The sequence below is a fragment of the Malus domestica genome, chromosome 15 (genome assembly GCF_042453785.1).
Source record: "Malus domestica chromosome 15, GDT2T_hap1".
Lineage (NCBI taxonomy): Eukaryota > Viridiplantae > Streptophyta > Magnoliopsida > Rosales > Rosaceae > Malus > Malus domestica.
Window position 1 is genome coordinate 24,647,899 of NC_091675.1, and position 72,089 is coordinate 24,719,987.

Here is a 72,089-nt window from a genome sequence, read left to right on the forward strand (position 1 = left end):
AGCAGCCCAGCTTTTGAGAAAGCGAGCGCCTCTTCGATTGATTCGGAGAACGATGCCTCATCGATTTTTGAGAAAGCAATCATGCTGGGGGTCTCGCTCTCGAAGATTCGGGGAGCAGTGTCTCTTTGATTTTTGAGAAAGTAATCATGTTGGGAGTCTGGCTCTCGAGATTCGGAGGGCGGTGCCTCTTCGATTTTGGAGCAAGCAATCTTGTTGGGAGTGTTTTCTCGAATGTGAGTAAAGGTTGGGCATGTTTGCCAGTCTACCTTGCCACGAAGCACAGAGGTTGACACACAAGGACTTTCCAATTATCCAGCAATGGTACTGTTCCTTTACCCTCTCTTCGATTTTTAAGAAAGTAGTCATGTTGGGAGTCTGGCTCTCGAGATTCGGAGGACGGTGCCTCTTCGATTTTGGAGCAAGCAATCTTATTGGGAGTGTTTTCTCGAATGTGAGTAAAGGTTGGGCATGTTTGCTAGTCTACCTTGCCACGAAGCACAGAGGTTGACACACAGGGACTTTCCAATTATCCAGCAATGGTACTGTTCCTTTACCCTTATGGGTAATAATATGGTAGCTAGACCTTCAAAATTTATGGGTCTAAACTTTGTTAGTGATGTTTCTTTGCTATTCTTTTACCCTTCTTGGTCAGAGCGATGTAGTGGGAGCTGCAAGCTTCACGTGCTCAACTTTGGCAGAGAACTTTGGCAAAGTTATCTGTGGTACCCATGAGCTATTGTTGCGTGTGGGAAGTGGGTGATTGAACAGTAAGATTCATGTGTTTTCTACTTCCCCAGAAGTCTTCGACAGAATGCCCATAATTTCCGCAAAGCTGAGTGTGCGTGTGACAGGTGCTGACAAGGCTGGAAAAGTAGGTGCCTCTTCGATTTCTGAGATCGGCCCTCGTGGTCTCTGGGGAGCCCAGCTTTTGAGAAAGTGAGCGCCTCTTCGATTTCTGAGATCGGCCTTCGTGGTCTTTGAGCAGCCCAACTTTTGAGAAAGCAAACGCCTCTTCGATTTATGAGATCAACCTTCGTGATCTCTAAGCAGCCCAGCTTTTGAGAAAGCAAACGCCTCTTCGATTTCTGAGCAGGCGCCTCTTCGATTTCTGAGCAGGCGCCTCTTCGATTTCTAAAGCTCCGTCGAGTGCAGATTTTTATAGGGGCTGGCATTAAGTTCCAAAGCACACTTGAATCTCCACCAGTAGAAGCTTCATTCTTGCACTTCTAAGATCTTGATTTGTCCGACCTCTTCTCTCTTCAACACCTTTGAAAATGTCTGGCCCCTCCGACCGTCGTTTTGACTTGAACCTTGTTGAAGAGGCAGCCCCGCCTTCTCCAGACAACATATGGCGCCCATCCTTCGTCTCCTCTACTGGTCCTCTTACCGTTGGGGATTCTGTGATGAAGAATGATATGACCGCTGCGGTGGTGGCCAGGAACCTTCTCACTCCCAAAGATAACAGACTACTTTCCAAACGGTCTGATGAGTTAGCTGTTAAGGATTCGCTGGCTCTCAGTGTTCAGTGTGCAGGTTCTGTGTCTAATATGGCCCAACGCCTATTTGCTCGAACCCGCCAAGTTGAATCATTGGCGGCTGAAGTGATGAGTCTCAAACAGGAGATTAGAGGGCTCAAGCATGAGAATAAACAGTTGCACCGGCTCGCACATGACTATGCTACAAACATGAAGAGGAAGCTTGACCAGATGAAGGAAACTGATGGTCAGGTTTTACTTGATCATCAGAGATTTGTGGGTTTGTTCCAAAGGCATTTATTGCCTTCGTCTTCTGGGGCTGTACCGCGTAATGAAGCTCCGAATGATCAACCTCTGATGCCTCCTCCTTCTAGGGTTCTGTCCAGTACTGAGGCTCCAAATGATCCCCCTCCGGTGCCTTCTCTTTCTGGGGCTCTACCGACTGCTGAGACTTCTCCTAAGCAACCTTTGTGAAGGCTCCCTCTTGTGTGTTTATTTTGACTCATGTATATGTACATATTTGTAGCTTATCGGGGATATCAATAAATAAGCTTTCCTTCATTTCAACGTATTGTGTTAAATACACCAAAGCCTTCTTCGCTAAGTTCTTTGAATTTTCTTTTGTTGAAGCTTGTATGTTGAAGCTTTCTGAGTGGAGCATGTAGGTTGGGGTAGTGTTCCCTTAATTTCCCGAGTGAGGAAAACTTATCGGTTGGAGACTTGGAAAATCCAAGTCACTGAGTGGGATCGGCTATATGAATCTTAGAACGCCATTGTGCTCGATCCTGAGTCATGTCCTTCGTTAGATCCAAGTACTCTAAGTCTTTTCTTAGAGTCTCTTCCAAAGTTTTCCTAGGTCTTCCTCTACCCCTTCGGCCCTGAACCTCTGTCCCATAGTCGCATCTTCTAATCGGAGCGTCAGTAGGCCTTCTTTGCACATGTCCAAACCACCGTAACCGATTTTCTCTCATCTTTCCTTCAATTTCGGCTACTCCTACTTTACCCCGGATATCCTCATTCCTAATCTTATCCTTTCTCGTGTGCCCACACATCCAACGAAGCATCCTCATCTCCGCTACACCCATTTTGTGTACGTGTTGATGTTTCACCGCCCAACATTCTGTGCCATACAGCATCGCCGGCCTTATTGCCGTCCTATAAAATTTTCCCTTGAGCTTCAGTGGCATACGGCGGTCACACAACACGCCGGATGCACTCTTCCACTTCATCCATCCAGCTTGTATTCTGTGGTTGAGATCTCCATCTAATTCTCCGTTCTTTTGCAAGATAGATCCTAGGTAACGAAAATGGTCGCTCTTTGGTATTTCTTGATCTCCGATCCTCACCCCTAACTCGTTTTGGCCTCCATTTGCACTGAACTTGCACTCCATATATTCTGTCTTTGATCGGCTTAGGCGAAGACCTTTAGATTCCAACACTTCTCTCCAAAGGTTAAGCTTTGCATTTACCCCTTCCTGAGTTTCATCTATCAACACTATATCGTCTGCGAAAAGCATACACCAAGGAATATCATCTTGAATATGTCCTGTTAACTCATCCATTACCAACGCAAAAAGGTAAGGACTTAAGGATGAGCCTTGATGTAATCCTACAGTTATGGGAAAGCTTTCGGTTTGTCCTTCATGAGTTCTTACGGCAGTCTTTGCTCCTTCATACATATCCTTTATAGCTTGGATATATGCTACTCGTACTCATTTCTTCTCTAAAATCCTCCAAAGAATGTCTCTTGGGACCTTATCATACGCTTTTTCCAAATCTATAAAGACCATGTGTAAATCCTTTTTCCCATCTCTATATCTTTCCATCAATCTTCGTAAGAGATAGATTGCCTCCATGGTTGAGCGCCCTGGCATGAACCCGAATTGGTTGTCCGAAACCCGTGTCTCTTGCCTCAATCTATGCTCAATGACTCTCTCCCAGAGCTTCATTGTATGACTCATTAGCTTAATACCCCTATAGTTCATGCAATTTTGTACGTCGCCCTTATTCTTGTAGATAGGCACCAAAGTGCTCGTTCGCCACTCATTTGGCATCTTCTTCGTTTTCAAAATCCTATTGAAAAGGTCAGTGAGCCATGTTATACCTGTCTCTCCCAAAAGTTTCCACACTTCGATTGGTATATTGTCTGGGCCTATTGCTTTTTTATGCTTCATCTGCTTCAAAGCTACAACCACTTCTTCCTTCCGGATTCGACGATAAAAAGAGTAGTTTCTACACTCTTCTGAGTTACTCAACTCCCCTAAAGAAGCACTCATTTCATGTCCTTCATTGAAAAGATTATGAAAATAACCTCTCCATCTGTCTTTAACCGCATTCTCTGTAGCAAGAACCTTTCCATCCTCATCCTTGATGCACCTCACTTGGTTTAGGTCCCTTGTCTTCTTTTCCCTTGCTCTAGATAGTTTATAGATATCCAACTCTCCTTCTTTGGTATCTAGTCGTTTATACATATCGTCGTAAGCCGCTAACTTAGCTTTTCTGACAGCTTTCTTCGCCTCTTGCTTCGCTTTTCTATACCTTTCACCATTTTCATCGGTCCTCTCCTTGTATAAGGCTTTACAACATTTCTTCTTAGCCTTCACCTTTGTTTGTACCTCCTCATTCCACCACCAAGATTCCTTTTGGTGTGGGGCAAAGCCCTTGGACTCTCCTAATACCTCTTTTGCTACTTTTCGGATACAACTAGCCATGGAATCCCACATTTGGCTAGCTTCCCCCTCTCTATCCCACACACATTGGGTGATTACCTTCTCTTTGAAAATGACTTGTTTTTCTTCTTTTAGATTCCACGATCTAGTCCTTGGGCACTTCCAAGTCTTGTTCTTTTGTCTTACTCTTTTGATATGTACATCCATCACCAACAAGCGATGTTGATTAGCCACGCTCTCTCCTGGTATAACTTTGCAATCCTTACAAGTTATACGATCCCCTTTCCTCATTAGAAGAAAATCTATTTGTGTTTTTGACGACCCACTCTTGTAGGTGATCACATGTTCTTCTCTCTTCTTAAAGAAGGTGTTGGCTAAGAAGAGATCATATGCCATTGCAAAATCCAAGATAGCTTCCCCATCCTCGTTTCTCTCCCCAAAACCATGGCCACCATGAAAACCTCCATAGTTGCCTGTCTCCCTGCCCACGTGTCCATTTAAATCTCCTCCTATAAATAACTTCTCCGTCTGAGCAATTCCTTGCACCAAGTCTCCAAGATCTTCCCAAAATTTCTCCTTCGAACTCGTATCCAACCCTACTTGAGGTGCGTACGCACTAATCACATTGATAAGTTCTTGTCCTATTACAATCTTGATTGCCATGATTCTATCTCCTACCCTCTTGACATCTACAACATCTTGTACCAAGGTCTTGTCCACGATAATGCCAACACCGTTTCTCGTTCTATTTGTGCCCGAATACCAAAGTTTAAACCCTGAGTTTTCTAGATCCTTTGCCTTACTACCAACCCACTTAGTTTCTTGTAGGCACATAATATTTATCCTTCTCCTCGCCATAACTTCCACTACTTCCATAGATTTTCCCGTTAAGGTTCCTATATTCCACGTTCCTAAACGCATTTTGCTCTCTTGAACTCTACCCTTCTGTCCTAGCTTCTTCACCCTCCCCCGTCTAATAGGATCAAAGTACTTCTTTTGTGTGTCCCGGGTAAAGTTGATAGGAGCATATGCTCCCAAACAACTTTGAGTGGAGTCGTTCGAAAAGAAGTTTTTATGGCCCCCTTGCTCATTTAACACTGCATCCGAGTGCCGATGGAGATACAGCGACCCTTGCTCACTTATCACTGTGCTCGGGCCACACAGCGCGCCACTTACGGGTGACGCCCTAGCTTTAGCACGATTTTGTTCTGGATTCATTTTCATAAAGATTCGACGTAGGATAAAATAAAGGGTAAAGTGCATAGTACCAGGTTTGACTTTTTAGTGTAAAAATGTGGTTTTTCGTTAAAGTGAACAGTACCGTGGGCTTTTCGTTAAAACTCTCATACAAAAAATTGATATAATTAAAAATAATAATAATAATCAGAAAAAATTAGTCTTCGATCCCTAGTTACTAATGGTCATTGACTGAAAATTTATTAGTTTTCAGATTTTGATCCAATTCCCTAGTATTAATGTAATAATGAATTTACATGTTAGTTACATAATTTTTTTAAATAAAAATTAATAATTGATTTAGAATTTTAATACTCACACCTTTATTAAACTCCTAACTAATTTTTAATTCAAAACATTTTCAAAATAAATAAAAAAATTAGAATAAGTTTGTACCCATTAGCTTTTAAAAAAAAAAGTTTTCAAGTTTTTAATCTTATATGTACCCATTCATGTAATTTTTTTTCAAATTTTTAATCTTAAAATGTACTTATTCTTAAATATACCAATTTGTTATATGTAAAATGTACCATTTTTTATATATAAAATCTATTCAATTTTTTTGTAATCCATTTTTAAACTTATATGGGTACATCCTTTTTTCTTTGATTTGAGAATGTATCCCTGACAAGTTTAATCGAAGAAATTTACTAATTAATGTTATTAAGCTTAATTATTTATTTATTTATTTTTTATTTATTTTTTATTTTGAAGAATGTACCCATGTTTTGGTACAATAATTTTTTTTGTTAATTTTGATTAATGTACCCATGTTTACACACACACACACTAGCAGAGAGTACACACTTTGTGTGTGTGAACAACCGCCCACCTCCTCCCACGTTCTCCTTAAGCGCAACCGCTTCAGTTCATTCAAAGTATCCAAAAAACATCATGATTTCACTTACATGTTTGAAAAAATGATGGTGGGACAATTTTTTCTTAATAAGTGCATATGGTTTATCTTATGTAAATATTTTGATATAAAATTACTATTTTGCCCTTCTTATGTAAATATTGTGTATCAAAAGTGAGGGCAAAATAGGAAAAAAAAAAGGAAAAAGTTCAAAAGATACAAAATTACTATTTTGCCCTCATCATGTCAACATTGTGTAGTCAAAAGTGAGGGCAAAATTGGAAGAAAAGGGAACAAAAAGTTGACAAGCTCTCTTCTCTTAATAGAATAGATACACACACACACAATAGTATATTTATATTTTAATATTTTTAATTCCAGAAATTATGGTTTTTTTATCTAAAATCTCATTAATATAAACAACTATAAATTTTAATTTATAATTTAAAAAATATAGTAATATACATAGAAATAAATTATCACATTAATTTCAGGAACTTCGATCAGAAATTGAAAACCAACAAGGTTTCAGTCAAATAATATTCATAGTTAGGGACTGCATCCAAAGTCTTCTTAAAAATAATAATAAAGAAAGCCTAAGGCCTTCTTCGGTTAAGATGAGTTGAGTTTTGTGGAGACATAAATTAATAATTTGATAAGAGAATGATACTGGACTATAAGCTCTTTATGACAAATTTACTCTTGACGCCATAAGCAGATCATAAAGTACTTAAGGGATGTGGCATCTGCCTGCCTCATGGGTACAAGGCATTCGGGTCGCCTTAGAGCCCCTTAGGCCTATGGTATCCTACCATCGAGCCATACTCGGCCCAAGGTGGTAGGAAGCCGACTCTTCAAAGTCTCATTTTTAGGTGTTTAATGTGAATGCATATTTCTGCCACTAGGCAATCAACTCGTTTGAGTCTTATAACCTGTTTGCCTAAGACTTGCAGACTTGGAACACAAAGTTGGAGTTAAGGGGAAAAATGGTGTGTTGTCTATCACAGAGGCTCCAATGCCTAAATTAATAGTGTTTATCGACTAAATCAACACTTAAATGCAAATAGTAGCATGGAAAGGTCTAGTAGAACGGGGGCGAAAACTAAACCTTCTTTCTTCGACTTAAACTGAGGGGCTTAGCTTACGTGTGAAACACTTTGCCTAGGAAGTACAGTTTGGCATAAGTTCGAGATTACCATTCTTCGAGCCATAAGTGGCTACTTATAAAGGATGGCTGAATGTGATCTGCAAAGCAGTTGAAAATGACACGTGGCATGCGTTGAGCCTTTTTAAGAAGCACTCCTCATAAGTGGAGGAAATAACGAAGGTCCATGATAGCGTATGCCTTAAGAATAGGCATTGTGTGCCATGTTTATAGGTACTGAGTGAGCCCACTTCTTTGCTGGGGTCACCGCGTTGTGGTAATGCCCTGCAAATTTTAGCCTTTTAGCTAGGTCAGGGGAAGTCTAACTGATCATTTATCCTTAACGAAAGTTCAACGTGCCTAACAGGCTTTAGCAGTGCTCTTGCTTGGCAAGGCTTTCTTAGCCTCGTAATGCGCCAGGCGCTAACCTTCTTGTTACGAGCTAGGTCTTAGCCCTTAAAGTGCGTTTGTTGCACCGAACTATCTTGGACTGGACTAGCTCCAGGGACTAAGCTGGATTGGCTTGACTTGGACTAAACTGGATAAGAATTATGAAGCATTTGGTGCACCACCGGACTAAGAAGCAGGACAATAAAAAATTTCATTTTATTTATTATTAAATTATTATTTTGTAGTTATTTCAATAGTCTAAACACCTAATTAATTCTAAAAAAATATTGTTTGATCATTTATTAATTTACTTTTGTCCTTAGAAAAACTAAAAAGTAAGGAAAAATAAATAAATTAACATCAGTCATCAGCCCTTCTTCCTTGCAGAGAGATACAAAATCATGTCCTTCAAGCAAGACCATTGTTTCTTTCTCAAAGCCATTCTTCTTCTTCGAGAAGCAAAACCCATGAAAATATTTGGTTACTATGGAAGAAATGGGAGAGAACCTAGCAAAACCCATAAAATTTCTTGCCATAGAACACAAGATAGAATGTTTTCGTCATTCTTCAGTATTTGATCGATGAGTTTCAGAGTCAGTAACAAGACAGAAAAAAGTAGATGGCTGATGGGTTTCAGATCTGGGGTGTAAACAACTCTCAGTTTGACTTGGTTTTGCAGGAGATCATAAAGGAGTCGGTGATGTCAGAGTTAACAGCAGAGGACTACGACAAACGCTATTCTATGCGAAAGCATGAAGTTGTAAACGAGGATAGTCCTAGCTAATACCAAGTGTTCACTTCGGATTAGCTAACACAACTTAGTGAGGTGTTTAGTTGGCACGAATCGGACTTAGCATCATTTATGCTAGTCCAGTCTTACGCCAAACATGGGATTGTTGTCCCAGCTAAGCCAGACCCCACTAAGGAGGCCTAACAAATGGGGCCTTAGTTTATTCATAGTGGCTTTGACCACTTGCTTGTGGGTTACTACACAAGTTCCAATGTATTAAGCTTCTTACATAGATTCCACGTAAGACCTAATGTCATGTGGTTTATCTAGTGAATACATCAGACCCTTTATGGGTATTTTTGTCTTTTTATCCACACATGATCAACATAGATATGACTTTTGGGCTGAGTTCATTTATGGTTTCACATGTGTGCCTTTTGTGCTTCTACCAACCAGAGACCTCGAGGACTGATTTTAAGATACCTGCGAAGATTAGGATGCACCATCACTAGTAGAACATAGAGGTTTGCATAGTAGGGTATGCAACCTCCGCTCCAGCTGCTTGCAAGAGTTCAGTTCTATAAATAGCCAGGTCACATAGGGAAATCGATCATTTGTCTTACTATTTAGAATTCTCTATGTTCTAGTTTCTCTCAAACTATCTCTCTGACTTAGGCATCGAATGCCCTTTCGCAGACACCTTCTCCTATTTATCAAGTGTTCGTCAATTATGCTAACAATATTTCTTATTTTGCAAGTGTGACATCGTCAATCTAACCTTGTTTGTCAGACACTGTGAGTTTGATTCGTATTACATTATTGGTATTATGGATTTTATATATTAAATATGGATCTGTCTACTTTTTCTTTTTCTCCATTTGTGATTAGTTACCTCTTTTATCTCTCTTATAATTTATTGTATGAGAATCACTCTCATTACACTCAAAATTTTTAACTGACTGTATAAGTTTGATTCCTATATCATTGGGATTGCACTCAATTTTTCGACCCACTATCGAAGGCCTAAGTTCAAAAAAAACATTAAACTCAATTATTAAAGCAATTCGAGCTTAAGAATGAGACTGAAAACAAAGAAAGTTGCGCTTAAGACCTCTATTGTGGTAGGACGAAGTTAAGGTGGATAATTACTAAATTCAGCATACGTTGAATAAAGAAATTGATGTCAATCAAATCGTTTGATACTTAATTAGATTTTAGTTGCTCAACTCATAATTTTTGTTAGTAGTTTATTTGCTTAACTCATAACAAACTGTGTGAGTAATTTCATAATATAGTACTTGTACAACTAAGACCACTTATTTTGAGCCAACCATAACTTGTTCCAACTTAAAACCAAGTCAAGTAAATTGAGGTAAGCTAAGTTCATGCTTGATAAAAACATAAACATTGGGGGATGTTTACTTACATTTTTAAGATGGTAATGACATGAGATAATACGAAAATGATATTTAAATTGTTCATGTATGAGATAAATATGGACCTCCTTAGTAATGATATATTTTTGAATTTGGTAATGGAACCTGTGAAAATATAAATTAACCACGTGGATTTTAGCTCAATATGATGGTTTTACCCTTGACGTCGTGAGCAAACCACACCAAAACTCAAAGGGATAAGCATCTTCATGCCCTATAGGTCTTAGGCATTCGGGCCCACACATATATCAAGGTGCCCTTCAAGTCCAAGATATCTCGCTCCTGCCACCGCGCATTTTCCGGCTTAAGGAGTCAGGGGTCGATTCTTTGGAGTCTCCCTTGGGTTTCGCGCTCTAGCGTCACTACCTGCCAGAGGCCTCCAGAGACTTCCTATAGCTACCTGCGAAGACTGGTCTGCATTACACTAGCAAAACATAGCAGTTTGCCTAGTACGGCTTGAGGCCTCACATTTTAGCTATTTGCGAGGAATCTCTCCTATAAATACCCCTAAGTCTAACTTTCCAAAATTATTAATTTGTCATCTCGCTCTAACTCCATTAAGTTTTTGGTTCAAAATAAGTCATGTGACTTGCACATGACATGTTTAGGGTTATTTCGGACACCTCAACAAAAAAAAAATATCATCCAACTTTACTATAGATTGGAAGGTCTCGAATGACTATATTTTTAAGCCATCTTCATTTTGAAACACTAAGAAGTAAATGCAGGTCGTTTTCCTTTTTTCGAACATCAAACCCTCAGATCATCGTTTAGATCAACTCTTTTTTTGTATTTTTTGTTTTTTTTTGTTTTTTTTTTTTGAGAAACCTAGAATTATTTTGTCAAAGTGAACTTATCAGAAGGGGTGTTGAAATGTTCAAAATTATGTACCTTGAGCTTATTTTGGATGAAAAAACTTAATGGAGTAAGGATGAGATGACAAATTAATAATTTATGAAAGTTTGTATGACAAATCACTTAAAGTTTTAGTTCATATGACAAATTGAAAAAGAAAAAGTGTATATATTCATAAATGACATTTCAAAAAACTTCCACATCAATATACCATCTTAAATTCAATCATGAACTAAGGGGACCATACGAGGGAATTCGAACTTGATTACACTTTTAAATTGTACGAAGAAGAATTCGAACTTGGGTGATGCACACTGCTTTGAACATCCAATCAAGTTCACTGAGCTCATATATGTTTTTGATCTTCTTTTCAGCTGAGTACCAAGTTTAGAGATCTTTCAAGGATATATATGATACGAACTCCAAGTCTAAAATTAATCTGGCAGAAAAAGCTCATCCAATTAGCTTCTTTATACCAATTAGATATAACATCAATGTCAATCTTGTTAGGTTATTATGGTTTATCCCTTTATGGGTATAAATTAATGGTAAAAAAGCAGGCAAACTTAAAGAGAGACAATTTTAAATAATTTAGCTTCCATGGGTAAACTAACCTAACCCTAATCCTAACCCTAACCCTAATTCTAACCTTAACCCTAACCCTAAGACTGCCTCTGCATTGGCACCCCTTCGCGCTTAGGTTGGATTCCTAGACTACTAACACGTCATCACTGTGTTAGCAATTTAGTAGCATGAAGAAAATTAGCATCAAGATATATATGCAGGGAAATTGTCATTTTCATAATCCATAGGGCAATAATTACGAACAAAATAATATCAGTGTAGGTATTGTCATTTTCTTCACATTCTATCAAGTATCAATATTCTCATTGGAGTATATATAGATGAAGACAAAGCGGAGTTTTAATATATATAGCCCTAATTTCAAGTTTGTATTGTATGGCTCCTGTTAAATAATACTCTGGTTTGTGGATAAATTTGGATTGGAGGGAAGGGAAGCAAGCTGGTCTACTATCTTAAATGAGTTCACATGTTTGGTAGCAGGTTGGGCGGTGGTGGAACTAGTGGTTTGATTGAGTTGCCATTGGTCTTAGCGGCAATGATGGTGGAGATATATGTAAGAGTTTAGAACTACTGGGAGTCCGATGAAATTACAATATGTAGTAATTCAAAGTCAAATACTACTGCCATTCAGTATGGTATTTAGAATTGAATTGGAGTGAATAATCTACTGTTATTTTTTTTTTGTTATATTGGAGAGTTTCAAATGCTAGACTTAGCTTATTCCAACCATCTTTTTATCCCCCCTCATAACTAGGTTAAACCCAGTGGCATAATAATCCACTATCTGGTGATATTCGGTTTGGTAATCTCATTTAACTAGGTTAAAAGTAAATAGTATCATGAGTGTTTCGTTAAAACTCTCTTAATTAAAGCCCTAGTTGGAGGAGGAAATTAAAAATTTATGTCCTACTTGAAGTGGAAGATTGATTACTTGTTAAACAAAGTTAATTCCCTTCAAATAATAGGATGGAAGGAATACGTTTTTTTCATGTCTAATCTCGTAAGAATGAAAAATCATTCAATTTTACTTTCAATATATCTTGAGTATAGTGAGTTATTTATTTCAGTCAAGGTGTAGAGAAAATCAGTGTTTGAAATTTCTTCAATACAGTCGATATTAGGAAAAATAAAAAAAAATATATGGAAAGGGGGATGAAATATAAACTTCACCTTATATCGGAGAAACTCCTAAATTTCGGCTACAGATGTCGTCGATATTTCTTAAATATTGGTTAAATATTAGAAAAACTCTTATATTTCATATAAACTAGTCTTTGACATTCTCTTAAGTTTCATTTTAAATTATCATCATTTCCATTGAAAGCAACCAATATCAAAATCGATATATATATATATATATATATATATATATATATATATATATATATATCGATATTTTCACAAATTTGCATATCGATATTTGTGAATGTGAGGACAAAGTCCTACATTGGTTAGGGACCAACTCATGCAAGGGCTTATACGAGGTTGAGCTACTCCCCATATAACCATTGGTTTTATAGTAGAACCTCAACTTCCAGAATGTCCCACGTGTGAAGCCCAATGGCCCCACTCGCTTCACGTCACCCAGTTTGTGTGGCCTACGTGTTAGACTTGAAAATTCGCCACGCATGAAGAGGCGTGTGATAATGTGAGGACAAAGTCCCACATTGATAAGAGACCAAATCATGCAAAGACTTATAAGAGGTTGGGCTACTTTCCATATTTCAATTAATTTTATGGTATAATCTCAATTTCTTCAATATTTTTACCGATATTGATATTTTAATAGAGAAAACAAGATAAATAGTTTGAACTACCATAGTTTTAGAGTCTTCAATCAAACTACCCTCTTCTGCCATACTCTAGCTCCTCTTATTCACTCCCTCGACTTATTAACCATCACTCTAATATCACGACTTGAGTTCTTATTGGGTCATTTGTGTCATTTCATCTTCTTTTTAGAAACCTTGGGAGCCTCGTATTAGAGTTAGATTTGTGCAAATCTTGAAGAAGTTTTGGATCTACGTCGATCCATCACGACCCCATCAAATCCATTTCTCATTCATGAGAGCTTTTTTCTTTATGCGCTTTCTCCGTCAACTCGTCCAATTAAGGACCACTTTGCGTGTTTCTGGAATATATATGGAGACAAAAGCATTGATTGGGAAAGTGGCAGATTAAAATCCAAACATGGAAGATAACTATATGGCTAGGAATCAAATGGCCACTGTTTGTACAATCTACTGTAGTCTACCATTATATTTCTGCTAGATACTGTGCTTTTCTAATTCCAAACTTGGGATCGCTTCCAACGCCACTAAACTAAGACCTTGTTATCATTTATGACCGCACCCTTATATTTAAAAGTAAGTGTTGATGCAAATTTCATCCAAGGTTGAATTGACAAACTCCACCAATAAAACAAGAAACACCGTGAGCCTAATTGATGAACACACAAGAAAAGCAGGGAGTGCGTTGCTAAGTCAAAGAGACAGTTTGAGAGAAACTATGGCACAAAGCATATTGAGTAGTAAATGACGATTATTGATTTCTCTGTTGAACTTGGTTATTTATAGGAGTGAACCCTCGCAAGCACCTAGGAGGGGAGGCCACAAGCCATACTAGGCATACCGCTACGTGCTGCTAGTGTGATGCAGACCAGTCTCCGCATGCAACTTATGAGTGGTCCCAGAAGCCTCTGATTGATAACTTCGCAGTAGCATGGACACCCAAGGGAAGAATCTGAAGAGCCAAGTTCCTTCCACTTTGGACCGTGTATGAAACAGTGACATGACATATCATAGACCCAAAGAACACCTTGATACGTAACTGACTCGAAGGCCTAGTACACAAAGGGAAGGCAGATGCCAAATCCCGAGGGACACAGTTCAATTAGGGTTTGTTTCTGACTACTTCAACAAGTGTAAAAATAACTTTTTGACAATCATAAGTGCTCGACTATGTTTAGAAAAAGAAAAAAAAACTTGGGGGATTATAGAAGCAGTTTTTCAAAATATTTCACATGTTTTCAATAAAAACACTTTTTTTTTTTGAACAAGCAATATTACTATACTAAAGGGGAAGAGGGCTTAACCTCACAATGGGTTAGCAATAATTTGATTCAAATTTACCTTTGGCAAGAATCGAACCTAAGACCTCTCACTTACAAATGAAGAGTAGTATTACTAGATTGTAGTACTAAATGACTAATAAAAACACTTATAAGCAGAATTTCTTCTTATAGAGTAAGTCAAACGGACCTTTAGTTATAACAAATAGTTCGGTCCATGGCCGGTGGCCCCCCCATTGCAAAAAAGTTAGAAGGCCCAAACAAAATTGAACATTGGAGTCTTGGCCCATAATAATTGGGCCTTGAGATTCGGTTAATGCAAAAGCCCGCTCGCTGTCTCTCTCTCCCCTCTCTGTTGCTGTGTTCCCTGTCTGGAATTTTCCCATTTCATCAGCCCAGTCGTCGATCTTCTTCTTCTTCTTCCTCGTCAAATCAATGAGCTCCCATTTCAGTTGATTCTCTGAATCTCCGATTGATCAGGTAATTGAAGTAAGATCCAACTCCTCTCTCTCTCTCTCTCTCTCTCTCTATTCTCTCTACATCGATCTAATCGTTTCATCACAATTACCAAATTCGGAACAAAAATTGAGATTTCTGAGTACTATATTCTTTCGTATATGCATATATATATATATGTGTGTATGTATAGGTTTTTGATGCTGGAGTTGCAGGTGAGACTCTAAGATGGAGTGGACGACGGTGCAGCATCTGGATCTACGACATGTGGGACACAGCTCAAAGCCGTTGCAGCCTCATGCTGCTGCCTTTCATCCCCATCAGGCCCTCGTCGCCGTTGCCATTGGAAATTACATCATTGGTAAAACATTACCCCACTTCCTCTTTTTTGTTTGTGATTATACCTAAAGCTGTGATTTTCTACTTTGAATATGTTATATATCTCTCTGTGTGTGTATCATTCTAGTTAGTGACATTGTTTGGAATTAGAATCTCTAATTTTATTTTCGGCCTTCTTTTGGAAAACTGTATCACTCGAGCTCAGGTTTGGGCGTGCAAGTGTGCCATGGGAGTAGTAAAGTGCTTTGATGTGTTGTAACTAGTGCATTTAACATACTTAAATCAATTATCAGTGTAAAGTTATAAACTTCGATAAGTACTGAGGTTTTATTGATGTTCTTGATACAGATTTATCTTTCTTGGGAAACTTTTAGTTTCTTATAAATTTTTAGGAATGACGACATGGATGTACTCAGTGACTCCATGAAATCCAAATACCGCATAAAAATTTCTAGATTGAATGTGCTCTCGTGCATATGCCCTACAAACATGTTTGTCCTTAATATGTTTTTTGCTCTGTCTGCACATCCGGTTATTTTTAATTTTTAATGTCTTTGTTTGCACAGAAATGGATGCATTGACAGGAAGCAAGATTTCATCTATTGATATTGGTACCCCCGTTGTCCGCATGTCCTATAGCCCCACAAGTGGGCATTCTGTGGTAGCGATCGTTGAGGTTGGTTGCCTATAAGCCCTTCTCTGTTTGGATGGTTTCAGATATAGATATTGGATCTCTTCTTATTGTTAATATCCGAGTTTTAGTTTTCGAATATCTCTACTATTATTAAGAGAACCCTCTTTGTCAACCAAAGAGGGTGAAATTTCAAATTTTAATAATTGCTCTTTAAACTGAGGGCATTAAGGTAGCTCCAATTCAAGCGCGCTCATATACTCTCCTAATTTTTTTTCTTTTCTACAGCAACTCCCTATAACTTATCCGACATGCATATGCATCTGTAAGCTGCTAGTGCTTATGACTAATTGTTGCTTCATATTCTAACAGCAAGTATTTGCGAAATAAAGTTAAATTAACATAATTTATTTATTTATCATTGTATCATAGGAAGACATCTTAGTTCTTCTTGGGTACAAATCCTTGTCACTACAAATCCTTGTCACTACAACCCTCTGGTTTATGTTGAATTCCATGTTTTTGTTCTAGTGATTGTAGGTTTGTCTCATAGTAGCTTTAAGTTATTGGGAACAAACCAACAAACTTTACTAGAAGAGTCTTTTTATTTATTTTTATTTTTTATTTTTTTATTTGTAACATTGTAACTGCAGAGGTCACACTTGGTGCGACGGCAAGTGCCTTCGCCCATGAGCGGTAGGTCTCGGGTTCGAGACTTGGGAGCAGCCTCTCCATAAATGGGGGTCTTCGCCCATGAGCGGTAGGTCTCGGGTTCGAGACTTGGGAGCAGCCTCTCCATAAATGGGGGTAAGGCTAGCTGACATTCACCTCTCCCAGACCCTGCGTAAAGCGGGAGTCTTGTGCACTGGGTACGACCTTTTAACATTGTAACTGCCAAAACTTGGCACACTTTTAGAAGAGTCTTTAATGACAGACTTTTAGAAGCTTTAAGTATGTGTGTCCTATTCTTTTTGTAAAGTGTGACTACAACTACATCTTTTGGTCACTGTAATAGATTGTGCTTATTGATTGCGAGACAGATAGAAGATATGTAATTTACTGAGGGGCCAAATATTACGCTTGTGCATGTTGTTGTTGGAGTATTCACTTGGTCACTTTTCAGATTGCATTAGAATGGTTATTAGTTAAAAGATGTGTGCTTTAGCATGAACTAGTGCAATTTCATTTTCTCTAATTATACAAGTCTTGAAGAGATTAATCAAAGCACAGCATATAATACGAGTAAATTTGTAGTCTCTTTCATTGGTTAATGTATTTTGTAGGTTTTCTTGCTACTTCTTTTATTTTGTGTTAATCTTTTATTGCTTTATGTAGTATTACATTTTATTTGGTGTTGTCTTTATCTTCCTCCATAAATGGGGGTAAGGCTAGCCGACATTCACCTCTCCCAGACCCTGCGTAAAGCGGGAGCCTTGTGCACTGGGTACGACCTTTGTCTTTATCTTCCTCCGCCCTTCATTTTGTAGGACTGTACCATTCGCTCTTGTGATTTTGATGCTGAGCAAACATGCGTCTTGCATTCACCTGAGAAGAAGACAGAACAAATTTCTTCTGATACAGAAGTCCATCTCGCTTTGACGCCTCTCCAGCCTGTAGTGTTTTTCGGTTTCCACAAGAAAATGAGTGTCACAGGTTTTCTTCGTTGTTTTCATTTTCTTTCAGTGGTTATCTGCCCCCAACAAACGCACACACAAAAAATGCAGTGACATGACAGTGTAGTAGTATTACATTTTCATTCATGCCGACTGTTTATCTCTAATTCTTGATACTGCTTCAATATGCATGAAGTTGTTGGAACTGTTGAAGGAGGAAGAGTGCCTACAAAAATAAAGACAGATTTGAAGAAACCTATTGTCAATCTCGCATGCCACCCTCGCCACCCTGTCCTGGTATATAGTTGTTTCGTTGAATTTCGTACATTTGTCCTTGTAGTCAGAATACATTTGTGGCTTTTGGATAAACGTCTAATATGTGTAGTCCTTTTATTCTGTGATATTGCAATCATTTTCTTTTTGCCCATTTCAGTATGTAGCTTATGCTGATGGTTTGATTCGAGCCTACAACATTCACACCTATGCTGTTCATTACACCTTACAAAGTAAGATGAGAGGGTTTTTTTTTTTAAATAAAAAAAAAATCTTGAGCAAACAGTGAGTCTGATTCTTTCTTGTTGAGTGTTTGAGAATCAAGAGTAATAAATAATAATTTAGTCTGCTTTAGATTCAAAAAAATAATTTAGTCTGCTTTAAGTGGTTCATGTGTTTCTTCATCTTTTGTTTTTGTTATACAGTTGATAACACCATAAAGCTCATTGGTGCTGGTGCATTTGGTTTTCACCCAACATTGGAGTGGATCTTTGTTGGTGATCGACGGGGTACTCTGCTCGCATGGGATGTGTCAACTGAGAGACCTAGTATGATTGGAATGTAAGTCATTTATGGTAGTTATACTAGAAAAATTATAAAATGGAACACAAAAAGTTCCATAAAGGCCAAAAAAATTTAAAACCAAAGAAATGGAAAAAAAAAAACTTTGTTGCATACAAGCCAATAGCGATTAGAAATTTATTCTTCTATTAATGCCTCATGTTCCTTTCTCGACTGATTCATTAATGCTCTTGTTTTGTTTTCTTGAGTTTAGTTTTCAGAAATTTATTTATTTATCTTAAGGAAAATTGGCTTAAGTTTGTAGCAAATTTTATGAATTGCTTACTGGACAATCTTATCACAGGTAGCCGGCTATCATAAAAATTACAATATATGCCTTAAAACTTCTGTAGGGCCAGTTGACCTCAAATATCTGGAAGCTCCATAAAGCTAAGAGGACGGATATCATTAACTTAATCACTTAGACAAATGATAAAGGATTTAGAAGCTTCTTAGGTTTCCAGGGCATCAAAGAAGCCTCTTTTGATCAAGAAAGTGGTAGTTTTTGATACTTCATTGGCATGTTTAATTCATTGCTAATGCATACTTTTCCATACTAGGACTGCATGCTTCGTTTGTGATACTTGAAGTTTGAGTGGCTATAATGGCTAATAGATTCTCATTTTGTAGAATAGGATTGCTTCCAAAAGATTGTTTTCATATCTTCAGTTACAAGAGGCATGCCTAATTTGCTGCCAATATGATTTAACAGACATGTCATACTATATGAGCCACTCCTATTTAAAAATCTGCTTGTTTTGTCAATCTCTTGCTGGCTTTAATCAACATTTTAAGTTCGACCATTTGTTGCAATTCAGTACACAAGTGGGTTCCCAACCAATAGCTTCAGTTTCTTGGCTCCCATTGTTGCGGGTACTTGTGACTATGTCCAAGGATGGAACTCTTCAAGTGTGGAAAACACGGGTTATAATTAATCCGAATAGACCTCCAATGCAAGCAAATTTCTTTGAGCCTGCTGGTTAGTTATTATTATTGTTTACTCTTTTCCTTTACCATGAGAAGGATATATTTTTTTTGAACATATTGACTTCCTTTCGTTTTCTTTCTGGCATTTATTTATATAGTAGTGTTAAAAAAAAAAAAAACCACTGCAAGGAAACTAGCAATATGTATATGATGTTTGCTTATAATATAAAGTAGTATTTATAAATTCTTGTATGTGGCATGTGTGCTTGCATAGGCGCTAATGGGGCCATCTTTTTTTTTTACCATCACTTGATATATTCCTAGCTTGTAGTGACTTCGGTGTTTTCCTTTTTCTTTTTTTTCTTTTTTTTTGCAGCAATTGAATCACTTGATATCCCTCGCATCCTCTCTCAGCAGGGTGGAGAAGCAGCTTACCCTTTACCGCGAATTAAAACTCTAGAAGTTCACCCAAAATTAAATTTAGCAGCACTTCTGTTTGCAGTTAAGCACAACCATTTACATAACACATTTTACTATACCCATATCCAAAAGTGCATATTTTTAATATTATAGTTTTGTTGTAGAATATGACTGGTGGAGACAATGTGAAAAATAGGGCAGCATACACTAGGGAAGGAAGGAAACAGCTGTTTGCAGTTTTGCAAGGTGCAAGAGGGTCTTCAGGTAAAAATAAGATCTGCACAATATTGTGTATTTATTTGTTCTGTTTTGTTTGAGTTGTGACCTTTTTGAATGCTTTATCATTGGCCTTGTCCACACGAGTTTTTCCCGGTTTAACTCCACATCATCCTGAGGAAAATGCTACTTATTATTTGGTCTAAATAAAATGCTTTATTATTGGTCTTTGTTTAAGGAATCTAACTAATAGTTTGGTCTAAAGATAATTATAGCAAATGTACATGCTATCTAAGTTTTCTCATGATTAAGTAGAATGTTTTCAGTAGTTTCCACAATGAAATGAGTTCATTAAAGTTCTGGTGGTAGATAATACACTTTATGTTGGAGGTTATTGTGATCATATGTATTAGCAGGTGATCTTCAATTACTTTGAAGAAGTTATCAAATGTGACTATTTTCTTTTTTTGTACAATGCTTCTTATTATGGTTTTATTTAAATTGGAATGGACTGTATACTTGTCTTGGCATTGCCTGAGAGTGGAACAAGGCAAGCAAAGGATTCAGATCCATCTGGGAGTGGAAGGTTTACTAATTAAGTGCTTGTTGAGAAGATCAATGAGTTCATTAATCATTAGTGGCACCTCACTTTCTACTGCATGCTTAATAGTTTTGCCCGTTTTCTTGTCTTGTCTCTTCTTTAGTGCCATTGATAAATCTGACAAGGACTTAATGGGGAGAAGAAAAATCTTTAACTGTCATATTTATTATGTACTTCTTAGGATACAAAGTTGAAAATTATTTCTGTTTATATGCCAATGATTGAGCATTTTCTTGATCAATCTGTAGACATCTTTAGGGTGTAAGCTTGCTAATCTTTGAGTTTTACAGGTACACGTTCTGTAATTATATGTATCGTTTGTGTCTGTGATGAGAAACATAATTGAAGTAGCATTTCATGATTTGTGTTCTCCTGAATAATTTTGTTAGTTTCACATTAATATCGTGCCTTTTTCCCCTTTGATATTTTGGTTTTTAAGATAGCAAATTTTTTTTTTTTTTTTAAATTTGTAATATTATGAGTAGAACCTTTGTAGAGTTATTTCTATTGCTGCTGTGCTTATAGACCAGATATGCTAATGGTACTGGTATTTGCAGCATCTGTTTTGAAAGAAAAGCTTTCAGCTTTGGGTTCATCTGGAATATTAGCTGAACATCAACTTCAAGCTCAACTGCAAGAACATCATCTGAAAGGGTGAGATCAGAGTTTTTGTAAACCAGATTTGTTGTCCTGGTTATCAGCGGAAGTTTCATTTTAACTTTAGAGAACTTAAAAACCACCATGTGATTTTTCCTACAATTTCGTTAGGTTGTATTCAGCACCTTTTGTCAGCTGTCTTGACCTCGGATGCTTTACATCTGTGAAGAGTTTCCCCATCTACTATTTTCAGCTTATTGTTCATTGAAAAAACAGGGTGGTGCTATCCACACACCCCTCTCAATTTCTGGCCATCGGATTGAATGAATTGAAAAGGGTAAGGACAGAAGTTAACAGGGGTTGTGGAAGGTAAAAGGGGATGTGTGGATAGGACCAATAAACTAACAGATGTCAAAATTGAGATGGCTTAGTTGTATTTTTTCTTTTGGACATTACTGGTGGAATAAGTTCTCTTTTAACCCTTTTCTTCTTTTGGGTTACTACTTATGGCATAGGCTGTAGTTGTTGACTTAATTTTACTGCTTTCCTTCAAGTCTTAGCCTTTCAATCATTTTCTATCAAAAAAGAATAAGGACTTTCACTCATAAAGCTTTCCGTGGTATTAAAGGCTTTGTCAATTTAAATTGTATTGTGTACATGTGTGTGTGTGTGTGTCATATTACTGCTTTTCTTGGTTCAAATTTGGACTTGCACTCTTAAATTAGTCATCGGACTAAAGGCTTTGTTGTGTTAAATATGTTGGATTTGTTTGTGGCTTTATATTAATAATGTGATGAAGTTTATTAGTATTGTATATTGTCTTATAATTTTTCTTTTATTGCAGCCACAGTCAGCTGACAATATCAGACATTGCCCGGAAGGCATTTCTCCACAGCGTATGTCACTTTTATCTTAAAGATATGATGTAGAATTATTTTATTATTGACTTGTACTGTTATGAGGATGGATCATGGATAGGTTTTTATGTGACTGTAAGGGGCTTGATTGTAGCTTAGGCAAAATTGAAAAACCATAGTCCAGCTTATTTTGTCCCGTCCCACTCCTTTATATTAAAACACTTCTTGGGGACTTCCAGTCTGATCTAATCTGACTTCTCAAGTTACTTGTTATGATTCAGTCTATTGTTGACTCATTCATTGCATTATTGTTATAGCATTTTATGGAAGGTCATGCCAAAAGTGCCCCAATATCTCGGCTGCCCCTCATTACTATTGTAGACACTAAGCATCATCTGAAGGATGTTCCTGTATTTCAGGTAAGTTTTCTCAGCCATAGATTGATTGTATCTTGTGTTTCTTTTCCTTAATTTGTTTATGAAAACTTTGGTTCATTTGCAGCCTTTTCACGTGGAGTTAAATTTCTTCAATAAAGAGAATCGGGTTCTTCATTATCCTGTCAGGGCCTTTTTTGTTGATGGATTACACATTATGGCATATAACATTTGTTCTGGAGCTGACAGTATCTACAAAAAACTTTACACGACGGTAATGTTATGACATGATATGCTATCATTTGAATTAGTTTGACGTCTTTGTAATTTTCCCTTTAGCTTTTATGAGGATTCTCACTTGGTGGTGCTAATGGTAGTGAAATCCTTTTCTCCTCTCTTTATAGGTTCCTGGAAATGTGGAATATCATCCGAAGTACATGGCCTACAGTAAAAAACAGGGCCTATTTCTTGTTGTCTATGAGTTCAGTGGTGCTACAAATGAAGTGGTGCTTTATTTTGAAAATACCGATTCTCAGGCAGCAAACAGCAAATGTACCACTATAAAAGGTTTGTCTGCCTATTGGATGCCTTTATTCCCCAGAAATGTCTACATATGCATGCAGGAGATCTAGTAATTATTCACAAATTTCATCTTTGAGTTTTGTAGGTCGTGATGCAGCATTTATTGGACCCAATGAAAATCAGTTTGCAATTCTTGATGATGATAAGACTGGACTGGTTTTGTATATTCTGCCTAAAAAGGCTTCTCCTGAAGCTAATGAGAAGATTCTATTGGCTGAAGAACGCCAACCTGTGGATACTGACACTGGTCCCAAGGGTCCAATGCAATTTATGTTTGAAAGTGAAATTGATCGAATTTTTTCGACTCCAATAGGTACTGGAGGGAAGAATTTATCATGTTTAGTTTGTAAAAAAGTTTTCATCAATAGTATGTGCTAATCATAGCATTCTGTGATTGTAGAGTCAACATTGATGTTTGCTTCTCATGGGAATCAGATTGGCTTGGCAAAGTTGATTCAAGGATCCCAGCTTTCTAATTCTGATGGTCATTATATAGCAACAAAGGGTGAAGGGAAAAAGTCAATTAAGTTGAAACTAAATGAGATTGTACTTCAGGTGATCATATAACCATTATGGTTTAAAATTTATTGTTGAACAATTGTTAGGGCGTGCTGCTGAGTGCCAAAACCTTTCTTCCCCTTTACACTTCCTCAGTTGAAATTGCTCACTATGGTTGCATCCAACGCATAGGTCAAAATTTCTTCTTTATGTATCGACTACTAATTAAAATAGACATCATTTACACACGTCACAAGACATGCAACTATATTCTTCTGGAACTGTATTCTTCTTAGACTACGCTGGTGTATACCTAATTTTTTGAATGTGCAAACCATTTTTAATCTGCCCCTTTCAAAGATCCAGCTGCTGTACTTTGACAGGTTCACTGGCAAGAAACTCTTAGGGGCTATGTAGCTGGAATATTAACGACGCAAAGGGTGCTTATAGTTTCGGCAGATCTAGATATACTCGCAGGCAGTTCCGCCAAATTTGATAGGGGACTTCCTTCAATATCCTTTACAACATTTTGGTGTATAAGTTTTTACATTTTTTTTGTTTGGTAATCATTCATTTAACTGAATTATTGAGGCTTTTACAACTAGTTTGAGCACTTGACCTCTATTCACTTTAGATCTCTTTTATGGGTTGGACCTGCACTTCTCTTTTCTACTACCACTGCAATTAGCGTTCTTGGCTGGGACGGTAGAGTAAGGATTATTCTCTCTATCAGTATGCCTTATGCAGGTGTGTTACTTTATTGGCTGCTGATGTTGACACGGGTATGTATCTCTCCGCTGTTATCCTTGTGACTCATTATGATGTATTTCTGTGCAGTTTTGGTTGGTGCGCTGAATGATCGGTTGTTGCTTGCTACCCCAACAGAAATAAACCCCAGACAAAAGAAGGGAGTTGAGATTAAGAGCTGTCTTGTTGGGCTTCTTGAACCTCTTCTTATTGGATTTGCCACAATGCAAGAGAGATTTGAGCAGAAGCTTGACCTTCCAGAGATATTATATCAAATAACATCAAGGTTTTTCTTTTTCCTGTGATCTTATACACATGCTGTCTGTTTTCAAAATTATTTTTGTGCTTCTTACATCATAAAGCAGTATAACTGTATAACAGTATGGATTGTACTGTCATTTTCTTCTTTTCCAAACCTTGATAAATATTGGTTCTTGAATAATTGCTGATGGCGCTTTCTAAATGAAGGTTTGACAGCCTGCGTATTACTCCAAGGTCTCTTGATATTCTTGCTAGAGGCTCTCCTGTTTGTGGAGATCTTTCTGTGTCGCTATCTCAAGCAGGACCACAGTTCACTCAGGTAAGAAAAAGTGATGTTTAACAAATTTTGGTAGTTGTCTGTTTTCTTTACTGAACTTTTGAAATAACTTAGGTGTTGAGGGGTGTCTATGCTATCAAAGCTCTCCGGTTTACAACTGCTTTGTCTGTATTAAAAGACGAATTTCTGCGCTCTAGAGATTATCCAAGATGTCCTCCAACCTCTCATCTGTTCCACCGGTTCCGCCAGTTGGGTTATGCATGTATCAAGTATGCAGATAAGACGAAGTGTTCTTTTTTATTTTTATCCCGCAAATTTCAGTTTGTATAAATTTCTTACAGTTTTTTTTCAGCGAACTTATTCCGTATCTTTTTCTTTAATGACTGCAGTTCAATTTTAAATTTTCTGATATCATACTCTGACATATCTAATGGTATGTAAGACATGCTTTGGGAGGTACTTGGGTAGTTAGGTTGAAGTTTGGGAAGTACTTGAATAAAACATTTGGAACTAAAAATCTATACAGACTTACAGAGAAATCACCCTCAGACCTTTCTAACCTAGATTTTTTATAATTTAAAAATTGTCTTAATATTAATGAGTAAAGGGTGTCTAATAGTGGTATCAGAAAATTTAAAATTAACTTTTGAGCGTCTTCTGAACTTTGCATGTTGTACAAGATTATGAAAGGAATATGTGGAACACAGGAGATAAATAATAAAAAGAAACTTGGTAGGGGATTGAATCTGTTGTAGTGGTTAAAATAGGAATCCGTAGTTTCTTTATCTTGTGCATGAAGGATTATAGGTCTGCTATGCTTGGAGGAATTATTCGATCTGTGATAATGCTTGCTTGACAAAAGTTGTTCTGGTGGATCAAATTCTTTTTCAAGTGCATGCTTATGTACTTGAATTTATATTGAGCTTATATTTGACATCCCTTTTCATGAGTTATGCTTGTCAAGCCGCTTTGAAGGTTTTTCTTTTCTATTGTTTATTTAGATTGCTCCATCCAGGGTTCCAAGCTCATTGCTGAAGAACTGATGGATTGATGGTTGTATGTTACTTTCTGCAAAAAAAAAAGTTCTCATGTTACTTTATCTTCATTGAAGCAACTTTTATTTTATAACTTAAGATAAAATTGCAGGTTTGGGCAGTTTGATAGTGCAAAAGAAACCTTTGAAGTTATAGCTGATTATGAAAGTATGCTCGACCTCTTTATATGCCACCTTAACCCCAGTGCCATGCGGCGTCTTGCTCAAAAGCTGGAAGAAGATGGCACAGATTCAGAATTAAGACGATACTGTGAAAGGATTTTAAGAGTCCGTTCTACTGGATGGACTCAAGGAATTTTCGCTAACTTTGCTGCTGAGAGTATGGTCCCTAAAGGTCCTGAATGGGGTGGTGGGAACTGGGAGATCAAAACCCCAACAAACATGAAGGCTGTTCCTCAGTGGGAACTGGCTGCAGAGGTGATGCCGTACATGAAGACTGACGATGGCACCATCCCATCCATTATCGCTGATCATATTGGTGTTTACTTGGGATCAATCAAAGGAAGAGGCAACATTGTAGAAGTAAGGGAAGATAGCTTGGTCAAAGCTTTTATATCCGCAGGTGGTGACAACAAGCAAAATGGTCTTCCGTTGTCTAAATCCACATCTAATGTGTCCAAGGGAGTGCCTGGTGGTGGTTCGTTGATGGGTCTGGAAACACTTAACAAACAATTTGCCAGTTCCTCTGCAGCAGATGAACAGGCTAAAGCCGAAGAAGAATTCAAGAAAACAATGTACGGTGCAGCTGATGGCAGCAGCAGTGATGAAGAGGGAACTTCAAAAGCTAAAAAGTTACACATTCGAATAAGAGACAAGCCCATTGCTTCTACTGCAGTGGACGTGGATAAAATCAAAGAAGCCACGAAGCAGCTCAAACTTGGTGAAGGGTTGGGTCCACCTATGACCAGGACCAAATCATTGACTATGGGATCCCAGGACCTTAGCCAGATGTTATCCCAACCACCTCCTCCAGCTAACAGTGGGTCAATGGCTCCTCGTGTAGGCTCTGCCCCTGGTGATCTATTTGGTATGGACTCGTTTACACAACCTGCAACGGTATCACATCAAGCTCCTACCTCAACAGTTAAAGGGGTTGGAGCTGCACCTATTCCAGAGGACTTTTTCCAGAATACGATACCATCCCTTCAGGTTGCAGCCAAACTGCCCCCTCCTGGGACCTATCTTTCAAAAATGGATCAAGCTTCTCAAGGGTTTGAAAGCAACAAGGAAGCATTTAACCAGGCCAATGCATCCAGTGCCAATGTTCGTCTTCCTGATGCTGGTGTTCCCCCTCAAGCTAGTCAACTGGCTGCTCCATTCGAGCCTGTTGGACTTCCTGATGGTGGTGTCCCACCATCCTCAGGCCAGGTTGCTGCGCAGCAACAATCTCATATTCAATCAACTCAGTTCCCAGTTTCTACTCAACCTCTTGATCTTAGTGTCCTTGGGGTTCCAAATTCTACTGACTCTGGAAAACCTTCAGTGCAGCCTCCTTCTCCACCATCTTCTGTGCGTCCTGGACAGGTAGTACTTTCATGTACGTGGACACAAGCTTTGAATTCCCACCATTTAATCCACTTTTATTTCCTGGTTTTCCTCATAACAGGTACCCCGTGGTGCTGCAGCTTCCATATGTTTTAAGACTGGAGTTGCCCACCTTGAGCAGAATCAACTTTCAGATGCATTGTCTTGCTTTGACGAAGCTTTTCTTGCATTGGCTAAGGATCAGTCTCGTGGAGCTGATATTAAAGCACAAGGGACCATCTGTGCGCAATACAAGATAGCAGTCACTCTTCTTCGGGTAGTTATAATCATTATTCAAGTGTTAAATAAACAGATGAAATGTGCTCTTTAGGCTAAGTGACTTATGGATTATAATACAACCCTTTTGCCTATATATTGATGGAACTAAAAACACCTGTGGGGGTTGGAATATCATATTCCATATTTGATTATTTCTATTGGTTGTAAGATCCCGTAAAAAACTGATCTGAAATCTTGTGTTTTGAAATAATGGCAGATAACTCACCTCTAATTTGGTTTTCATCCACAGGAAATTGGGCGGCTGCAAAGAGTTCAAGGTCCTAGTGCAATCAGTGCAAAAGATGAGATGGCAAGACTTTCACGCCACCTGGGTTCGTTGCCTCTTCTGGCAAAGCACAGGATAAATTGTATCCGAACTGCGATTAAGCGGAACATGGAGGTGCAGAATTATGCTTATTCAAAGCAGATGCTTGAACTCCTGCTATCCAAAGCACCTCCAAGTAAGCAGGAAGAGCTGAGGAGCTTAGTTGATATGTGTGTGCAAAGGGGTCTGACCAACAAGTCCATTGATCCACTTGAAGATCCTTCCCAGTTCTGTGCCGCCACACTTAGTCGTCTGTCAACTATTGGATATGACGTTTGTGATCTTTGTGGGGCCAAATTTTCAGCTCTCTCAGCACCCGGTTGCATTATATGCGGTATGGGAAGCATTAAAAGATCAGATGCTCGCACAGGGCCAGAGCCTGTTCCTTCACCGTTTGGTTGAGGTCTAAATTTCCGCAACATGCTCGCGTACGGGCCCAACTTTGATGGAATTAGCCCCAAACATTGTAGCATATCTTTCACCTCAAATGTAGTTGCCATATCGTTCGGAGGAGGCTTTACCCACACCGGAGAGATCATACCACTTCCCGTTAGGTATATAATGTATCATGTTTATCTGTTTGTATTTGAGTTTGAGTTTGAGTTTATTGTCATGCCCTTATTATTGTCTTTTCTCTTGTGTGTTTACCCCCACCCCACCCATTTTTTATTGTCATTATCCAATTCAGTGATGTTCCCGGTTTTGTGATTACTTTCCCTTTGTAAAGAACTGGATCCTATGATATCTAAAATTTAGTTGAGCAGTGTTTTCTCAATGTTGCTCTCTGTGAATCGTGATGCTCTCTCTCCTCACCTGACACATGAAAAGGCAGCGTATGTCCTGTGCGTCTCTCTACTCGCGTGGAGAGAGAGACAAAGGGTTATTCACCACGCTGCATGCAAGTTTTTTTTCTCATTTAAGCATTGGGATGTGATATTCACACACCTCTTTTTACTGGTTCCACACTTTTTGGGTTTTCGGCCGTCGGATCAGATGAATTGAAGAAGATCAACGGACATAAATTAACAAGGGGTGTGTGAGAAGTAAAAAAGGGTGCGTAGATAGCACACCTCTTAAGCATTTAGTATCTTGTCCTGTTCATCCATCTTTGTACTTTTTGGTTCAAAGTAAAGTAAAATAATTGAAGTTACAAAAGCTAACAAGAGGGGCCCTCTTCCCTTGGTGCATCTCAGAGCAATTTTTCAGTGTTTCCAGAATTTTTTTTCCTTTAGCAAAGCAAGGTACAAAGTTAGATTCCAACTGTTTCACTTCGCCTGCTTCATAATTTGGCAGGTGGGAAATTGGGAATCCCTTTTTGCAGCAGTACTATTTGCAATCCAATTGTTCCGAGGTGTAAATCCGACAACCGGAACAGTTTTTAGGTTCTCTGTCATCGGTTATTCATTTAGAAATTGGCAACGACAGTAATTATCAAATTCTCAGTTCAGTTGTATCTAACAAACAGTGTTTTTGTTGTTGCACGTCTTAGATGACAAAACGGTTTAATGAAGACCTAAAATTTAAACGGTTGAGTTAGGCCATCTCCAATCATGGAGGGCTAATAAAAGCCCTGCACACAGTTTTAGCCAAGGTTCTAAAAATCGTTAGGCGATAGTCGGGCGGTAGGCCTACATGGATTTATATAAATTTATTATATATCTTGTAAATAAGTGTTTATTTACACCTAAAAATAAACTATACTTGTATGGATAATAAAATAATAATAAAATGCAAAAATAGAAGTAGAAGAAAAGAATACACAAATTATATACATCCAAAAAGTTCAATATTTAAAAAACAATAAGCATATAATCATAATGAGGAGGTTTTGGACGATAGACTAAATTCTTCTTGTTCATTAATCATGATCCTTGTATTGGATTAGATATAGACTAAATTATTTAACCTTGTTGCATCTAGTTTATTTCTTTTCTTTGTATGTATCCCCTCAAAAGTGCTCCAATTTGTTTCACTATTAGATGAACTTGTAGTAAATCCATCATTTGCAAATTAGGTACACCATTTCCATAAGTATACCACCATGAAACCAAAAAAGAAAAAAGCACACAATTAATAAAAAAATATATAAAAAAAAACCGCCTAGGACCACCTAGGTGCCCCCTAGCTCTCCGCCTAGGAGCTGCCTAGCTTCTAGCTGATTTTTCCAAACGCCTTGCCCAAAATCGGGGCGGGGCTCCACCGCCCAGCGCCTAGGCCGATTTTTAGAACAGTGGTTTTAGCTACAAGTGCTATATTTCGCCTTATAGAGCTTCTTTTTAGCCCTATACTAAAGCAAAGCTCTATCCGCCCTATGCATATGCCTCAAGTAAATAAATAATCTAATAGCAGCATTTGATAAGTAGAATATTTAGAACTTCTGAAGATGCTCAAGGTAGCTTGCTTCCAAGCCACTACACTAAATGCGCATATAGACGTAGTAGTCGGCCACCCAATCTCAGTACATTTATATTAGGCTTACGACACGCTTGAAATAAAAGCAAGAAGAGCAGGTACTGGAAGAAAGAAATACCAAGTGTCGGGGGGCTAACACTTTTTAGCCTTTTTGGGGGTCAATTTGAGCCCCCCAAAATATGCCCATTTGCAAAATACCTTTTAGTTCAATTTTGGAGCTAATATTAATCAAATACGTTGTCACTTAGTACTACAATCTAGTAGTATTTATTTTCACTAATAAGTGAGAGATCATAAGTTCGATTCTCGTTAAAAGAGAATATAAAATACATTATTGCTAGCCCACTCGCCCACCCTTTTAGTGTAAATAATTTTGTTCAAAATAAAAATATATATTAGCCATATACGCTTGTTAGAGACGGCCTTACATTATAGGGTAGCCCTTTAGTTGATTGGCCAAATTTGTTACCCTACGGCTCAAAGGCCAAAGGGAAATCCAAAAGCAGCCCTCTGTGCACTTCTCTTTATTTCTTCTTCGGAAGCTAAATTGTACTGCTAGTTTGTCACGCAAGGACATTTTTGTTTCCTCAACCAAGGTTAAAAGGCCGTAACCCTAGAGGCCCCTTTTTCAGTGGATTGAATTATTTTGTTTACTCGATGGTTTTTGTCTGCTGGGGATTAATTTTCACCCACAAATTGCATTTAGAGGTGCAAAATTATTGTACCAAAGATCAAACAAAAAGACGACTTGGTCATGTGGGGTTGTTTGGCTTATTATTAAATGAAAAAAGCTTGCTGCTTTTTACATACTAGGAGTCATTCATCCTTTCTGACAAATCAAAATTTGACATGTTTGCAAAAACACAAGTGACACATTCTTGTTTCCGCATTCATGTGTTAATTCATAATTCGATTCACTATCTTAAAAAGATACACAAAAAATGACTCAAAAAAAAAAAAAATTTGCGCTCTTCCCCAAACCCAACTTTATATGTACTTTTCGTACCTTGTTTATTATACCAATACCAATATACAAACCCAAGAAAAACTCATGTTACAGCAACTCTTAGAAAAGCACGGGAGCTCCTTTATTTTGGTCACACTCGACCAACGTACTGGTTCTATCCAATGTGAGAGCTGTCGGACGCCTACCAAGTTTCCCTCAACAAACCCATCACCATAACCAATGTTCACAAAGACTAAGCATACCATAGAATTGGACCAATTTTTTTTTTTGAAACAAAATTCGTCTGTCATCGCTGTAAGAGTAGCCTGAAGCTGAAATTGTATGGCATTATTTGCACCATCTGTGAAAAGGGCTCCTCCCTTCCCCTCCTTTCAAGGCATTGAACTACCTCATTTCTCAGTTCATTTGGCAGCTGCATGCAAACCCAATCAACCAATGACTCCAAATCCTTTGCGAAATCAAGTAAATACCAATCCAAAAGTTTGGGGATGATGAGTTTGTTTATCTTTGAAATGCCAACTGCTGCCTGTATGTACTCCCTTTTTGCTGCTTCCAACTCTTCTTCCACATGGGCTGCTGAGTATACTCTCACCTTTTGTTTCACAAGAATTTTTGCATATCAGAATGAACCGAATAGGTTTATACAGATGATTTCACATAAGGAAAGGGGAGTGAGAGAATACAAAGGAGGAGCGGAGAAGGAGAAACCGGGAGTGTGAGTATCACAAGATTCACCATGTAATTGGGAAACTTTGCCTTAATTTAGAATGAAAAAATAAATTTTAGATTAGCTTACAGTGGGGGAAGACCAGCTTCCACACGAAAGTGCAAACGTAACCAAGGGTTCCGACCACTCCAATCCGAAAACGCTGCGAGCTTTCATCTCATCATTTTTCGCAGCTTTTGGACATGTCTGTTGTAAGAGTAGAAACAATGTGAAACTTAATTTGCATTTCATATGCATGAGATGACACTAACTCAGTCACTCAGAAGTCAGTAATTCTAGCCTAAAAGCACTAGGGGGAATATACTTACAAATTTTAAGTGATACGGCAGTCTTAAAATGAAATGCTCGATTGTAATTGCATTTAGCGAGTGTCCCCCGACACCTATTGTTGCCTGACGCAAAGACAGCCAAAATCAGCTTACGAAAAATGATTATATGACAGTTGATATCAACAGAAACAGAAAATTGCATAATGGAGTACTGTGCATGATGGCATTTGGGGTATACAAAGTTAAAGAATCCAATCCTTGTTCGTGTGTGTGTTTGTTTGCGTTCAATGGAACTGGTTGACATGAAGGATGAATTGATCTTACCTTTTGCATTAGACCTACAACCATTTCAGGAGTCTCGGGTATCCCATGCTCTAAAAATGCCTGCAACAGTGGTAATAGAAACAGTTTTGAGTGTGTTGTTTTCGTTTTAGATATACCAGGTAAAAAAAACAGGTGTTTTCCAAAGATACAATGTCCCAATGTCTTTGAAAAAAAAGAATTGATCAAACTTGCAGTTGGGACATCATAAATCTTCGATTTTCGGTTTCTTGATAGAGACGCGGTATTACCTTCATCATGCAGGAATTGTAAGTGTTGATCCAAAATGCAAGCTTCTGCTGATGGTTTAGACCCTCTAGATTCACAGTAGCAAGCTTTCCAAGTAGGAACCTGGTGATTTTTCAAAAGAGAAACTAATTAAACACAATCCAAAGCACTATGATTAACTGAGGACCAAGATTAGACAAACCAAAAAGCTCACTTTAATCTGTGCATCAGAATTAATGCGCTTGTTGTTCTGTTGATATCAACTGAACCAATATCAATTGAATGGAGATGTTTATAGGGGCCAACGTCTATGTTTCTGAATTCCAAACAAATACCATAAGGATCTTGAAATCCCATCTCTCCATTTGCTGCATGAGCAGATAATGTTGATCTAGAACTTTGCACTTCCTCTCCCTTGTCCTTCAAACTGCTCATCCTCACAAAAATGCTGGACAAACACTTCACAATATCCTCGGACACTTTATTAGGAGTGATATCAGCATCCGGAACCCTATCATCCGAAGAACTAGATGAACTCTCATGTGCTCTTTCCTGGTCTACTAATCTGCATTCTAGCTGAACAATCAAATTTGCAATTAAATAACCACAATGTGTTAATGATTGAATCTAATACTTAGAAACTTTCATCAGTGCTTGCTTACCTCTAACTTCAACACGTCCGAACACTTTGCCACGGATTCATGTTTTGTAGGTGTTTTCTTTACTGGGGTTACAATTTTAGCAGTTTTCTTGTCAGGAGATTGCTTATCCTTCACCGCATTCGAGCATAACCGATTCTCTTTTCCTCTTCCATCTTCTGCAATTGGTGTTATGGAATTGGGTTTCCTGGGAGTTTGTTTTCCATTGACTTGCCTACTAGAACAATTCCCTATTCGATCAGAGACGATATGATCAGTGGATATCATCCTTCTGCTCGAAGTGCATCGAGCAAGCGAAGGTGGAATCCTGCTGGCTGATGCGGCTGACATGAACTCATTATGTGACATAGATTTTGACCTGTGATGTTTAGAGACTCGAACCGGGGTCTGTTCAATCGAATCATTCAAGGTTTCGACGCTCCTGTTGGAGGACAGATACACAGCTTGCTGATAGAGACCTTGTCTAAAATTCACAACCTGCTCTTCGAGCCGAACAACCTCCTCTTCTAAAACAGCTACTTCAGCTAGAAGTTCTAATGTCTGAAACAAAAAACATCACACATTATATCAATTCAAATGAAGTGCATTCTTCTTCAATTTCTAATCTTGGAAAAGCGTTCTTCTGGGTTTTTAGAGAGAGAGAGAGAGAGAGAAAGGATTGTACTAACATGTGGAGGGAGATAAGGAGGAAGACGAGGCAGAGCTCCCAATGGTCTTGTAAAAGCCCTCTCCAATGCTCTGTGGACATTCTCTTCATGTCTGAGCTTCTTCTTCAGCTTATCAACCTGCAAATTTCAAACCAAACCAATAAGTCAACGACAACAACAACAACCACCGCAACAACAACAACAACATTAAAAGAACAGTTCTTTTGCAGAAATTAAGAAACCCAATTAAAATGTTGGAAGATTACATCTTGCTGCAATGCCATTTTTCTTTCACGGTTCGATTTACGCCGATTGATTGCAGTTCTCTCAGTGCCCATTGCTCTGCTCTTCTGAGAATCCATCTTCTTCTCATTTACAAATTCAACACCAAAATTATATCAATGTCATAAGCAAGAAAATGGGATCAGTGTGTCTGAGAAAAAGGACACCAAAGGGAGAAACAAAAACTGTTCTTTTCTTCGGTAACATGGAAGAAGAAAAAGAAACACTACGGAACAAAAGAAAATTAACCCAATTTTGGATTTGGATTTAGGATCAAAAGTGCCTCACTTTTCACAGCTCAGTGGGAGATTAAACAAAATTGGAAAGAATGATTTTGGAAGTACAGAATATTTAATGTCTCAATAGTTATGAAATTACATGCAAAAAATGGACAAGTAAATTAAAAGCCTTTACTTTTTCAAGTAAATTTGAGAACCCAATTTAGATGCCTATTGCCCATATCCAAAAACTCCATTTTCAGAAAGGTTAAGGTCTAGAAGACCAGAAGAAGAGAACCCAGAACTGCTTTTCTCGAGAAACAAACACACTGACCTCGAAATTTGTTACTGATATGACCTCTCAGCTTTAATGAAAGAAGAAGAATTACAACCCAAAAAAGAAAAAAACAAATAAAAAAAAGAAAAGCAACTTACTTTATTAATATCATGATTTATAGCAGCAGCAGCTTTCATGGTCTGAAAATTAATGCGTACTCTGTTATTCATCTTCTTTTTCTTTTCTGGAGAATGTGAGAAACTATGATAAAAATTTAATGCATCCTGAAAAGATGAACAGAGGGATGACAACCTAATCTCTCATAATTTCATAACTGTAAATAAAGAACTAGAGAGAGAGGAGGAGGAGAGAGACATTATATTTCATATATGATTAAGAGAGCGGGAAAGTTGAAGTGGGGAAGACCCAGAAAGAGAATGGCTGCATTTGCATTTGGTGTTTGTTGTTTGTAGCTTCTCTCTCTCTCTCTCTCTCTCTCTCTCTCTCTCAATCAGAGTGAAGTGAGAAAGCAGCAAAAGAACAGAGATGACAGAGCTCTGAAGGAAATAGCAGACAAGGACGAGGTTTTAGACCTTTGAATTTGGTTAAGCGTCGTCCAAGAAAAGCGTAACAGAGGGACAACAAGCCTGCTGCTATTATTATATTATTTTACAAACAACAATCGAAGCCATTAGCCAAGGTTCATTAGATTCTTCACCTCACATGTAAGTTTTAACTATCCACCATGATTTTCACACCTTTTTTTAATGTTTTCACATCGTTGTTTTAGGAAGTTTTAATAAAATACTTTCGGTACTGTTCATTTTTAACAAAAAATCACATTTTTACCTTTAACTGGCACTATTTACTATTCTTTTAAAAATGGCTTTTTGTTAAAAAAAAATTTGAATTTTTCATTAATTTTTTTATTATTATTGATTATTGAACTGAATAAATCAAATAAAAATTACAATCAAAATTTAAAAAAAAAAAGTATATAAAAAGTTAAAAGGGCGTATTTATCATTTTTCTTAGCTATCTATTGTTCTAACATGTAACCCACATCTCATCGTTAAATCTTTATTTATTTTGATACATGTTATACTATGGTGCATGGTAAAGTTTTTGAAATTTAAAGAGAATTGTTATTAGTATTTTAAAAATCTCATTCTACATTCCTCTAAAAATCTCATTCTACACTCCTCACAAATGTTTTTTTTTTTTTAATTATAGAAAGTTTAGAATACCAAATGAGATTTTTGGAATGTTAATAACAATTCACAATTTAAATTGTAAACAATGTTTATAATATTAGGTGTAAAATGCAGGGTTTTTCTTCTTTCTTTAACATTAAATTAAGAAACATGAAAGTTAGAGAGAGATAGGGACAAGTACTAAAAACATACACTCCCTCCCTCAGGAACCGGATCCCCGGATCTACCAAAATTGAGCCCACTAATCAATAAATTTGGACCATTGAAATTTGATCTAATGACTATAATTATTATAATTTTTAGAGAAACTTTTTGTTTGTAGCCCACTAATCAATAAATTCGGACCATTGAAATTTGATTTAATGACTATAATTATTATAATTTTTAGAGGAACTTTTTGTTTGTAGTTGTTTGATCAAATTTCAACGATCCGAATTCATTGATTAGTGGCTCAATTTTAAAGAATTCGGAGGGATCCGGTTCCCCTCCCTCTCAAAATTTTGAGTGCTGCTTCTTATTCTTGTGGTGAGAGAGAGAGAGAGAGAGAGAGAGAGTGAGAGAGAGAGTGAGTGACCTGGCAAGAGGAACAAGAAAGTGATGAAGTGGTGCTACTTGCAACTTTTAGCTTTTTTGTGTGTGACAACCCAATCTATCATCATGGATTAACATGGACAAATCACTCTCCCACTCTTATCTTTTTTTTTCATTCCTACTACTACTTATCACAATTCATGACCAACCATTATTCCCTTTACCTTTTCATCTTCTCTCTTTGGATTCCTTTCATGAACTCAATTCTTTAGAGATAATACTTGCATTCCCCTTAAGGAATGCACTTATTTCTCCCATGCAAATAATGTAATTTATCATACAAATTCATTATCGAAATTGTTTAATTTTTTAAACTTCATTTGAAGATCAATCCTACAAAAATAATTTGAATCGTAGATTATTCAGTCATTGAAATGTATAGAACAAATCAACAATGTAGGTACCAAGTAACATATTCATGATGAACCGTTCATTTATTTAATACGTTTGGATGATTAAACAATTTTTTATTTGAATAATTTTTTGTATGAGTGATCTTTGAATGATGTTTAATAAATTGAAGGGTTCTAATCGTAGAGTTTATATGTTCAAGATACATTATTCACAAATAGAGGAATGCGTACATCCCCTCGTTGAGTTTATATGCTCAAGATACATTATTCACAACTAGACCAACTTTGAAGTGTGTGGTGAACATACTCTAAAGTTAACAACCAGCTTAGTGCGAACGGAATAACGTCATGTTCAACAATTGTAGGAAAACCCCTGCTACTCTTCTTCGGTCAATCACTAATATGATCCGGTGTTGGTTGTGTACTTTACATGTTAAGCCCTCAACCTTTAACATAACGGTCCTCCATAATTGTAATGTTGCTACTTCTTAGGCTCTAGGCTTTCTTGTCGCCTTTCCCTCCGTGGGTTAGGCTTTGTTTTGGGGTTGTTTCCCCTTTGTTGGTGCTTTGAGAGTTTCTCTTGCTTGTTCCATGTTCTCTCTGGGTTTGCCCTGTTAATATTACTCTTTATTTAACCAAAAAAAAGAGAGTTAACAACAGGCTTTCTCCATCATTAATTAGCACGTTGGCTTTTCCTTGTTTAGTGAACCAACAGGATTCTTTCCAGGTCATTTTGGTGATAATTATGTGGATCTGTGAATTATATTCATTCAATGTATATCGTGCGATAATTTTTGTCAGATACTATTTGTATTTAATTTTAAATAAGAGTATTTAAAATGATTTATAACCGCACGATATACGATGAACAGACATGATTCACGAATTTCTGAAATCCTTACAAAAAGAATCCGGATTCTTTAGTTAAAGCCCATTTATTGTGGAATCAATAAATTTTTCGGTACATAAACCAAAACAATTGATCAATAAATCTCTCAGCATCTGAAAGATATGATACAGCACTAAACATGGGCCAAGTGCATCAACAACTTGATTATATCCTTTTGGTCCCCATAGCTGCTGGTAACTTGGTTCTTACGCTTGCAGATCTTTAGTAGTTTGTAGTTTTTTTTTTTTTTTTTTTTTTTTTTTTTTTTTTAGGAAACTACTACGTTGTAGTTTTTTGAAAGCAGGAAATTAAATGAAACACAAAAGCCCCTTGGGTAACCATTACAACAATTATCAAAGCTTAAGGCATTCCTTGAACTACTAGGGATAAAATCAAGCCAAACATAATCTCAAGACGTAGAGCGCCCTATAACAGCTAATTTATCAGCTACAAAGTTGGCTTCCCGATAAACATGAACAAAACTAATAATCTCATAATTATAGAAAAGTTTATGAATGTCTCCAAGTAGCAAACGAATTTTTCATGGAATTCAGCAAGCACCATTCGCGTTGTAGTTGTCATGACAATGCAGACAACTCCCTAATAATTATTTGTCTAAGATTTAGATGTAAGATTATTGTGTGATACTGAAATATAGTTGCAGTATAAAATTTTTATTTATGTTATGACATGTGAATAAATTATTAATATTATACCATAAGATATAAACTCGTCGTCTATTCATAATTTAACATGTAAGTTGATAACGGCTATATTCTAATCTACCAAATACCATAATTTTGTGGTTATCATTACTAACTAATGAACCCTGCAAAATAGTAAATATGCATCTTTATATCTTACAAGTGTTTGCCACATATCCTACCTCCCAATTGTAAGTGCCTTTTTAATAACCATAATTATTTTCAAATGATCATGGTTAGTGGAAAAATATTATTCATGCATGAATTATCCCAGTAGGACACGTGTCTTAAAAAGACAATTAGTTGCCAATTTAGATGGATTTGTATTAGAATTTGGGATTTTAGATCTGGAATATTTGCTCAACTGCTTCATCTATACTATTGCATCTTTGTCAAAGATGATTTACGAACTATTGTAATCTACGAGAAATTCAAACTTTGGTGCAAAGCAATAGGGAGAATGCCTAAAATCAACTTACCTAATCAAAATATTCTACATCTTGACACTTTATTGTTCAGAAAATTTCATTTAGATTTTTATTTTCTTTCTGAATTTTTTTATTTTAGAGGTCGCACTTGGTGTGATGGCAAGTGTCTTCGCCCATGAGCGATAGGTCTCGGGTTCGAGACTTGGGAGCAGCCTCTCCATAAAATGGGGGTAATGTTAGCCGACATTCATCTCTCCCAGACCCTGCGTAAAGCGGGAGTCTTGTGCACTGGGTACGACATTTCTGAATTTTTTTATCTTAGTCAAATAATCGTAGATTATTAATTAAAATATTTGAGAGCAGAGCTTGTGTCACATTCCAGCCCGGGCCCCCACCACATTCCGGGCTCGATTCCACCGTAGCACGATATTGTCCACCTAGGGCTCCGACCATGCCCTCACGGTTTTGTTTCTGGGAACTCACACAAGAACTTCCTAACGGGTCACCCATCATGGGATTGCTCTCGCGCGAACTTGCTTAACTTCAGAGTTCCAATGGAACCCGAAGTTAGTGAGTTCCTAAAAAACCTCGTGCTAGGTAAAGATGAGAACGTACATATAAGGCGGAACCCAAAGTTAGTGAGTTCCCAAAAAGTCTCGTGCTAGGTAGAGATGAGAATGTACATATAAGGCTTAGAGGATCCTCACCCCTGGGCGATGTGGGATCTTACAATTCACCCCCCTTAGGGGCCCAACGTCCTCGTCGGTACACTCGCACCACACGGTAGAGTGACTCTGATACCAAATTGTCACATCCCAACCCGGGCCATCACCACATCCCGGGCTTGATTCCGCCGTAGCACTATATTATCTGCTTTGAGCCTCGACCATGCCCTCACGGTTTTGTTTCTGGGAACTCAAACAAGAACTTCCCAGTGGGTCACCCATCATGAGATTGCTCTCACACGAACTCGCTTAACTTTAGAGTTCTGATGGAACCCGAAGCCAGTGAGTTCCCAAAAGGCCTCGTGTTAGGTAGAGATAGGAATATACATATAAAACTTACAAGATCCTCACCCCTGGGCGATGTGAGATCTTACTGCTTGGGCGTATATAACTTGCATTTTCACATCCATGGACTTTTCTCCCCAAAAATTACTTATATATAAGCACAAAATATATATATCGGTCCAATGTGATTAAATATCGAAATGGTTGTTAGAGGCATCGGGAACATATAGACAAGGGATCAAACATAACCATCAACTTACTCCACAAACTGCGGGTGAATGATAAATTTATAGTTGAAGTGCTAACATCAAGTAGAAATGCGTAATTTACCCGCCATGTCTGATTTCAGGACAAATTTGGACGATTTATTAGACGCCAGTCCAAATATTGTTATGAATTTCATCTTGTTTCAAATTCAAGTAACTCATTGTGTGAGGATACGATTGGGATACAAGAAAATGGTTTTTTAGGTCGAGATGGAAGAAAATGGTTGGTCTCTTGGACCCTCGGTTATAGAAGAAAATGACAAATCAATTTAAAATGTGAGACTATAATTTTACCAATTAGTCTTTCTTTCTTTTCATACATAACTCCTTAACAATGTTACATTTTAGAAGAAGAAAAAAAAAACACTTCCAAGTCCAATACTTTAGAGAAACACTATATTAATTTTTTAGTAAATTAAAAGCACTAAAGTAATTTTTCAACTAAAAATACAGCACCCACTTGTCTTATTTCAAACCATGTATCTATTTACTACAGTTGATTAACTAAACAACAGTTTTCGTTGACTTTTTATAAAAATAATCTTTACAAAGTTCTATCAATCCTTTAGTAGCCAAATATTAATTGTTCGCATGCATGTCATGTATGTAGTACTATATATCCCGATGTGCTAGTGCTTGTGATAGTCGTGTAAGAATTTTACTTTCTATGTTTGCTCTGGAACTTATCTCTATATCAATATATCACTTGAAAAGATGTACAAAATGTGACACCTTATGTAATTATTCTTCTTCATTAATAGAGTATATCATTATCGCTTCTGGTAAAAAAAAAAAAATATATATATATATATATATATATATCCGTCGTTTCACAACATTGTATCAAAGCATTTACCTATAATTGCATGAGATAAAACCACTTCCATTAAATTTATAAATAATAAACATGCATGACATGATAAAAAAGAACAGTCTTAGGTACATGGTCTTAATGATTTATTTGCATTTTCCATTTTTTTTTTTGTTGCAGAAACACATGAGCGTGCACTTCATCCATTCATATAATATATCATGTGTACATTTATACATGTGCGTGCATGCATGGTTGATCTGTGGAAGCAAAGCATGCCCTCAGTCAGTCAGTCTCATGCGCTACCTCCAATCGATCGATCTGCCAATTACTAATTCAACATGATCATTTCTTAACTCTTTGGTCGGGGGAAAAGAAAAAGCTCTCTCTCTCTCATGAAAATTATCCTAACTTAATAATCGAATCATTTTCTTAATTGATGCATCAATATTGCACATTTAACTACATGTTATTTTTACTTTTCATGCATGTAATCAGCATTTTATAACTTACATAACAGATAACTTTATGTCTAATTAAATTGGAAACTTTTTTTTGTGTCTTAACTGAATGAATTGCAACAACATATGTGATGTCACGGATGTATCAATTTTTTTTGTAATCATAAGTTGAAGAAGTGATGAGTCCTTAACGTGGAACATGCTGAATGGTATGTCAGGCATGTCAAGGCTATGAACAATTAAAGCTTAATCTTTTTGCTAATATGCAACGAATATATATCCCCAAAGAAAAGCCCTAAATTGCCCCATGAGCTAGGGTTAAGGGTGGGCAAACGGGTCCTAGACCTGTGGATTGGGGCGGGTACATGCGGTTTGGGATTGGTACGGGGTGGGTTCAAAAATTAAAAATACAAAACGGGGCGGGGCGAGTCGGTTCCTAGTAAATAACGGGGCGGGCCGGTTCTAAAACTTAGAGAAAACGGGCCCTCAGCCCGGACCGTTAATGGCCTAAATCTCTATCGTTTATCTGTCCATCACCTTCCTTCTCTTATTTTCACCATAACTCTCAGACGCAATTCACTATCTCAAACTTTCCCTTCACCTTCTTTCTCTTTATCCCGACTTTGAGTCTCCTCCGACACCACTCCGAGTCTCCTCCCTCGATCTCTCCTCCTTGAAACTCTTTTCCTCTCTCATCTCAGACCTCAATCTCGAGCCCAGGCTTCCATCTCCGTACATCGACTCTCCACACCTCCCACTCGTAGTGATTGAGTCGACCTCGACTATGTCAACATCACAGCAACCAACCACCATCACCATCGTGGCATCATCTCCTAACTCTCCATCGTGGCATCCCTAGGTAATTTATGAATTAGGGTTTCTAATTTAGGAATTTAGGGATTTTACATAAGCTTTTCGATTGATTAGGGTTTCTGATTTTGTAATGGCGAGGGTGGGATTCGTGGAAGACGACGTCTCCTCTTCAATTCTTGTGTCAAGGTCAACGGCTCCAATCGAAGTTGCTGGTGTGGCTAGGCTCAAGCACGAATGCAGACTCAACAAGGTTGTCCCAGGCTCTTACTTCTCTTCTTCTCGGCATCTAATTTATGTTTTATTCTGTATTCAAATTTGGGGATTTAGGAATTAGGGATTCAATTCATTTGCTTGAAAAATTCATAAAAGTGTTGGGGATTTAGCTTAATTAGGGATTCAGTTTTATTTTATTTTTTGATGAATTCGAAATTGTATTTGAAGATTTTTATTTATTTATTAATTTGTTCTATTTGGGGATTTAGGTTGGGGTTGGGGCGTGAGAAATGCTTGAAAGATGTTTGATCCCCTTCCCAAATCATAAATTTTTCAGAAGATCAGAAAAATGTTTAATCTGTGTGGTTTGTTGATCGGTGAGATGTGGCAAACAGACTTTGCGATGGAAAACAGGGGGTCGCAGGCTGGTGGCAGTATGCCCAATCGAAGAAAAAAAATAGTTGGACCCGTCCCGAACTGGCCCGTTTGAAACGGGCCGGGTTAGGTCCGGTTCCCAAATTCAAAATACCTCTACCCAGCCCGGCCCACCCTGTTACATTTTAAAACGGGTAGGGCTAGGTTCTTTCAAATTTGGGCCCTGCCCGGCCCGTGCCCACCCTTAGCTAGGGTAGCCCTATATATTCCCAATTTTTGGTAATACAGGTCGTAATGTCTGAGATTATCGTGTATATATTATTTAGCAAGAGAATGCAGACATATCATTTAGGTATTGGCATTAGTTGAGCCAACTTTAGCATATGGTAGCATGTAACCGCGATGTTCAATTAAAGAGGGAATGACTAAAACATCTGCCAAATCATTCATTAAAACGCCATGATCCATGACTGCTCATGTTTAATATATGCACCTAGTTAAAATTAGAGTCTACCAAGGCTAGTAGGTACTTCTATATTCCTTTCATGCAAAGAGTTTAAATAAAAATGGGGAAATATTACTGTAGAAGGATAAGAGAATGCTTTTGGAATAGTATTGTGTGTCTATTCATCTCTTAAGGAGGAATTTATAAGATGTTACAATTATATCAATAAGGAAAGAAATAATTACATTAAATCATATTATGCTAAGAATCCCAAAATTACAGGAATATACACAAAAGTCAACACTCCCCCTCAAGTTGGTGCACATATGTTGCATATGGCCAACTTGTGTGAGAAACTTGAAAACTTTTGACTTGAAACAGTCTTTGTGAGGATATTTGCCAATTGATCTTCTGTTCTTATTGCTGGTACCTCAATTATTTTCTCCTCCAATTTTTCTTTAATAAAGAATTGATCAACTTCAACATGCTTTGTTGTGTCATGTTGTACCGGATTATGTGCAATGTCCCAAGCAGCTTTATTATCACAAAACAAATTCATGGGGTGATCATGCTTTATATCCAAATCACTTAATAGAAGCTTAAGCCACAAAATTTCACAAATTCCCAAGGCCATACCTCTGTATTTAGCTTCTCAACTGGAACAAGCAACCACATTCTGCTTCTTACTTCTCCATGTAACTTGTTAGTACTACACATATTGGGCCTTAGACTTTGACACATTGGGCCTCAACATTTGGGCCTTATTACCCAGCCTATAATTATGAAAAAGGATGAACGCCTTATTCTATAAAAGGGGACTTCTCCCCCCTCACAAATAAGACTCTGGGATACCCCAAAACATACAAGTCTCAAACAACTCAGAGACAACATTTTCTTCCTCAGGGGGACTCCTCTTGAGCTTGTAATCCATACATACAGTTACAGAGAAATACAATCAACATCAGTGTGGACATAGCCCAAACATTGGGGTAAACCACGATACATCTTTGTGTTCTTGGGCGTTTGCATGATTCACGGTCGGATTTACGTTCTTCCAAGACCTTCCAGTTTTATGCATCAACATTTGACACCGTCTGTGGGAATCGACACGAAAAGGTATGTCGGTTCTCTTTCATTTTTTCATCAAACCTCAATCGTGAATTTGTAGAAACCGAAGAACCAAACACCTGCAAAGTCACTACAAAACCCATGCATTCCACTCTAGCTCCCCGTCACGGCAACAACAGTCGAGCAAGCATAGAGCTTTTTAGAGACACAGTATAGAGAGAGAGAGGTTTCCTGCAGAATAAGCTAACTAAAAAATTACTGTAAAAAGCAGGAAAATTCAAAGAAAGCAGAAGAAATCTAGCAATGGATGTGATCAAAATGCAGCAAACCTCGTCGAGGCCAATCGAGAAGGTGATAGTTCACCCGCTGGTTTTGCTCGGCTCGTCGTTCAAGGGCATCATCGATGTAACCAACAGCTACGCCGAGTCGACGACAATGGCGAAGGTGGTACTCTTTGCTGATCTAGTAAGGCTCTGGTGAAAAAGTTCTTCAGGACCCGATTGAGGGCGTCCGGATCTGAGAGGCTCCATTTATAGCGCTCCAACGGTCCAAGTCGCTCCCTGAGGCTCCGAGTCATCGTACACAGCATGCTCTTCGCCGTTCCAGAGAAGCCCATCGGGCTATACGACCCGTCGTTTGATGCTGTTGATAGAGCTGGTCAGACACCTCTCATGGGTACGGTGATTTGCGAGAACAAAGAGGTTTCTTCAGGTGATCGGAGAGAATAATCAATGGCAACATAAGCAGCAAGGTACCTAGTCATGGTGGTTCTTGGAATAGCAGCTATGAGGCCCTAATGGAACACCGCTTTCTTAGACTACCTTGAAAAGATCTGTCAAGCTCCGACTCTTCATCTTCTTCCTCCTCAATTTTATCCCATCGACGGTTCGGGTTACCTTTGCTTCAACGGCAGGTTTGTTCTCTTACTAGCCAGCTTCAGTGCTTTGCAGAGGATCTTGTAAAGGATAAAAATCAAGATAAGGCTGCAGACTGATGATGCTGCAATAAAAATAAAGAAAAAAAAAACAACAACTGGTGATGAGTGACATGACGGATGGGAAGTGTGAACAGATTCGCTGAATGTGGATCCGGACAGCGGTCATCTAATATCCCACTGAAAAACCCACCAACTTCTACAAAAGATAAGAATTATTTATTCTTTTATTAATATGTCATCCACCTTCCTTTCAAAATAACACAGTTTTAATCATTATGAACACTATATTTATTATTTAAATATTATTTTCATACATAATTACTGTATATGCGTCACACACGCTATACTGTCTATTTTGTTCACTATACATTAAGTGCCATTATATATATAAGTAATTGCTTTATGCACTTTTTTCAATCTTGTCGCAGTGACAGTCAGCATGATATTTAGATAGTACTATTTGCATTTGATTAATAGTTCATGACATGGTATGTGCAACATGACAAATAGAGTCATGCAACTACACATACAAGTGACAAATACAAACTGATATGCATAGTTATATGTGCATGAATTGTGACTGCCTCATGACTATACAAATATTTATTCATATGTGAATGTCCAATTACTTATACATTATTTATTCATGGCCCAGAATATTGTGACTGCCATTAAACTATGTCACTTATACAACATGTGATTTACCACACGACTGAATAAATTATTTATTTATAGAAGGCACATAGTACAATATTTTGCCTTCACAAACTTTGTCAATTTGATTTATTCATTATACGGTCGTACTTATACTGTCATTTATTGTCAGGAATTATTGAGCAACTAGATCCACTGATCAACATTGTTGCTAATTAAAGAAGCCTACCGACACTATTAATCAACATATGGATCACTAAGCCACATGCTTATGGTGACAAATATTTAGTCTGAACAATGATCTATTGTCTAACCCAACAAGCGGACCCGAGTCATGTCGAAAATCAACTCATACTGAGTGCATGTCGACATAAAGTAGATACTTACAATAAGGAATACCACGAGCTGAGCCACCTCGCAGCGAGCATAGCGTCTAGCCGAGCAGCCTCAAAACGAGCATAGCCTCTAACCAAGCAACCTCACAACGAGCATCGCCTCCAGCCGAGCAATCGCCTCGTCATGAACATAGCCTTTAGCCGAGCAGCCTCGCAACGAGAATCACCTCCAGCCGAGCAGTCTCGTAACGTGTGATACCTCTAGCCGAGTATTGCTTTATGTTAAGCATTACCTTGGGTTGAGTACTGGTTCAAGACATCTAGCCACTTCAGCCTGTACATGGATTGGATTTGAAGTCTCCAGCCAAAAGACTCTCTTGACTGAAGACTTGGGGGACTACTGTTGGTACCACACATATTTGGCCTCAAACTTTAACACATTGGGCCTTAACATTTGGGCCTCATTACCCAGCCCATAATTATGTAAAATGAGGAGCCCCTTATTCTATAAAAGGGGACTCTTTCCCCCTCACAAATAAGACTCTAGGATATCCCAAAACATACAAGTCTCAAACAACTCAGAGACAACACTCTCTTCCTCATGGGGACTCCCCTTGAGCTTGTAATCAATACATACAGTTACAGAGAAATATAATCAACATCAGTGTGGACGTAACCCAAACATTGGGGTGAACCACGATACATCTTTGTGTTCTTGGGCATTTGCATGATTCACGGTCGGATTTACGTTGTTCCAAGACCTTCCGGTTTTGTGCATCAACATAACTAAGTTACCTCCAACAAACGTAAAGTAACCAAATGTTGAGCGTCTATCATCAATTGAACCTACCCAATCCACATCAGTATAACCATCAACTCTAAAATGGTTATTCCTTTCAAACAAGATTCATTTGCCCGGACTTCCCTTCAAATATCGCAAAATCCTCATGATTGCATTCATATGTTGTTCTCCAAGGTCATGCATATATTGACTTACTACACTCAAGGCATAAGTAAAGTCTAGTCCTGTGTGTGCCATATACATTAAATGACCTACTAACCTTTGGTATCTCCCTTTGTCAACTGGCACTTGATTAGGCTCAATAGAAAGCTTCAATCATTCCTCTAATGGTGTAGCTACTGGATAACAAGCTGCATGCTAGTTTCGTGCAACAAATCAATAATATACTTCATCTGTGACAAGAAAATTCCAGAACTACTTCTTGATACCTCAATCCCTAAAAAATATTTTAGGGATCCAAGATCTTTAATCTCAAATTTTGTAGACAAGTATCTTTGCAAGGCCACACGTTCTTCCAGATCATTCTCTGTTACCACCATATCATCCACATACACAATAAGTGCAATCAACTTTCCATTTCTTCTTTTCAGAAACAAAGTATAATCATAGTTACTTTGCTTGTAACCAAACGCTCTCATAGATTTTATGAATCCTCCAAACCATGCTCGAGGGGACTGCTTCAAACCATATAAGGACTTCTTCAACCTGCAAACCTTTCTTTTGTATTATCTAAAGCATTACATCCTAGTGGAAGATCCATATAAATCTCTTCTGTCAAATCTCCATGCACGAAGGCATTCTTCGCATCGAACTGTTGTAAGGGCTAATTAAGATTTGCAGCCAAAGACAAAAAAAACACGAACCGTGCTGATTTTGGCCACATGAGCAAAAGTATCTATGTAATTGATTCCATACTTTTGAGTGTACCCTTTTGCTACCAGTCTTGCCTTGAAGCGATCTACTGTCCCATGGGCTTTATACTTCACAGTATAAACCCATTTACATCCCACATGTTTCTTGCCAACTAGCCAGTCTGTGATCTCCCATGTAGCATTCTTCTTCAAAGACTTCTGACACACCCCGACCTGGAATGTTCACTAGGACTCCAAATCGAGTTGTGTTGGCCGACACCTATAAGGTGACGAAGCCATAAAGTGTCGTGAAGTGGAAAATGTGAATAAATTTAAACCTAAAAGTGCCTAAATACAAGAATGCGCGGTGAACGGGTATGAACCCATTTCACACGTGATGACAAAGCATAAGTACAATATAGTAAAATAGGGTGAGAATTATACCATCGATGGTAATCGTCTACACTAAGATTTTCCAATAATCCTCGTTAGTACAAAAACTCTTTTACTAGAACCTGGAAGGGCGAAAAATAAAGGTGAGTAGGCCTGGAAATAAAGTTTTAATAAAAACCTTTTGAAAGCGTTATAATCCCTAGCCGTAAAACCCGTATAGTTTCCAGAAAATAATACCACATAGGTACAAAAAATGAATGCACAGGTGCAGTAAAAACAAGAACATGCCATGCCACAATATCTCAGCAATAATAAATGTAAGCCAGGTGTGAGATCAGTATAAGCAAACAAGTCAGTCGGAGTCACCTGATGTGACCTATACGACTGGACCTATTGCCCATCAGTCTATGCTAGCACACCAGTAGGAGTCTCCTAGTGTGACCTGTACGACAGGCTGGGTGTAAATATGTACGCTCTAGTGCTACGATCATATGAAAGCTAGCACTATGCGCAGGTCACCTACGAGTCGAAGTCGCCTAATGCAACCTGCACGACAAGCTAGCACCTAACTTGGATCCAAGGTGAGCGTGCGGTGCAGGAGGTGAACAATCACATGAAGGTTGTGCCCTGGCCCAGGGCATGAGTACTAACACCGGGGTGCAGCAATGATGAGCTCTAAATGAATATATGCATGCTCATATAATGCAACCATTTCAATCACATAATAACTCACCTAAACTTACATGCGCATCCCGTAGGATCATTTGGTATTTCACAACTTCATAACAATGTAACATTTTAAATATAACATTATTTAATCATGGCATGATATGCATAACTCAGTTCAAAGCATTTGTGGAAACTATAAAGTTTATATGTATATATATGTATATATATATATACACACACACACACTATAAAAAGGAAAAAGACCCACTCACATGAGGTCTGCGCTACAACTCCCTGGCACAAATATCAAATCACGTCTCAGAATTCTTATCAATAGAACACGTAACTTACATATCCTATTCGGGAAGATCCGTACGTCGGATTCTTGATCCATAAGTTTATAATATCCTCAAATATTACGTACTATAACATATCAAAGTTTAGTGACAATCCAACGGTCGGATCGTCAATTGCTATAATAATTAAGTGGCGGATCTTAATGGAACTTTGTTCAAACGATGAAAATTCATCAATTGGACTTAATGTATGAAATTGGAGAATCAAATTTAGCCTAGGAATGTCAGGGGATGCCTTGGCCTACATGCTGCCGCCACACGCTGCTGTACACGGCTATCGACCTCTTCGACTCGTCGGAAAAATCAATTATTTCTAAAAATTCTCAAACTTCACAGAAATGAAGATCTCAACGAGTAGAGTAAGTTTTATACCTATGGCCAAGTCCAATTTGGCTGGGAAAAGCTTCAAATTGCCACAAACTCGCCAGAACCCTAGAATTTGGGTGTTTATTGATTCGACTCCTCCGGTGCTCCGCCACCTCTATGGTTGGTTGGGGTTTGTTCCTGGGTTCAAGGAAAGTCTAATGGTGGTAGAGATCGACATAAATCATTTCACATGTCACATCCTGGCCCAGGGTCCACCACATCTTGGGCTCGCTCCACCACCGTAGCACGATATTGTCCGCTTTGGGCCCCGACCACGCCCTCACGGTTTTGTTTTTGGGAACTCACACGAGAACTTCCCAGTGGGTCACCCATCATGGGAGTGCTCTCGCGCGCTACTCACTTAACTTCGGAGTTCCGATGGATGGGAATATACATTTAAGGATCACTCCCCTAGGCGATGTGGGATATTACATCACAAATGGTGATTCAAGACCGAGACCCATTAGGACTCGTTGGTGGGTTTTCTCACCGCATCGGGGCTAAAATTCATCGAGTTTGGTTAGAATTGGTGATGGGGTATTGTGGTGAGGTTTGGTGGTGATGGAAGGTTGAAGAAGGCCGAAAAATTGGACAGAAAACCGTCGAAAAACTCCAAGGAAGTCGGGTCATCGCGCGGGTCAAGGGGAACCCGACTGATTCCCTTCATTTCCTTTTCCCTCATTTCCCTTCTTGGTCTCTTTTCCCATTGGTCACTCACTTCTCTATATTTTCCCGATTAGGCAGCGCCCATCCTCCTTCCTCTCCTTTATCTTTCATCTCCACCGCCCAACTTTTCTTCCCTTTAATCTAGGCCACACATGTGGCTTTCCAGATTTTGCTCCAAAAATCTGGAGCATTCCCGAAAATAATAAAATTACAATTTTACCATCGACTTCATTTGTTAATAACTCATTCGTTATAACTCCAAATTATGTTCCGTTTGTGCCCGCGTGTTCGTTGCGACGGGTACTACGAGGATATGCTAAGAAAATGAACCTTACATGACATGACAAGACGGTCAACAAAAGTCAACATCTTTGCCTAGAAGGGCATTTTCGTAAATTCAGATTTAAAAATTATAAAGACTAATTTTTTGGGATAGGTCGTTACAACTTTAATTCTTCATTCATTACTGCTTGCCAACGTGGTTCAGGTAAAGCCTCCTGCACACTGTTAGGAATAGATATAGTAGATAATTAATGCATAAATGACTTGTTTGATTTAGACAAGTAACTGGTGGACACATAATTGCTTAATGGGTATAACACATTAGGTGTAGGGTTGGGTTTATTCACTGAATATCTAGTATTAAATTTAGGGTCAGCTTCATAAGTAAGTTTAGGAATACCTCGGATGACACGGTTAGGGAGACGATGTGGTGATGGTGCATCTGGGATCGAAGATGATTGGTTATGGTTATTAGGGTTCAAGATTGGCGAGACTGATTGTGAGATAGCATGCGGCACTGATTGTCCGGTGGTGAGGAAGGCAATGAGTTGTCTGGTGGTGTCGGCTCGTCCTTTATAAGGCTTTCATCGTTTTCGTGTGAATGGTCACCACTTGTCTCCAAGACATTGCCACTTAATTCCACATCATTCACATCACTATTTCCATGTGAATGATCATCACTTGTCTCCAAAACATTACCACTTAATTCCACATCATTCATAATATCTGTATCTAGAATTGTATAATCAAGAGTTTGAACTTCTATCTAATTCTCCCCCTGAAGTGAAGACTCGGGATTGGCAAAGTACATCTCATGCTCATGAAATGCAACATCTATAGTAATAAACAGCTTTTTTGTTGGAAGGTGATAACATCGATATCCTTTTTGACATGAGGCATATCTTACAAACACACACCGTAAGGCTCGAGGTTCAAGCTTACTTCTCTGCTGTTTGTGGAGATGAACAAAGGCCACACGGCCAAACACGTAAGGTGGAAGATTAGGGATTTCAAGAGCATCAACATGTGAAGAGAGAGATTGAAGTGGTGTTTGAAAATCAAATGTTCTAGATGGAACACGATTAATAAGATACGCAGCTGAAGTGAGAGTTTCTCCCCAATAGGATAACAGGAGACGCGCCTCAAGCAAGGAAGCACGGACAACCTCTAGAAGTTGATGGTTCTTGCGTTCTGCAACTCCATTTTGTGTGGAGTATATGGGCATGTAGTTTGATGAACAATACCATGATGATCAAGAAAGACACGAAGTTCAGAGTTCACATACTTGCCACCATTATCACTCTTGAGAACCTATATTTATGATTTATACTGTACTTGCACCATTTTGTGAAATCGTTGAAACAAAGAAGGAACTTCACTTTTGGACTTCATTAAACAAACCCAAGTCATACGTGTGCAATCATCAATAAAAGTAACAAACCAATGAGCACCACCAAATGTAGCAGTTTCCCACACATCAGAATGAATTATCATAAATGGAACTGAACTTTTACTTAAACTGAATGGAAATGAAGTACAATGACTTTTAGCCAATTCACAAACACCACATTTAAAGCTAGAAACATCGTTATGAACAAATAAGCTAGGAAACAACTTTCGTAGATAACTGAAAGAAGCATGTCCAAGTTGACGATGCCACAACCAAACATCTGAAGCTTTGTTCTTCTCCCCCTGAGATCGTTCCACGGCAAAAGCTTAAATAGTAGAGCTTCCCTTTCCTAATACCATAACCAATCGTCTTGCGAGTCCGAATGTCCTTAAAAACACAAAAAGAAGGCCAAATAAAAAAGACAAACTTTTTTTTTTTCTCTTTTCTTTTTTTTTTCTTTTTTTCTTTTTTCTTTTTTCTTTTTTTCTTTTTTTCTTTTTTTGTTTTTCTTTCCTTACTCCGGGATTTCCTTCGAAGCATGGCAAAGCAAGACAATTGTGAGGACTTCCTTCGAAGCACAACAAAGCAAGAAAATTGCAGACGGAACAGATCGAGTGTGACTAGAACAGATCAGGCGTGGGTGCGGGAGTGATATGGTCAAGGTGGTTAGCAGCCGTTTCGCAGGTCTCGTCTCTGGTGCAGTCAGAATTGCAGACACGGGTGGTGGTTCTCAATCGGGATTTGCAGCGGTAATTTCTAGGTGTTGGACCTCGGTTTGTGGCCACGTGATGCAACAGAGGGTAGTGGTGGGTGGCTGCAACAACCGGCTCGATGAACTCGGGTCAACAACGATGGCTTCGCTCACTATTCTGACGGTGCGCTTCACAATTGGCTGCGCAACTGGTGGTTCTTGGTTTTGCGTATAACACGACTTCTATATATATTTTTTTATTAACCTAGGCTCTTGTGCCAAGAAGAGAATGCTTTTGGAATAGTATTGGGTGTCTATTCATCTCTCAAGGAGGAATTTATAAGATGTTACAATAATATCAATTAGGAAAGAAATAATTACATGAAATCATACTATGCTAAGAATCCCAAGATTACAGGAATATACACAAAAGTCAATAGAAGGAACAGGAAAATAAACTGAAAAGGGGGGTCCTAAATTAAACATGTAGAAGGGGTTTACATATGGTTACTTAAGGTTTGAAAACACGCGACAGTACATTGATCGACACTGTAGAAATATTAAATTGGTTGATTTCCATTCATATGGTAACCCTCTTTTAGATATTAATCTAAACGAAGAAAAGATAAATTCAAACTTGAGTGAAATACGAGCCCATGCAATGTTGAAACCAATTTGACTAAGTCTCTTACAGGGGCAGATCCATACAAGGACTAGGTAGTCCCAGATTCCCAAGACCACCTGGGAGGCGGAAAAACACCCATGAAGATCTCCAAGGACCCTCCAAATGTTTCGGCACGGGAAAAGATCTACTCCTAGGACTATATAGGCCATGCCAAAGCAATTATTTTGTCAAATGATATAAAGTTATAGTCCAATCAAAACCTGGTGCATCCGTGGAAGAGGCGTGAAGGAGTTGCAGGCTGCAATTGGACATTTGTACAATTCTTACTCCAAAGTCTAAACTCTAAACCGGCATTAAATTTCACGAGATGGTCCTATATATGTAATGAGGCCCTTCTTTTGTATTTGAGGTTGATCTGAGGAGCTAGCTAGTGGTCCCAAATTCATACAGGGAGAAGGGTAGCCGAGACCCCCACCATAAAATTTTGAGCTCATCGGTATTTAGTAGTGTGGCTGTGAAAATGGGAGGTGAGATCGATAGCAAAAACAAAAAAGAAGGAAGTGGAACATTGCTGATGAAGATATTGATGCAGACAGAAAGAAAAAAAAAAAGCCAAAAGCATGCAGCACATGCAAATAAACTCGCTCTAATCCCTTTTCCTCCATTCAGTATTGACGGGTGAGATTCAGTTCTAGATTTTTGGTCTACGGACTCATTGACTGTGAGGATATATAGGGTTAGAATTCGAGTGCATACGCTTTTGTCACTATTTTGTAGAGTCAAATTTGTAATGTATTTTAATGATCCAAGTCATCTATATTTTAGTACTTCATTCATAGATTTTCCTTACAAAAAATTAAAAAAATCCAACACCGTTAAGGCATTTATTTGTAGTGAAGAAAACAAACGAATATGGTTCTACAAAGAAAGACCAAATTTAATCCAATGGTTTCGGATTTAAGTGATTTTTGGTAGATATTATCTTTGAGGTGAGACATAAAAGATATACGGTTGGATCATTAAAATACATTACGAATTGGACTTTACAAATTGTGTATCAAAATATGTGTTCCCGGATCCTAGCCATGCATATATATGTAGACAACTCATAAAAAAAATGAAATAACCCAAATGAGAAGGGCCACATTACATATACCCAGTGGCAGAGCTAGAATTTCGAGTTAGAAGGGGCCTCTTACAAATCTAAAGAAAACACCGCAACACCATCAACAATGCCAGCTCTGCAACAACGCTGTAGCATGCTCGTGAATCCCTCTCTCACGCTCACGAATCCCTCTCTCCCACTCATGAATCCTTCTTTCAGCCATCATCTCATTTATCGTTTGGTCATCTTCTCAACCATTACTTTGCTGCTCTAGATTTTGGTCTAATTCTGATGTTTGTTTGCTCTGTGATGATGATGTTAATTTTTTAAGTCCACTCCATTTCATCAGTAGGTTTTGACCAGTTCGGAGCCGTGTTAATTGACGAAAGAAAAAAACCAACCTAATACAAAGGGCTATCACAGTAGTTTTCACATCTCTTGCTGTACATTTTCCAACCTTTTAATGTTTTGGTTGAATATTATATCTTATTCTCACTTCCTTTTATTTCAAATTCTCGTTTCATTTTATTCTAAATAATATTTTGTTTCAAACGATTTTTGGCATACACATTTTGACTTACGATAAATTCAAAAACACTTTTGGCAATCATAACTCATAAGCTGCTTTTAGCCCTTTTAAAAGCAATCACAAACAAGTGCTCTCTCATTGGACAACTGTCATAAGATGAATTAAGGATTGCCCAATCACTTACAAACCACGCATGTCAAGTAAACTTGAGTGGTTTTACGCACATCCTATCCTAACCTTACCACCGGGTATGTTGAAGATTTGGTTGGCATAGCAACTGATCAGCAAGGTCACTGTTTAGGTGCAGCATGTAGTTAAGGCAGCTCTCGGGGTAAATATGCTACTACTACTACTACTACGATGCCAGCTCTGCGACCAAAAATGGTCCCCAAGAAGTCATTTTCCATGGATCAGTTTCTGCAAACAGGTCGATTGTGTGGCTTTATCTTCCTCCGTTGCTGGCAGGCACGCACGAGCTACCGCTCGACTGGAAATCCTTATCTGTATCCATCCTCTAATTTTAATGACGATGTAGGAACAGTAGTCGCATGCACTGCCCTGATTAGGTGTTAGTGTAAAAACGAACTTTAACCTTCCCTGTGAGCTGTGACTCACAAGTACATTCTGTATTATGGAATAAAAACTATTTACACCAATGAAGAAGATGATGCAGTGAGAGAAAGAGATGAAGAATGCAGAGAATATGACTCTGCAAATGATTTCACTGTTTCATTGAGAGTGAGTGAGGAAAAGTCACACTCCTCTTAATTGCAATTACAATTTAAACTTGGCAGTATTCAAAATTACATCCAACCAATCCTAGCCATCCATCTAACATCCTATGAGATGAAGACACATATACACTCACTTGTTTAAGACCTATGAGACTTAATACAAAAGCATACACACAATCCTAGCAATATGAGCTAGAAACCAACTGCCACATCAGATCACAATTTACACACTAACAGCCCCCTTTAAATTGTGGACTGATTTAACTCCAAGAAGTTCCCTCAGATAACTGAATTGTTCCCTTGCCAATGCCTTTGTAAAAATATCAGCAATTTGCTCTTTCGTAGGACAGTGCAACAGCTCAATTACTCCTTGCTGCAGTGCTTCCTTTATGAAATGGTATCTCCTGTTGATATGCTTGGTCTTCTGATGAAAAATAGGCTTTTTAGTGATAGCTATGGCTGAAGTATTGTCACAATTCATTTGTGTTGCAACTGTTTGCATTTCACCAAAGTCCTCCAGAACAAATCTCAACCAAGTAGCCTGTGCTGTTGCTTCAGATGCACTAATGTACTCTGCTTCAGCTGTGGATGACGCAACACATTGTTACTTGACTAAAGACCAAGAGAAAATTCCATTGCCAAACGTAAAGGCATATCCAGATGTACTTTTCATATCATCTTCAGAACCGCTCCAGTCACTGTCACAAAATCCCACTAAGATTGCCCCTTCACCTTTCTTGTATTCCAAGCCAAAATCAAGTGTTCTTCGAACATATCTTAGTACTCTCTTTGTTGTCCCAAAGTGCTTGTTAGTTGGACAGTGCATAAACCGTGAAAGCAGACATGCTGCATACATTATATCAGGTCTAGTTGCTGTGAGATACAGCAAACTGCCTACAATTTGTCTATATTGAGCTTCATCTGCAGTCCCACTTCCATCTTCTTTTCTCAATTTATCACCTGGAACCAATGGAGTACTCACTGACTTACAATCTTGAAGTCCAAATTTCTTCAGTAGAGAGGAAGCATACTATCTCTGATGAATGAAAATATACTCTTTAGTTTGCATTACTCCCATACCAAGAAAGTGATGTAAGAGTCCAAGATCAGTCATCTCATATTTGAGCATCATATCAGATTTAAAAACATCCATCAATTCTTGACAACTTCCAGTGTATATTATATCATCAACATAAATTGATACTATAATCATTTCTGAATCTTTCCTCCACTTGGTATACAAAGTTGCTTCGCTGGTGCTTTTCTTAAACCCACAGAGTGTAAGATATGAGTCTATTTCACCATACCAGGCCCTTGGTGCCTGCTTCAGACCATACAGTGCTTTATGTAACCTGTAGACCTTATCTTCATCTCCCTGTACAATAAACCCATTTGGCTGATTGACATACACTTCCTCTTCTAACACACCATTCAAGAATGCCGATTTTACATCCAATTGAAACAGCTTCCATTTGTTCTTTGCTGCCAGTGCAATTAATGTTTTGATTGTATCCAACCTTGCAACAGGTGCAAAGGTTTCATTATAATCAATTCCGGGCTTTTGTGCATAGCCTTTTGCAACAAGCCTAGCCTTGTTCTTTTGAACTGATCCATCCAGATTCAATTTAGTTTTGTACACCCATTTCACACAAATCACAGGTTTATCGGATGGTCTTTTCACTAATTCCCAAGTCTTGTTTTTCTCAATCATGCTAATTTCATCTTCCATGGCTTTCTTCCATGCTTCATCCTGTGCAGCTTCATAATAAGATTCTGGTTCAACAATACACACATGACATCTTTCATAGATTTCACTCAAATTTCTATATCTCAGAGAAGTATGATCAACCTGAGGTGTAGAAATTGAGTCACTAGCACTTCCAAACTCAATGAATGGAGAATCTGTAATTTGAGTCTGAGAACCTTCAGTAACAACTTGTTCCATGAAATTAGAATCCTCATCAGCTTCTTTCATCTCTGGAGATTCACTTGCAGCAAATGGAATGTACACTTCTTTGATCTTCTGTTTATCCCAATCTCATTTACCATTCTCATAAAAAATAACATCTCTTGAAAAAATTACTTTCTGAGTTTCAGGATTAAGTAATATGTACCCATTTTCACAAGTGCCATATCCAATAAAAATACCAATGACACTTGTTTCATCCAACTTATGTCTTAGATTTTCTGGAATAAGAGAATAACCTAATGAACCAAACATTCTCAAGTGTTTAATTCCAGGTTTTCTTCCACTGAATTTCTCAAAAGGTGTCACATGTTCCAAAGCTTTTGTAGGACATCTGTTGAGCAAATAGACAGATGTAACCACAACTTCACCCCAAAGACTATAAGGAAGACCTTTCTCATGAAGCATACACTTTGCCATCTCCACTATAGTTCTGTTTTTCCTCTCTGCAACTCCATTCTGTTGTGGAGAGTATGCAACAGTAAGTTGCCTCTCCAAACCCAAAGCTTCACAAAACTGTTCAAACTCATTTGAGATGAATTCTCCTCATCTATCTGTTCTCAATTTCTTCACAGAAAAGCCATTTTGAAGTTCCACCATAGCTTTGAATTTCTTGAATACATGAAAGACATCTGACTTGTGTCTTAAGAGATATATCCAGCACATTCTCGAATAATCATCAATGAATGTAACAAAGTATCTGTTTCCACTCATGGTTGGTGTTTGCATAGGGCCACACACATCTAAGTGTATGAGTTCTAATGGCATTCTTACTCTCCAAACTGACTCCCTTAGAAACGACACTCTATGATTCTTACCAAATGCACATCCCTGACATACACCTTCACTGTCATGCATTTCAGGTAACCTAAGAACCATATCATGCTCATGTAATTATTGCAGACTCTTATAATTTAGGTGACCAAACCATTTATGCCACATTGTACTACTCTGATGCACATTGGTTTTCAGTACCAAGTGATCGTTTGATTTGAACACAAGTGGAAAGCATTTGTTCCCCTTTTGCTTCACACTAACCACTAAATTTGTCAGAGTTCTTTCATAAAAAATATCCACCTTATAATCACCAAAAAACCAGAAAATACCCATGTTCAGTCATCTGCCCAACACTAAGTAAATTCTCTGCAATTCCAGGTACCAACATAACTTCTCTTATGTACCTTTTCCCTTTATCAGTGTCAATGACTAAGGTTCCTTTACCTTTCACATCAACAATAACCCCTGTGCCAACTTGCACTTTTGTCTTAATACTTCTATCAATTTCCACAAGTAACTCATCTCTGGAAGTCATATGGTTACTGTGCGCACTGTCTATATACCAGGCATCACTCACAGTCTTCACTTCAGTTGATTGCTTAACCATAAACAGATTTCCATGTTCTCCCATTTTATTTGCGAAGTTCTTTTGTTCTACCACTTTGTTTGCAAAATTTCCTTGCTGGACATTCTTGTTGAGATTACAAACTCTGGCAATATGACCAAGTTTCCCACACTTGTGACATTTAATCTTCCCTTTTAACCAACATTTTCCATAGTGAAGTTTATCACAATATTTACAAGCACCTCCAGAGTTATTTGCTTCATTTCTGACACCCGGAGTGAACTTGTTAGTCCACTGCTTCCCTTTGAACTTGAAGTTCTTCTGAGATTTCGATCCACCAGTATTGGTAAACTGATTACCAACTTTACTGTTCTTAGATGAAATATCTAAGCTAGAAAATGCAGGTTCAGTGCTATTGTCTTCATGCCTAGTTAATCTTAATTCATACCCTTTCAGGATGGCAACCACATCTTGTGCATCAATTACATCAATATCTTTAGTATTTTCAATAACAGAAGCAATACTATCATATGATTTAGGTAAACTGATCAACAACTTTTGCACAATTCTTTGATTACTAAGATCTTCACCATAACTTTTCATCTGATTTATCAAATCAAACAACCTGGCTAAATATGCAGCTAGAGATTCACTTTCACCCATACGAGTATATTCAAAATCACGACGAAGACCTTGTAATTTCACAGATCATACCTGTTTATCTCCTACGAACTTTTGCTTCAGAATATCCCAAGCTGCCTTCGCAGTTTCTAGAGTTGCAATCTGTGGAAAAATTTGATCCGACACTGCTCCTTGAATGATTCCAAGAGCCCTCGCATCCTTGACCAAATTTTCATGATGCAATTTCATCTCCGCCTCTGCTATCTCACCTTCCGCCTTCGCTAGAGGTAGAAAACCCATTTCAACAATGCTCCATAGCTCGTGAGATCGGAAAATTGTTTTCATTCGAATTTGCCAGAAATCGAAATTCTCTCCGTTGAATATCGGAGCGCGAAGCTCTCCTCCCCCAGATCCAGCCATGTTAGACTAAGATTTCACTTCTCACTCTCACTGACTTTCTCTGCAACGAAATGTTGCTAGAACAAACCCTCACAAAATCTACGCCCAGAAAATCAAACCCAATTTGGCTCTGAGGCCATGTTAGTGTAAAAACAAACTTTAACCTTCCCTGTGAGCTGTGACTCCCAGGTACGTTCTGTATTATGGAATAAAAACTGTTTACACCAATGAAGAAGATGATGCAGTGAGAGAAAGAGATGAAGAATGCAGAGAATATGACTCTACAAATGATTTCACTGTTTCATTCCACTGAGAGTGGGTGAGGAAAAGTCACACTCCTCTTAATTGCAATTACAATTTAAACTTGGCAATATTCAAAATTACATCCAACCAATCCTAGTCATCCATCTTACATCCTATGAGATGAAGGCACATATACACTCACTTGTTTAAGACCTATGAGACTTAATACGAAAGCATACACACAATCCTAGCAATATGAGCTAGAAACCAACTGCCACATCAGATCACAATTTACACACTAACATTAGGCAGCCACTATAATGTGAAAATTACAACAATCGTTGCAGGAGACGCATAGGAACAGCAGTTGCATGCACTGAAAACTGTGAATGTAAAGTTGCAATCTTCATACCGAAATGTCTGCCAAAAAAACTACGCCTGTGTTTGGGGCATGCATGGACAAGTGACTAGACTGTTCGATCGATGACATCCACGGGAAAATGCAAACACCAGAGTGAATATTACAGAAGGTAAAAACCTGTTTGTCAATGTCACAATAATGGTAGGAGAGGACATAAGAAAAAGGAATTTGCTAGTAGGATTTTATGGGTGTGCTAAACGAACGAAAAAGCAAGAGCATATTTGATATATCACTCCAACCACCGAGACATCACCTTCCACACTACCCAGTACTAATTGTCAAACCATCAAAGAGATGGCCAAAAGTCCACTTTTAATAAGACTAATATTGTCTCTAACTTGTTAATTACCAATTGCACAGTCTAACAGGCATTGATTTTTATCACAAAAACCCTTGATATTAGTTATAGTGGGATTATGATATTTAAACTCTTCTTTTTCTATGTCTTTACCCGATGTGGGATTTTTCAACACACTCCCTAACGTGGAACCCAATTAGTGAGTCACACGTCGGAGATCCACACATTGACAACCACGTGGAGTCAAGTAAAGTCACCCAACATGCAAGGCCAAGGGACCCACCTATCATGTGGTAGTACAAACCCCCTCCCTAACTCTAATACCATGTCAAATTATCAGAGAGGAACCGAAGGCCCACTTCTAATAATGTCAGTATTGTCCCCAACTTGTTAATTACAACTAGGGGTGGTTCGGTATGGGATCCCATACCGAAACCCTTGTCCCGATTCCCAAACCGAAATTTTCGGGAATCCCAATTTCAATACTGATCCCAAACCAAATTTTCGGGAATCCCAATTTTCCGGAACCCCGAAATAGTTTCGGGATTTCGGGACAAATCGGGAATCCCAAAATGGTTTTGGGCTTTTGGACTAAAATTTGACATATTATGCTTTTGGGCTAAAATTCAACCTTTTATATTGAAAAATTGACATATAGGCAGACTCAATCTACCAATTTGTTTCTACTAATCTGTGCACACAAATCTGCCAATCAAATGGCAAGGCCCAGTTAGTCTCTGCCTATTTGTTTCTGCCTATTCAAAAGCAATCTGCCAATCTGAAACGTTAATATGTGCTTGAGTAAACTAGTGCAATTATCTATAATCATGCCAGTCCCCAAAATTACGTCTAAAACGTTAATATATGCTTGAGTAAACTTCTGTACATATATAATATAAATATTATAGATAGATGTAAAGTTTTCTCAAGCAAATTGTAACTTATAATCTATCCATGTATCCATCTATCAATCTCCCGTGTTTATTCTGCATCTATGTATCCATCTATCAATCTTCTGTGATTTAAAAATTCTGAATATGTTCCGCTATCTATCTTAGGGCTCCTTCCTGTATACGGTCCATCATCGATTTCCAATGCTCCTTCAGTATTTCAATTTTCACTATTGTAGTTAGATGATGTTCCCCTTAAAGATGTGCTCCTATATATTTAGAAATTAAATAATATATATATTTTTTATTTTTTTTCGGTTCGGTTTGGGAATACCGAAATCCCAAAAACTTGAGACCAATTCCCGTACTGAAATTTCGGGATCGGTTTGGTATTGGATACTGAAATTTTCGGGAATTTCGGTTTGGTTTCGGGAATTTTTCGGTTCGGTTTGAGATTTTTGGGATTTTTTTCCAACCCTAATTACAACCTGCACAGTCCCATGGCCTCAATTAAAGTGGGGTTAGAATGTTTTTTTTTAAGTCAAGTAAGATATCTTTCATTACATTAAAAACTAGTATAATGCCCAAAAAGAACCAAGTGAACAAGTACAGTTAAAGTAAAAGGCCCAAGCAAAATGAGAGTGGCAACTCAAGATGCAACATCGTCATATCCTCGGGGAAAGCCAAACTCCGAATCGAGAAAGTAGACACCAGATCAAAATCCCTTTCACGAATCCCTGCAAATATATACAAAGTATCTTATGGGTGTAAAGTGAGGCTAGGGGTATATAAAATACCCAACACAACACTTGGCCTCGATAGGGATCCGACATGCCGGTTGGGGGAGGGAAAGTGAGGAAGGGAAGTGGATCTGATATCCAATTTCTGATCGGAGCCTACAAATCCGAACACATGTAGGATGAGGATGAACCATCACCGCTAGGGAGGGAGGAGGGAAAATTAAAAGACATAAAACAGTAAAAGCAAACGAAAAACGCGAGATAAGGAGCATGAAACCCAAATCTGAGACAAGCTCAATGGAGTTAGGATATTTTAACCATTATTTTTCTCTGTCTCTGGGAAGTGGATATGATATCCAATTTCAGATCGGAGCCTGCAAATTTGACCACATGGTGGGATGAGGATGAACCATCACAGCTAGGGAGGAGGGAAAATTAAAAGACATAAAGAAGTAAAAGCAAGCAAAAAACGCGAGATAAGGAGCGTGAAACCCAAATATGAGACAAGCTCAATGGAGTTAGGATATTTAAACCATTATTTTTCTGTCTCTGCTAGATGTGGCTGTTTCAACACCCATTACTAATCTTTGTGTATAGAATCCAAGGTCCAACATCACAGAATGGAGACATTTCCATCCCATAGCAAATATTTATTTAACGGGCTTCGCTTCACTTAAAACATGTTTACTTCAGTGAAGTAAAGCCCGTTAGATAAGTATTTGTAACACACATAAATGTAAGAATATGATCTGAGATACTGTTTGGACCTAAAATTACACTATCGGCCCGAGTAATCGAGGCCGTTGGATGAGCATAATTTTAAACAGTTGGACAACAAAGTGGTTGAAATTATTTTCAATTATTATTGAGAAATAATATTGTGATTTTATCATAATAATTATTTTCTAATAATATATTGAATTATCTATAGCATAGTTGGGTAATAAAGTCGTGGTGATTTGATCAATGCGATGCGATTTAATACTGCTGCAATTTTGTGGAAAAATCTTGAAAAGAGTCCGAGTATGGCAGGAAGATGATCAAGTTCAAAGACTAATCAGATAATGAAGATTGCATGCACAAATATAAATGTGATGGAAGATAATGATTATATTTTTGGTAAAAGGCATGGTGAAGGAAGATAATGATTACATCTATGGCTGCAAACGGGTTTGCACAAATAATAAGGGAGCATTCTATGGTTGCCATGTGGAATAATGGGATAAAGGAAAATCATGGTCTTGGATAATGATGACACAAGGAGCCTAAGTTGGCTAGAACATTTTCTATGGTGTTTTGATAAAGCATGGCTACTGATGGGTTTTTGATGAAAAGAGGCCTAGGTGGTCTAGAAATGTGATGTGATAAGCCTAGATGGACTTTTATTAGGTTTGAAAAGTCTTGGAACAAATCCCACAGCTCAGTTTGAAGGATATGCCTTGGTTTCTGAGTGATGTGGATCAATTTCAATTCCACGAATTAGAGTTGCAGTGGAACTCTGCAAAATTATCTGGCCATGCTAAGCAACGATACGTCCCTATAAATACAGAGGCACTGTGCAACGAAAAAAGCCCCCTCCAATTCAACACACAACTGCCCTGCGTAAAACCTCGCTCTACGCGAAACATCTCATCAACTTTTGAAATTTTTATTTTTATTTTTCTGCCAACACATCTTCAGTTTGGATAAACAACATTGTGAAGGCAACTGGCGAACATCTTCAGTTTGGATAAACAGCACTGTTGCCATAGAATCAGCTGACCCCGAAGCACCTTCAGTTTGGATAAACAGCACTGTGTCGAGATCGATTGGTTATCTATCCAAGTCTCAGTCGAGAGGGATTTTCGAATCCTTATTGGCAGAGGTCATCTCATTAGCCTTTTCGGCAAAGTGAGGTGTTACGAATTACTAGGCTCGGCACATTGAACGCCGAGTTGTTTATGATTGGTTTTCACAAGTAGGTTTTAGAGTTAGTCTAGTGTCGATTCGGCGTGCTTATACTTTCACGAATATAATCACCGTGACCGAATCCGGCGTCGACGATTTGTGAACTTCGCAGAATTAGCAGCCTTGTCTTTAGGCTCTAGAATCCAAAGGCCGAGACATGTTCCTTCCTCGGTCGCAGTCGCAAAATCAAGAAGTCAATTGCGCGCCCAACGCAACATCAACACATTTGACTCATTGACTGAGCTCGGCCGACGAGTTGGCATGCCCCGTATCAACCGAATGATGTAGTTAGCTCATTAGTTACTCGACCTGTGCGCCACGTAGGTTTGGTAGTTTTTAAGGTCAACAGATACATATGGATGACAACTATTCTATTCTCTTGCTCCTCAAAAGCCCAAAATGTTGTTGTATATCCAAGTAATTGAAATTAGGCTCACATTCTTCTTTTTGCTAATCCATTGATTAAAATCCTATTCATTTTCAATTTTTGATCAAGATCCTTGAATATTAATAACATCATTAATTATTTGAAATAATAAAATATTTTTTTTTAAATATATTCCTTTAGTGTTAAAAATGTTACAATTAGTATATTTATATTTATGACTAAATTTTTTATCATATATTTTTATTTTTAGTTTGTACCTATTTTTAATTTGTACCATTTTTTTTCATTTTTAATTTGTACCCATATATTAGTTTCTTTTTGTGCCCATATTTTGTAAAGTTTTATTTGTGTTTATACCCATGTGTATACTGAAACATCCCACATCGCCCAGGGAAGTGGATCCTCTAAGCCTTATATGTATATTTCAATCTCTACCTAGCTTAAGGTCTTTTGGGAGCTCACTGACTTTGGGTTCTATCGGAACTCCGAAGTTGAACGAGTAGCGCGCGAGAGCAATCCCATGATGGGTGACCTACTGGGAAGTTTTCGTGCGAGTTTCTAGAAACAAAACCGTGGGGGCGTGGTCGGGGCCCAAAGCGGACAATATCGTGCTACGGTGGAATCGAGTCCAGGATGTGGTGGGGACCCGGGCCAGGATGTGACAATTTGGTATCAAAGTCTAACCCTGGTCGTAACATGCCGACGAGGACGTCAAGCCCCTAAGGGACGTGGATTGTAACATCCCACATCGTCCAGAGAAGTGGATCCTCTAAGCCTTATATGTATATTCCAATCTCTACCTAGCATAAAGCCTTTTAAGAGCTCACTAGCTTTGGGTTCCATCGGAACCCCGAAGTTAAGCGAGTAGCACGCGAGAGCAATCCCATGATGGATGACCTACTAGGAAGTTCTCATGTGAGTTCCTAGAAACAAAACCGTGAGGGCATGGTCGGGGCTCAAAGCAGACAATATCGTGCTACGATGGAGTCGAGTCCGGGATGTTGTGGGGGCCTGGGCCGGGATGTGACATATACCGTCACGTGACATTATATATTTAATCAATGATAGAAAAATTACATATGGTATATTTATGTTTTATGCCTAAATTTTGTATCATATATTTATATTTTTAGTTTGTACCCACTTTTAATTTGCAACATTTTTTTCAATTTGTAGTATTTTCTTTTAGCGACTATATTTTTTAAAAATTCATTTGTACTCATAATTTTTTTATCTTTTATCTGTACCCTAATTTATTTATAATGTACCCATTCTTCTTTATTAATGTACCACTTTGTTTTGCCATTTATTATTTCTTATTTTTACATAGTTTTTATCCATTTATTCAATCAAAATGATTGAATTTTTTTATTGTAACCGTTTCTAACATTATTATAATGTAACCGTTTCTAATTGTAACCATTTATTTTAAATTTACAGGATTATAAATTTCTTATGTGAAATGTACCAATTTTTTTAACACTACGGATACATTCTTTTGCCATTTATTATTTCTTATTTTTACATAGTTTTTATCCATTTATTCAATCAAAATGTTTGAATTTTTTTTATTGTAACCGTTTCTAATAGTATTATAATGAGAGATTTTAAATTTATAGGATTATAAATCTTATAAAATATCAAACAATTAATATAAAAACTATAAAAATATAAATATTAATTGTAATATAATGAGGTGTACAAAGTCAAGGGACTTTGATCAAACCTTGAATATCATTAAGGTTTTAGTCAAAGAATGTTAAGGATTAGGGACCACATCCAAAGGGGCCCTTGAATATTTCACAAATTGTCTATCGAAAAAGGTACTAATTCGAGTAATTTCACGAACCGATAGACCGCAGAAGTTCACATTCTTCTTGCATTAATCTTTCTGAATATTACAATCAAGCTCATATAAACAAGGAGCAGTCGTTTAGCAAACTGTTAACAGAGTAACATATTCAAGAGTTGTACTCGATAAAGTTTCGGCAAACCCATGCCTGTGTGTAGGGATGGGCAATGGTTATGCGGGCGCGTAACCGCGGTTAATTTACCCATAACCGTTTATGCTCATACCCGCATAACCGTTTACCCGTTGGGTAATTGCCTAAACGGTTATATCCATACCCATAACCATTTATAAACGGTTAACCATACCCATAACCGCATACCCATTTAACCGTAACCGTTTAATACCCGTTTACCCATTTACCCTTTTTAACCCATTTATCCTTTTTTTTTTTACCATAACCCATTTTTCACCCGTCTACATGTTTTTTAACAACTTAAAAATTTAAAAAAAAAATTGTCATAATATTAATCCCTCCAAGGATTTTCTAGCTTCTGCTTGTTGTTTGCCTTGTGTTGGCTTTCTGTTTGGTTGGCTTCTTAGCCCAGGTTCTGTTGTTCCAGTTTTCAAAAAAAAAAAAAAAAAGAAAAAAAAAAAAAAAAAAGAAAGATGCAGTATTCAAATTGAAGAGAGATGATTGTTGGGTTAATAACCCAATTTTCCATCCCCTGTCAAACAGCCCCGTATGTGTTTGTGTGTGTATATATATATATATATATATATTCTCATCCCCTGTCAAACAGGCTGTGTGTCATTAATAGTGAGAGACTCGAAAACGTTTACATATCCTGCTAGCAAATTCTTGTTTCCTAAAAACAAACTCGAATAAGTTTCTGCAACATGTCATTTGCATACTGTACATGTTACATAAAGCTTATTGTTCAGAGTGATCCGTTGATCCCTTTTCATCTTTTTACCTCATTGGTAGTGTTGAATGTATATTTTCATCTTTACTTTTTCTACATTTTGATAAGTTCAGTGTATAACAGCTAATGGTGGTCGTTGTAATTCCTAGGCCATGTTAAACCATTCGTTGTTTACAGCATAGGCTACTTTTTTCAGTTTCATATTAACGTATGACAACAGTACGGACTCCTATGTTGCTTATGAATGAAGAAAACTACAGACAAGCAGACCTAAAGAGAGATCCGAAAGCAGAGAAATATGATAACTTATTTGGGATTTTTTTTTTTTTCGTCATTAACCATCTTGATGGAAAAAACTTACAGATCTCGGTGGAGACTTTGCCATGAGGATTTGTGGACCCTTTACAAAGAAGCTATTGGAGTCGCTTTCTGTAGTGCTGGAGGTCATAGAAGCGACATCCTTTGACCTACCCGTCAACTTTAGCCTAGGAAAATGATCACCCCAGATATCATATGTATATTCATCCCCAAGCCGAGCCTTTTCTTCTTCAGCACTTTTCCGATCAGAGAGTTTGGACCCAGGGGCTCTAACATGCGGAGAAATAGGGGATGTTGAAGCCAGATAAGAGGAAGAGCATACCAAATTAGGTGCAGGCCTACTGGAACCAGGAATGGTGGCAGAAGGCAATAAAACAGTTCTGGCCGCAGGTTTTCTTGGTGCTGGTGGTTGCACTTGAGAAGCAAAAGTTGGGTGGTTATTGCAATATTTTATAGAAACCTCCGGCTGTGACAAGTTTGCCTTAGAAGCAGATTTAAAAACATGACTCTTCCGGAAGTGTTGTTGAGCCACTTGAGTAAATGGATTTCTGGCCTCAACAGCTTGGCCCACATCAGGAGATAGCGGCCACGTCTGTTTTGGTATTACAGATGAGACTGGAGACAAGGGTGATGAAGGTGTAGAATTTCCACTTTGACTACTTGAAACTTCAAAAAGTCCTGTGAATTTTGCACCGGCACCCTTTCTCTTCTTACGCCTTCTACCCTTTTCCTGTCCAGTTTTGACTGTGAGGTTACCAGGTTGGGATGCTTCTAGTTCATTGGGATTCTCAACTGACACAGATTTAGAAGTCAATGAGAAAGCCATGGCTTTGTTCTTTGTCGTATCTGACAAATAATTAGTTTGTTCATGACCCTGTAGCATTTGATCTGCATGTTGAGCAAATTTTTCCCGCTCTGAGGCCCCAGCCTGGTCATCGGGATATCTACCAACAGATGATGCCTGCATTGAGGTTTTATCTTCCCGAACTGATCTTAGCAAACTGTTTATCTCACCAGACACAGAAAATCTACTGTCTCTATAATTATGCGCATGAGATGATTTTCCTGAACTACTTTTAGAAGTAACCAAGGAACTTTTTCCGCTCGTGTACAAACAATCATCGGAACAAAAGGCAGGCACCTGGGGTAATATATACCAAAATACTAGAAACATCAAGGAGACAACCAGAAATACTGCTGAAGAGTATTTTTTGACGCGCATCCAGACCATTGATTTCTTGCATATATTGATCATACGCAAAGGAATGCTTGCCTTCATGGGGATCACCAGAATACCAGAATTCACGGCCAGCTCAAGATCCCGTTGTACCAAGGCTGCAGAAAAATCAGTCAGGTACGATATCAGAAGTTTTGCTGATTCTCCAGGTTCAAGAGTAAAACCTTTGCAAGTTTGTACCATAAACCCATCCATCCCACACTCTTTTCCAGAAACTGTGATTCTTCTAATCTCCAGAGGAAAGTCTCCTGTATTCTTAGCATAGAGCTGCCTTGATAATGGCTGTATACAAGAATGAGTGACGTTTTCCATGCGAAACATGTCTGGAGGAGAAAAGTCAAGAGGAATTTGTAAGCTGAGGTTGAATTCTACACTCTGAACAGGCTCAGACTCTTCAAGAAGAAGCAAGGATAGCAACCCTCCAGATCCCCTCAGAGATAACCACTCCACACCAGATAGATTGTTTCTTATCAGGGCCGAACTTCTCCAATCACATCGATTTGAAGGGTGAAACAATACTGGTCCAAGAGATGCTCTACCATTGGGTTGAACATAAGCCTCTGTTTGTGCATTTTCTGCTATTGAGAACCCATACCTACTTGGAGAAGTGGATTCATTACAAACCATGCTACCCAATGAAGGAGGCTGTGTAAGACCATCCGCACTCTTACATCGGTCAATAATCTCCCCTGAGTTCAGTATAAGCTGCATCACTACCGGCGCTTGGCTAGGATTCTTTACAGTGATCCATTTAGAGTTATGACTTCCTACCTGAAGCATTGGGAAGAATACCTCATGATCAGTGAGCACAGACACGCCACTTCTGGTATCTTGAGATTTCCATTTTCGTAGCACCAACTCATCTGCCTCTGCTGTCTCCGTTGCCTTCATGTATAGGATCACATTAACATTTTGGTTACTATGGATGTTCATGTTTGTGGGTAAAAAAAAAAACACGTTATATAATTGGTTATGGATAGTTCATGTCTAAAAAATCTCAAACAACACAAAAAAGAGTTAATCAGTTATGGATAGTTCATGGCTAAATAACCTCGAACACCACAAAAAAGAGTTAAACTGATTCAGAAATATACGGCACAATAACAGCCATAGTAACAAGCATGCTCTACCTTTAGGCAATAAAATTGTAGAGACAGGCATGCAATCTTTTATAACTCTTTTAAAGCTATTTGATCAATGGAGTGGACACCTGCTGACTCCAGTGCCTTGAAGATGAGGAACCTTGAAAGAAATATACTTTTTGCAAATAACTAAGGAGCATGCATGTTTGATACTAATAAATGAAAGGGAACGTTCTTGATCACTTAGTCAAAAGACAAAGAGACACTTAGTCAAAAGACAAAGAGACAACAAACAAAGGCACGGCAAGCTGTATACAGCAATCAAACTTCGAAAGCTAATCCAGTTTCACACAAAAATGAGAATACACACACACACAAACATACACAGAGAGAGGTAAAATCTGCCTACCATGATCGGTAATGGCAACTGCATGTCACTTTCAGAGAACTCTGTCTGCATATCACCCGATTCACTCCTTTCAGACTGATGTTCATATTCAATGGTGGAATCATTCCAATGTCTTGTACAAATATGAATAAAATCCTGGCAAGGAATTTCAATCTGAGAGCTACTTGAGTCATTTGTCTGTATAAGTAACTTACATTGTCCATCTAATTTGACAAGTGGCTCAGTACAAGCAACAACAGCAACATATGTGTCGCTGCCAGGGAAAAGTAGTAAGCCTTCAATGTACTTAATCTGCAAGGTTCTACCATCCGCAACTTCAGTAATCTCAAGAAGTCTCAAAAGGTAAGTAGCAGAATTCTTCAGAGATATAGCAACAGCAGTTTCATTGGCAGAATAGGGGACCAAAACCTCAAGAGATGCCGAGATAGGTACTTCAAGATCATCATTCATTGCTGTTCCATCCACTTCAGCCTCAAAGGGAAGCATAACAGTATCAGACTTGTCCTCAGAAGGCCTTAGCAACTGCATACAAATTGCACCATAAATTCTTCCTTTCGATTCAATTGAGAAGTCTATTTCTATGATAGTTTCACTGCTGTGTGGACCAATCTCCCAGTTCATAAGGGGCCTCATGGCCAGAAGAGGCAAACCAACTTGTCCAGTACTCACAACCAGACGTTCTTTAACACTCAGCAACCCAAGTTCATCGGAACCTTGAAGTTTCTCAGTACTACATATTGCCTCTGCATGATGGGAAGTATGCTCCAGAGACACTGATATCCATGCTGTAACTTCCTTCACGTTGAAAATTTGATCAAAGGAGTTAAACAACGACAAATTCTTACTCCACCTTCCCCTGGAAGAAACATCCATGTCCAATAAAGGATGAATCCCATAAGGAGACTCTATGGCAAAACCTTTCGCCTGAACCAAGAAACCACCTGAGCTTGTCTGCAAAATTAGACGAGCAGAGGACAAGCCCAACCATCTAGGTAAAAATACAAAACAAATTGAAGCTGTTTCACCAGGTCCTAACTTAGTCTCGCTAAAGTTGCAAGGATAGAATTGCATGTCAGTACTGAATGGTTCATAAACATGTAAAATGGTGTCATTGCATGTATTTGCCACAGTTAAGAAAGCTAACGATGGAAAATTCATATACTTTTGTCCCCAATCCAATAC

At 38.1% G+C, this 72,089-nt stretch overlaps 3 protein-coding genes across 10 annotated transcripts in view; 1 reads left to right on the forward strand and 2 right to left on the reverse strand.

Annotated features, from left to right (window-relative positions):
- Positions 1 to 14,786: 14,786 nt before the first annotated feature.
- LOC103401355 (uncharacterized) lies at positions 14,787 to 28,633 on the forward strand. Of its 4 annotated transcripts, none has more exons than XM_008340072.4 (25): positions 14,787 to 14,935; positions 15,118 to 15,263; positions 15,808 to 15,917; positions 17,360 to 17,525; positions 17,682 to 17,782; positions 17,919 to 17,991; positions 18,184 to 18,319; positions 19,138 to 19,298; positions 19,623 to 19,747; positions 19,831 to 19,930; positions 21,041 to 21,137; positions 21,925 to 21,976; positions 22,255 to 22,356; positions 22,439 to 22,585; positions 22,716 to 22,878; positions 22,979 to 23,206; positions 23,294 to 23,448; positions 23,775 to 23,903; positions 24,021 to 24,138; positions 24,229 to 24,424; positions 24,607 to 24,718; positions 24,791 to 24,945; positions 25,823 to 27,254; positions 27,337 to 27,531; positions 27,784 to 28,633. In XM_008340072.4, exons 2-25 carry the CDS (start codon positions 15,131 to 15,133, stop codon positions 28,258 to 28,260), a joined length of 4,863 nt encoding a protein of 1,620 aa, XP_008338294.3. In that variant the 5' UTR covers positions 14,787 to 14,935; positions 15,118 to 15,130; the 3' UTR covers positions 28,261 to 28,633. The 4 variants fall into 4 exon arrangements, with proteins under 4 accessions (XP_008338294.3, XP_008338291.3, XP_008338292.3 ...); XM_008340069.4 differs by having other exon boundaries at positions 14,790 to 14,926; positions 15,096 to 15,263; XM_008340070.4 differs by having other exon boundaries at positions 14,797 to 14,926.
- A 2,530-nt stretch (positions 28,634 to 31,163) lies between these two features.
- Positions 31,164 to 35,555, reverse strand: LOC103401357 (uncharacterized). Of its 2 annotated transcripts, none has more exons than XM_070813160.1 (11): positions 35,459 to 35,555; positions 35,024 to 35,149; positions 34,355 to 34,453; positions 34,110 to 34,226; positions 33,445 to 33,981; positions 32,997 to 33,358; positions 32,806 to 32,905; positions 32,558 to 32,617; positions 32,273 to 32,356; positions 32,034 to 32,150; positions 31,164 to 31,829 (listed from the first exon to the last, which is right to left on the reverse strand). In XM_070813160.1, exons 2-11 carry the CDS (start codon positions 35,093 to 35,095, stop codon positions 31,524 to 31,526), a joined length of 1,854 nt encoding a protein of 617 aa, XP_070669261.1. In that variant the 5' UTR covers positions 35,096 to 35,149; positions 35,459 to 35,555; the 3' UTR covers positions 31,164 to 31,523. The 2 variants fall into 2 exon arrangements, with proteins under 2 accessions (XP_070669261.1, XP_008338295.3); XM_008340073.4 differs by having other exon boundaries at positions 35,241 to 35,553.
- Positions 35,556 to 60,477: 24,922 nt separating this feature from the next.
- The window catches only part of LOC103431587 (uncharacterized), a 13,495-nt gene continuing 1,883 nt past the window's right edge, over positions 60,478 to 72,089 (reverse strand). For 2 of the 4 annotated variants that reach the window (XM_029093809.2, XM_029093807.2), the window contains exons 2-4: positions 70,908 to 72,089; positions 68,223 to 70,301; positions 60,478 to 61,000 (exon numbers count right to left, since the gene is read on the reverse strand). The exon at positions 70,908 to 72,089 is cut by the window's right edge. In XM_029093809.2, the coding sequence (XP_028949642.2) occupies positions 60,869 to 61,000; positions 68,223 to 70,301; positions 70,908 to 72,089 (3,393 nt within the window). In that variant the 3' untranslated portion in view covers positions 60,478 to 60,868. Of the gene's footprint in view, positions 61,001 to 68,159; positions 70,302 to 70,907 lie in introns of those variants that run through there. The other 2 variants (XM_070813738.1, XM_029093808.2) reach the window with 1 other exon arrangement.

Excerpts from the sequence above, each read along its gene's own strand:
- LOC103401357 (XM_008340073.4), bottom strand. Across the intron at positions 32,618-32,805 it reads ACAATTCCTGCATGATGAAG|GCATTTTTAGAGCATGGGAT; the intron begins GTAATACCGCGT and ends CCACTGTTGCAG. Across the intron at positions 32,357-32,557 it reads TTGTAGGTCTAATGCAAAAG|GCAACAATAGGTGTCGGGGG; the intron begins GTAAGATCAATT and ends TCTTTGCGTCAG.
- LOC103401355 (XM_008340072.4), top strand. The coding sequence starts at position 15,131 with ATGGAGTGGACGACGGTGCAGCATCTGGATCTACGACATGTGGGACAC. Across the intron at positions 15,918-17,359 it reads CTGTGGTAGCGATCGTTGAG|GACTGTACCATTCGCTCTTG; the intron begins GTTGGTTGCCTA and ends TTCATTTTGTAG. Across the intron at positions 18,320-19,137 it reads AGACCTAGTATGATTGGAAT|TACACAAGTGGGTTCCCAAC; the intron begins GTAAGTCATTTA and ends GTTGCAATTCAG.